The following is a 72,089-nucleotide window of genomic DNA, read 5'->3' as shown; positions in this document are numbered from 1 at the left end:
AATCGAAGGCTCTGGGAATTTAGATGGTGAAAATTGTGTAACTCCGTGGCCTTTTGAATGGAGCCAACAAAAATTGGAAAGACGGAACGAGTTGCTGCATCAGCTTGGGGATTACCTTGTGTTAGAGGGCCGGGAAGATCAGAGTGTGCCCTGATTTGTCCTAAGAAAAATGGGTGTTGTCTGGCCTGAATTAGTTGCTGAAGCTGGTGAAACAGAAAGGCCACATTGGAAGAAGCCTTAATAGTGAGTGAAATCTCCAGCAGGAGCACAGAATGAGCAATGCAGGCACTTTCTGCATAAATATTAACAGAATTATCAAAAAATGTTATAAAAACTTGTGTTATGGCAAACAATCCAAAAACTGTGCTGACTGATAGACACTATCAAAGGTGGTAGGCTGGTTATTGATAACAAAGACCGCATGGCCATTATTGGAACCATCTGTGAAGACAGTAAGGGCTTGAGGAATGGGAGCCTTTTGAGTAATTTTGGGAAAAATAAATGGATGTAACTGGACAAAATGTAAAAGGGGGTCATTGGGGAGGTGGTTATAAATTTTTCCCAAAAGCCTGATAGGGCAATACCTGATTCATCCACTGTCTGTAGTAAACATTGGGTTTGGTCCTTAGTATATGTAATTAAAATATTATCAGGGTCTTTGCCAAAATGTTGTCGAGAAAGCAAATGACCTTTAATAATAATAGAAGCTACCTGAGCAAGATAAACAGTAATATCCTTGGAGGATGTGGTGGGTAAATGGACCCAAAGCAAGGGGCGGCCTTTAATTTTGAAATGTGTATTTTGCTGCCGAAATACTCCTGTGGGTGTATGAGGAGTGTGTAAAATAACCAGAACCAGAGGAAGGTTGTAAGAAATTTGTGTAACAAACTGTTGGGCAATGGCTTCTGTGACTTGGTTTAATGCCTGTCATGCCTCGGGAGTAAGCTTTTGAGAGGAGGAGGGGTGGGAATCACCTCTCAAAATATCATTAAGGGGCAAAAGTACACAAGTGGGCAATTTTAAATATGTTCTTATCCATTGAATATCCCCAGGTAATTTTTGAAAATTATTAAGGGTGTGAAGATGGTCCACACGTAGTTGTATTTTAAGAATTTGGATCTGATTATCTTGAAGTTTAAGGCCCAAATAGGTAACAGAGTCCTGTGTTTGAAACTTATCAGGAGCTATCTGTAGTCCTAAGGTAGTGAGGGTTTTGTAAAGGTCCAAGTAACAATTATTAAGGTCATGGGTGTTAGGTGCAGCAATTAACAAATCATCCTTTTAATGTAAAATATAAATTTGTGGCCATCGCTCTCTCACAGGGTCTACTGCTTGAGCAACGTAATTTTGGCAAAGACTAGGGCTGTTGGCCATACCGTGGGGAAGAACCTTTCATTGAAATCTCTGCATAGGGCCCTGAAAATTAATGCGAGGGAGACTAAAGGCAAAATAGGGTCTATCCTCAGGATCTAAAGGAATGGTAATACAGCAATCTTTTAAGTCAATAACCATTTTACAATTGTTTTTGGGAATTGCCACTGGTGTGAGAATACCTGACTGTAGTGCTCCCATCGAGAGCATAACTTTATTAATGGCACACAAATCTTGTAAAAGGTGCCACTTGCCTGATTTTTTATTGATAACAAAAATTGGAGTATTCAATGGTGAGGTTGAGGGCCCTACATGGCCGGCTGCCAGCTGTTCCTGCACTAACATGGAGGCAGCCTCCAATGTTTTCTTAGGTAAGGGGCCACTGATCCACCCACACAGGAGTTTGAGTCTTCCAAATAATTTTATCTGCATGAGGTACAGGAGGGTCAGGGACCAACACTAAAAATCCGAATACCCAAGGCCATATGTATTTGTGTTTTGTATGGGTTGTAGAGGCTCAACCAGTTTTCGTCTCAGTCTCCCCAGGCCTGTACCAGGGACAAAATTCATACTAAGCATTTGATGAGTCACCATGGAATTGGGACTGGGAAGAATAACTTCCATTTGACTCAAAATATCTCGGCCCCATTGGTTAATAGGTTAGGTCAGGAACATCGAAAAAAGTGACAGTTGACTTATTACCCTCTTTATCAGTCCAGCTAATAGACCTAGAGCTGACTGGAGGATTTTTTGATTGTCCTATCTCTTTAAGGTCACTCAAGGGTGGGGTGAGGGGCCAACGAGATGGCCAGTATTTTTTAGACATAATTGTGGCATCAGCTCCAATATCTAGAATTTCTTGGAATTCCTTTCCTTCAATAAGTAAGGTAAGGGGGTGTATTGTGAGAAATTGGCTGAACCCAATACACATCAGAGGAGCCCAAGGAGGCAGTCCCCCGCGGTAGGTTTGGGTGGTGGAAGTGCCTCCCGAATCCAAGGAAAGGAGTATTAATTGTGCAAGTCTTGTTCCTGCGGGGATGGCCACAACTCCATTAATAGCTGTGGCCAGTATTTTTATTTCTCCAGTGAAATCATTATCAATAATGCCAGGGAAGACCTGAACACCTTATAAGGTAGTAGAGGCTCTTCCAAGAATAAGGGCAGACGTATGAGATGGAGGGGGACCCCTAATTCTAGTGGGTATTAACTGGGTCCCTTGCAATGTGTCTAATATTTTCTCAGTGGTGGCACAGAGGTCCAATCCTGCGCCGCCTGGTGTGGCTCGTTGGAACGAGGCAATTGTGGAGAAGGATTTTGAAGTAGGTTGGTAGTTTGGGAGGGAACAAACCTTATTGCCCCTGGGTTTGTCTTGGGAAAGTCGGGGCCAGGGGTTGGCCCTGCAGTGATTTTCCAAGAAGCAGGAAGAAATAGGCTGTCTGAGGGCATTTGTTTTAGATCTCCACTCACTGGCCCAGTGATGACCTTTGCCACATCTAGGGCAAAGAGTAGCTGGGGGCGGTTTAGCCCCAGTTTGAGGAGACACTATTCCTAGGCTTTGTTTGCCTGTCAGACACTAGTGTGTAAAATGGCCAGGTTGTTTTCAAGTAAAGCAACTAGGTGAGCCAGGATTGTGAAAGGCCTTGGTAAAGGTGGCACCAAAGGCGAGACCCATGGCATGGGCTGCACCCACCCCTGCACAGAGTCTAATAAAGTCAGAAAGTTTCCTTTTATCCTTATGTGGTCGAAGAACACCCTGACATGCTGACTTGGCGTTTTCAAAGGCAAGATGTTTTACAAAGGTGCTTTCGCTTTCGCTTGGTCCAAGCAAGCATTCTGCGGCTAGGTTAAGCCAGGAAACAAAGTCGCTATAAGACTCGTGAGGCCCTTGTCGTATTTTTGCCAAGGAAGTGGTAGCTGAGGCCTTTTGAGGGACGCGTCTCCAAGCATGTAAGCCAGCCGTCTGAATCTGCGCCAAAAGTCCAGCAGGGAAACATGCCTGTTTATTTTTAGTGTCAAAAGGCGCATTGACCACTAACTTAACAGAAGTCCAGGATTTACAGGAGGCCTTTGTTAAATTTTTTTGAGCAGTTTCCCAACAGTGCTCTTTGAAATTGCGTTCCATAACAGAAAGTCTCCAGCACTGAGGTATCTCGGGTTTGAAATTTCCAATCATTGGTAGTAAGCCATTGTGCACTGTGGATTTCTAATAAAGCCACTCTGTATGGCGCAGTGAGGCCAGAGTGAGCACAAGCCTTTTTAAGTTTTTCAAGAAAATGCAGGCTTAATTTTTTGTACACACTCTGGGTTCCTTCCTGCCTGGGGGTTAACTCCTCATCCTCTGAGTCCTGATCTCCTTGATCCATTTCCCCCGCTTTCTCCTCTTGATCATCATGTAAGTCTTTGACCTCAGACTGGGCAGGCATATCTATCTGACTGCGGGTTACTGGGAATGTGAGAACAGGCTGATGGAGCAGGTTAGCCTTTTTATTAGACCACCGATGGGCAGCTTGCCTTGACTCCATGTCTAAGGCTAATGAGCAGAGCTCAGAGTCAAGGGATGTTAATTCTTTTAAAAGTTGGATCTGTTCCCGTCTATGCTGGAGAGACTGTCGCAAGGGAGCCAGGTTAGGCGAGGGAAGTGGAGAAAAAATACCTGGGGGGCGATGTTGGCCCCTGAAGGGCCGGAGCACAAAAGGCATGAGGGATATAGGAGGGAGGTGGATGGGTAAGTTCTATAGGCTCTGGAAGGGACCTGAGAGGTGGTCGGTCTTCTGAATGGTAGTGAGCTTCTTTCTTCTCCAAGGTAGCCTCCTCCCCAGGGGTCAATGTGTCTCTGGGATTTAAAACTGGATAAAGGTAGTTGGTAACCATTGGAGCCTTATTCATTAGGGTGGTATTTTGAGGTGGACCAGGAAGGTTCCCAGGGTCCTGGGGAGACTGAGAAGGGTCTATATCTGTACTAACTGATGGGCATGCAGATGGGGGACGAGAGGTCATTTGCATAGTCTCTTCCCCAATCCTGACAAATTTTAAGGTACCATTGTCAAAGGGTGAACTTTTAAGAATTTCATTAATTAAGTTCCAGTAAGAAAAGGTGGGAACAGGCACCTTTTCTGTGCCAAAGTATTCATAATAATCTTTTAAACAGTCTCCTACTCTAAGTCATGGTTTACCATCAATGGTTCCTTCAAGGGAAAACCATGGACACAATTCCCCTATGTATGAACAGAAAAATTTTAAGTCCTTTTTCTTAACACGTGCTCCCCATGTCTTGAAGGACTCCTTCAGGGCTGACAAAAACAAATCATGTGATGAAACTGCTTGTCCCATGGTGGGTCACTCACTGTGCATTATCCCCACACTCCTACTGGATATGTCTCTCGGTGGTGTCTGCTGAGGCAATCGCGAGCTCCGCTTGACCAAGTCTTGAAGGAGGACGGGGTTCCCCCTCAGTCAAAGGCTTGAGACCCAGTCAGTGGGCGCCAGATGTTCTGGCCGGCAGGACACATCAACGTGGGCAGCGAACATAGATGGGGAGGAATGAAGGGACAAAAGACACTAGAGATAACAGCATGACTGTAGTTCTGATCAAGCTGCAAACTTTTATTGTTCACAGAGGGGATTTATATGCTGGAGATGGGAAAGCTCTCTTATCAGTAGTTCCTGGATGTCTTCACAAGGTGAGATAACCTCAGGATGTTTCAGGAAGACAGATGGCCGCAGGAAGTCTTCGAGATACAGATGGCTACAGGATGTCTCCCAGGCAGGATGTCTGCCAGGGGGCTGTTTCTTGTAAGTGTCAGGATATTCTATGAAAGAGAATTCCTTCTGCCTATGAAAGACAGGGATTCAGTATTTCAAAAGGAAAATTGGAAAATGAATCCAATGTGTATGCAAATATGTGCTACACAAAAGTCTTCCCACTCTCATTCAGAACAATGCCTTGACATTACCTTCACCCCATGTAAGACATAATTAGAGGAGAAGAGTTACAAAATCTGTGAATACATATCTGGAATAGAAAATGCTCAATAGTTCACAAACTTGGAGGTGGGAGAGGAGTTTCCAAAAGTAAGAGACAGGGTAAAAACTCCACAAACATGGAGCTCTGCTGGCCTAAAGACTTCTTGAGTAACTGCCTCTGAGGTTGGGCACTTGAAATATATGTTGTTGTCAGAAGCTTTAGCTATCTCTGTAGTGAGACCATCAATGCTGGGTCTGCATCTATGTGACCTGAAGGACATGGTTTCTTATTTTCCAATGAACATGGGGCAGCAGTGCTTAATTCTCTATTTGTAGGTAAACTGTTGCCACTGAGCGCTAAGTGTCTCCCAGTGTAGACTGTGAAGCCAATTGATCATCCTCCACTTTTTGTGGTGTTTCTTGCAGCTGCACTGGGAGTTTAGTATATGCTTCATGAAATACAAGGAGTTCAACTGGGACACAGTGCTGGAGGGAGTTCTGTCACGTGTGGTGCGTAAGGGTCTGGAGGAGAATGCAACAACCAGGCTTCTATTCCACATAGCTTGCCCTCTTGACCATAGGAGTCTGATTCTGAACATTGCCCTGAAACCTCTAGATATAACAAGATGCCTTTACATACAAGGGTCTGGGGGCTGTACCATGTCAGTCACAAACCATTTGGAAGCCAATTCCCGATCCACATGATCCCACCAAAGCTGTTTTAACACACACCTGCACACCACTGCTCTAGGCCCACTACTCAGCAGGCTCCAAATTACTGGCATCTCTGTTCTACACCATTTTCATAAAAACCAGTCAATCAAGGCACTGTCTGGTACACTCATGATCATCAATAGGACATCCAAAGGTTCTCCAGTGCCACCTGTTTATGGGAATTTCAAAAATTTCATGGTACTCATCTAGCTATTTTTCAAGGATGAAGTTGGAGGCACTCTGGGTTTCAATTCATTCAGGAACCATTAAATGGAGAGGAAGCTCATTGCAATGAAAGCTCTGGAGTACTCTAACAGGCAAGGTTTCCCAAAGACAGGCCAAAAGGTCACATGAAGCCAGGCCCATTGAGGTCTACAATATGAACTCCATGTGTGTTTTGACTTGCAACTATGGCTGCCAAGTCTTTTACAATAAAACCATGAGATATCCTTCCTGAGATTCCCATTGCTGTGTGCAAAGCCACCCAGGGCTTAGATCTCAGTTTCCAAGGGCGACTCTCATGTGTGCCCTTCTAAAATACCAACACAATTCATGGCAATACTTCTTTGAGTTAAGTTCCACAACTCAGTCTCTAAAAGGAATCACACCAGTGTTCAAGCACAGGTGGACCCAGTCATCTCTTCCAACGGCCACACAAAGGACCACAATTAAAACCAAAACACTCCCACATGGCCCTCATCTTCTTCCATATAGACACTAATCATACCTTCTGGCTGTAGGTTTCCATGAGGGGTGGAGCCAAAGACAGTGTCCAAAATAAGCTCCCTTGCCCCCGTTTTCCTAAAGTCAGTGTGGCCAGGGCACCCTTCATGTGAACCAGGAGTGATCAAAGAGGCCTGCCGTTAATACTGCTCTGATTCTCCATTTTGAAGCCTACTGACTCTGGGGTAAAGATTCTTTATGTTAATTGGAGTATTGAGAAAACCAAAGCACCTATGGGCTAGCCTCTGCAGGGCTTTGAAGAACACCTTTGTCCCAAAGCATCCATAATCTCAATGATGAAGGTCAGGAACCATACAGAGGTAGGAGAGAGACTTCATCCACAATGACTGCTCTTTTGGCTCTTTTGGTTTTGGATGCACACATGGGATTTTTCTATAGATTCATCAGGTGGTGAGAATCTAAGCCACAGCCTCACACAGGGGCAAGAGGCTGATTAAGACACATCTCTTTCCAAAGCAATTAAGCAAAGAGGCACAGGTGATGCCTATTCATTTCCACTTGAAAACTGTTTTCTTCAGGCTTTACAAAGTGGTGGCCTGAGGAGAAGACCTTCCTGACATTCACGGTGTGGTGAGCCGCTTCTGCAGATTATGGTCACCATTGCAGGATGGCGCTGGCTCCACTGTGGTCTGTGACAAACGACTCCTTGTTTGGGAGAGTTGGTGCATGGTTTTTCAGCACCCTATGAGAAAGTTCCACGTGGCAGCTTCGGATTGGGGCTTGGGATGCTTTATTAAGGCTGGGAGGGGCATCCGACAAGGAATTAGAAGAAATATCAAGGGCCTGAATAAACTGCTGAAAGAAGATTCCTGAGTTGCGTCTTCCTTGCGGGCAAGGGGTCGCGACAAGTGGTGCCGAGACCCGGGAACCAGAACTTTCAGTAGTCAGGGTTGGTGCACCAGTTAGTCCCAGGTATGTGGGACCCGCGATCAAAGCAGGGGTTAGTCCCAGGTAAGCGGGACCCGCGATCAAAGCGGGGTAGCTCCTCTGTAAAGCCAGAGAGAGCGGTACATTTTATTGCAGGTGCACTGTGTACTTTCGCTTTTACTTTCACTTTTGTTTTTTGTGCGTCTTTTGTTGTGTCATGGGTGCTGCATCTTCAAGTCCGCTTCTCCTGGCCCTAGATGGCCTGTTACGTTCCAAGGGCCTAGAAGTGAAACGTAGTACTTTACAGAGATTTTTACAGAAGACAGATATTGCTGCACCGTGGTTTGCGTTTTCGGGCAGCCTTACTATACCTAGCTGGGATAAATTAGGCATAGATCTTGACTTTGTTTCTGAGCAGGGCATATTAGAGGGTGGGGTGATACCCCTTTGGAAGATGATCCGTAGTTGCCTCGCAGATGGCAGATGTCAGGAAGCACTTACTAAAGGGCAGGAAGTTTTAGAGCAATTACATGAGGAAAGATCAGAGACGGCACAAAGTGAGGTAATTCAGGAGGATGGGAGTGTGCGGAGCGAGACACAGGGGAGGAGGCGATTGTCTCCAGCACGAAGTGAGGTATTTCAGGAGGATGGGAGTGTGCGGAGCGAGAAACAGGGGAGGAAATGATTGTATCCAGATCTCAGTACGCTGCGCACACTCCCATGCAAAAGTGGGTCAGAGGAGGAGGAGGATGAGGAGGAAGAGCTCGGGAGACTATCTCGTCAGCTAGGGAGTCTAACTATAGGAGAAGGGAACAAAAATAAACAGGAGCTCAAGGAAAATGATCCTCCGGATCCGTCGCCGTACGGTGGGGGTGTTTCAAGGAGAGCTTTCGATGCCCAAACATGGAGGGCTGTTAACGCTGAGATGGGTCTTGCTTATCCAGTTTTCCAGGATGACAATAGGGGAAGATTCCATGAGCCCTTAGATTTCAAAATTGTGAAGACCCTGGCGGAGTTTGTGCGCACTTATGGGGTGGATGCCGCCTTCACACTAACTCAGGTGGAGAGTCTGTCTAGATACTGTATGACTCCCTCTGATTGGGCTAGCCTTGTTCGGGCTTGTGTCTCTCTAGGTAAATATTTAGACTGGAGAGCCTTTGTGCTAGAGGGCGCGGTAGAGCAGGCCGCCCAAAACCATGCGGCGGGACACCCCCATTGGGACAAGGATATGCTTTTGGGACAAGGCAGATTTGCTAATCAACAGACAGGATTCCCTCCTGAGGCATATGATCAAATTAACAACATTTGCATTCGGGCATGGAAGTCACTTCCAAATAGAGGAGAGGTGTCTGGTAACTTGACTAAGATTCTGCAGGGCCCTACAGAACCCTTTTCAGATTTTGTAGCAAGGATGGTGGATGCCGCTGGAAAGATTTTTGGGGACCCTGATAGAGCCATGCCCCTTATCAAGCAATTGGTCTTTGAGCAATGCACCAAGGAGTGTAAAGCAGCAATCGCTCCTTATAAAAACAAGGGCATAGAAGCTTGGATAAAAGTGTGTAGAGAGCTTGGAGGACCTTTAACTAATGCAGGTCTTGCAGCTGCTGTCCTTCGGATTGCAAAAGGGGGCGGTCCTGGTGCTGGTACATGCTTCCATTGTGGTCAGTTCGGCCATTTCAAACGTGACTGTCGCAAAAAAGACAATTTTACTGGACCTCCTCGCGGTGGCCCTTCTAATGGCCCTCGTCAACCGGGGCTGTATCCAAAATGCAAAAAGGGGAAGCATTGGGCAAAAGAGTGTAGATCAGTGAGGGACATCCATGGACAGCCTATTTCAGCTGGGCCAAAAAACGGCCGAAGGGGTCCCCGACCCCAGGGCCCACAAATATATGGGGCAATGGAGAATGTCACACCCGAACCCGAGACATGGCCTTCTCTGCGCCATCCCATGAGACGCGGAGAGCCACTACAGGTGCCGCGGGATTGGACCTCTGTTCCACCTCCAGACTTGTATTAACACCTATGATGGGAGTCCAATTGGTGGAAACTGAGTTCAAAGGGCCTTTACCACCTGGCACTGTAGGTTTGCTAATTGGACGTGCATCCTCTATCCTACAAGGTCTTCATGTTTTCCCCGGAGTTATAAACCCTGATACTGTAGGGGCAGTAAAGGTTATCGTGGAAGCTCCAAGGGGCATTGTGTCTATCTCCCCAGGGGATCGGATTGCTCAATTGCTAATTTTGCCTAGTTTGCATAATCACTTCCCTGCTGACTCAAGGTCACGGACGGGAAATGAGATTGGTACCACCGGAGGAAATTGTGCCTATTTGTCACTGGATATGAGCAGTCGCCGCACCTTGGAATTAAGCATAGAAGGTAAATCTTTTGTGGGATTGCTGGACACAGGAGCAGATAGTACTATCATAGCCCTTAAGGACTGGTCTAGGGGATGGCCAGTGCAGGCTTCTGATCAATCACTAAGAGGACTTGGATATGCCCAAGCCCCTCAAATCAGCTGTAGACATCTATCTTGGAAGGACTCGGAAGGACACGATGGTACCTTTCAGCCTTATGTACTTGATTTACTTATTTCTTTATGGGGCCATGATCTGATGAAAGACATGGGGTTCACTCTTATTAATGACTATTCCCCAGTGTCTCAACATATCATGCAAAATATGGGGTATAGGCCAGGTCTAGGACTAGGAAGGCACCTACAGGGGCGTAAGCATCCTGTGCAAGGTCATCAAAAGCTTAACAGGTTTGCTCTGGGTTTTTCCTAGGGGCCACTGGGGCTCCAATACCCATAACATGGCTCACCGAGGAGCCTGTTTGGGTGCCTCAGTGGCCTCTTCCCTCGGCTAAACAGGCAGCAGCCCATGATCTAGTCAAAGAACAACTTGATTTGGGTCACATCCAACCTTCTAATTCTCCATGGAATAATCCCATATTTGTCATTAAGAAAAAATCAGGGAAGTGGCGCCTACTGCATGATCTACGAGCAGTTAATGCTCAGATGCAACTTATGGGGCCCATTCAAAGAGGGCTGCCTCTGCTCTCCTCTGTTCCTCAAGGCTGGCATATAATTGTTATTGACATTAAAGACTGTTTGTTTTCCATTCCTTTGCCTCCTAAAGATTCACAACGTTTTGCTTTCACCCTTCCCTCGTGTAATCACGAAGAACCAGATCAAAGGTTTGAGTGGGTGGTGTTGCCGCAGGGGATGGCTAATAGTCCCACGATGTGCCAGATGTATGTGGGGAAGGCACTCACACCTCTCAGACATAAGTATTCCTCCACCAAGATCATTCATTATATGGATGATGTGTTATTGGCCGCAAAATTAGAACAGACAGTTAATGAGGCTTATAAAGAACTCGTGATGCTGTTGGCTCAACATGGACTGCACATCGCACCTGAAAAGGTTCAAACGGGGGATTCTATCAGGTATTTGGGAGCGACAATTGGGTATGACAAATTAAAACCGCAAAAAATTACCTCAGGACTCAAGATCTCCAAACTCTAAATGATTTTCAAAAATTGCTGGGAGATATTAATTGGATAAGAGGATATTTACATATTCCTAATATTGTGCTCCAGCCTTTGTATGCTACTCTTAAGGGTGATCCAGATCTTGCTTCCCCTCGTAGCCTCACTACAGAGGCTAGAGCGGCTTTTATAAAAGTAGAACAAGCTTTACAGCATGCCACTCTATGCAGGCTCCAGAGTGATAAACCTTTCCAGTTATGTGTGCTTGCCACTATGCGGCAGCCTACTGGAGTACTGTGGCAAGATGGGCCCTTACTATGGATCCACCCACATATATCCCCAGGAAAATCCTTAGAATATTATCCTGATGCTGTTGCAGCGTTGGCACTTAAAGGGATTCAACAAAGCATTCAATTTTTCGGCCAATCACCTTCTTCTCTTATCATACACTACACTAAAGCTCAACTTAATGTTTTATCTGCTACTCTAGCCAACTGGGCTATTTTGTGTTGCTCGTTTCAAGGGGGTATTGATTATCACTACCCTTCTCATCCATTACTCCATTTTGTTAAAGAACATCCCATCATTTTCCCTAAGGTAACTTCATCCAGTCCATTTCCGGGGGCTGTTAACATTTTTACTGATGGTTCCAAGTCTGGAATGGGAGCCTATGTAATTAATGACTCTCCCCCTATCCAGCATCAATTTGCTCCTGGAAATCCACAATGGGTAGAACTACAAATTGTTATTGAAGTTTTTAAACAGTGTTCTTTTCCTTTTAATCTTACTTCGGACTCCAGCTATATGGTACAAGCACTAAAAGTCCTGGAGGCCGTGGGAGCTATTAGTGATGCCCACAATGTGTCTGCTTACTTTACTCAGCTTCAACAGCTTATCTCTAACCGCACTGCTTCTTTTTATCCAATGCACATCCGGGCTCACACCCCTCTTCCTGGTCCGTTATCCCAGGGTAATGCCTGTGCGGACTTAGCCACTAGATGTCAATTGATATGCTTGGCTTCCTCCTTAGAGGGGGCTAAGTTGTTTCACCAAAACTTCCATGTTAATGCATTAACGCTGCGCAGGCGTTTTTTCATTTCAAGAGTGGATGCTCGGCAGATAGTATTGCAATGTCTCCATTGTGTCACATTACTTCATTCCCCTAATTATGGAGTAAACCCATGGGGATTGAAGCCATTGATTGTTTGGCAAATGGATGTGACACATATACCTGACTTTGGTAACCTTAAGTATGTGCATGTTTCCGTTGATACGTGCTCTGGAATTATCCATGCTTCTGCTTTATCTGGAGAAAAGGCACGTAATGTCATTACTCACTGTTTAGAGGCATGGGCAGCATGGGATGCACCTGCATCCCTTAAGACTAATAATGGACCTGCTTATACTGGCAGACATTTTACAGCTTTTTGTTCTATGGGAGTGCAACTTACTCATGGTTTGCCTTACAATCCTCAAGGACAAGGCATTGTTGAGCGTGCTCATCGCACCTTAAAGGAAACTTTACAAAAACAAAAGGGGGGAATAGGAGCTGAACACACTCCTAAAGAACGCCTGTCCTTAGCTCTCTTTACCATTAATTTTTTGAATTTGGATATTCATGGTCGCTCTGCGGCCGATAGACATGTGTCCCCTCAGCCCTCTGTGATTGGCTATGTTAAGTGGAGGGATGTTCTTACGGGCCAATGGAACGGCCCTGACCCCATGCTGACATGGGCACGAGGATCTGTATGTGTTTTTCCCCAGGATCGTACGGAACCGTTGTGGGTCCCTGAACGCTTGACAAGAAGAGTCTCGACATCAACTGACCAGCAACAAGAAATACCACAACAATCCTGTGATGTGGATCTTCATTCTGCTAAGTGCTCTGGCTCTGGTGCTGGTGCCGATGGCACAGGCGACACCAATTCGGTGGTGGGCAGTGGCACGGGCATGGCCAATGCCGATGCCGGTTCATGGTAATTCTAGTGTCCTCCCCACTCTTTTTTCTACCTCATGTGAGATGTCTGCTCCCTGTGCCTCTCCTAGAGGGGACATGGAGAGCATTTTTAATCAATCTCAAGTTAATCTCACAGGAGTTTTTTGTTTCAGCCTTAGAAACGCTAATTGCATTAGCCTTAAGACCAAAAATTTGACTAACTGGGAGGACCCATTGCGGTCCAATCAGGTCTCAGAGAGCATTATCAGTGCTGTATTGAGCAAGGTAGTTTCGGGGAAGCAATCAGGCTCAGGTACCCCCGCAAACAGCAGCTCTGCTCTTAACATAACTACCTTGGCTATTATCTCCGAGGTACTAATCCCAGTGCCTCCTTCTTCTAGTAGTATTTATGATGCCACTCATTTCAAGGCCTCTCCTTACTGTTCCCCTAATCTTGGTTTCCCCCCAACATTTACGCCTTGTCAGGATCATTCTTGGGAGAAGCATCAAGTTGCTAAAGGTTTCTCCCTTTCCCCCTCTCTTAAGAGGTATGTTTATAACTTTAACAATAGTGCCAGCTCCTCTACAGGAGTAGGTTGGTCCTGGTTTCAATGGCAGATTTCCAATGAAAAGGGGGCTTCAGCCGATATTTCTGCACTGGCTCAGTTGGTAGGAGCCAAAAGTTGGCTGGCTAATGTTTCTGGTACTGTTAGGGAAAGTGAACGAGGTAATAGATTTACATCTGTTTCAGTCGACTCTCTGTTGTATAATGCCACATTGCCTCCTGCAATGGTCTGTGTCCAATCCCCCTTCTTATTCCTTTTGGCTAAGGCCACCTCTTCGGGGATGCTGGATTGTTCTCATACTACCTGTATCTTATCTGAGTGTTTGAATGGTTCCTGGACTGTAGCAGTGGTTATGAAAATTCCAACTTTTGTCCCAATCCCGGTCACTGCGGATCCTGATAAATTCCATATTGTTGAGCTACTTAGAGTCCGCAGAGATTTTGGAATCACAGCGGCTATAGTGACAGCCGTGGCAGTATCTGCTGCTGCAGCGGTTACAGCCGGAGTGGCTATGGCCAATCAAGTACAAACTGCTGCCACCATTAATCAAGTTGTCCAACAAACTTCCAGTATACTTGAATCCCAAAATACAATTAATCAACATATTTTGTCAGGGATTTTAGCTGCCAATCAAAGAATAGATTTACTCCAAGCTCAGGTAGAAGAATTGGCTGACTTGGTGCTTTTGGGTTGTGTTGACCAACGTGCACATTTATGCATAACCTCTGTCAGATTTAATGATTCCAGGAATGCTTCCCGCATCATTGGCGAATATTTGGCCAGAAATTGGTCCATGGAAGCGGAAGACATGATCCAGTCTCAACTAACCCAGATAGCTGTCTTGAATAACACCAGTGTTGATCCCGTGACTTTGGGTCAATTCACCGATTGGATATCTTCTGCTTTTTCCTTTTTTAAAGAGTGGGTGGGGGTAGGCATTTTTGGTGCAATGTGTTGCTTCGGTATGTTTCTCTGTTTGTGGTTTCTCTGTCGCCTCAAGGCCCGCAATGCTCACGATAAGGCTATGATCATCCAAGCTCTTGCAGCTTTAGAAAATGGCAATTCACCTCAAGTCTGGCTTGCGCATCTTAAACAGTAAATCTTTGACATGGTCGTTGCACCCCAAGTTATTATAACATTGCACTGGGATCGGCAAGTCTTTCCTCGTTATTCTCTTAGTGTTGGAAAGCCCTTGCACTCTGCCGGTCTTGGTGCCATTGCACGCAGTTGGGTTTTCACACTAATTCTTCTCTATTGCCTTAAAGTCCGTGCCTTTCTTTCAGGGTGTTGTCAACTCGTTTGTCGTTGTGTACAGCCACAGTTCAGCCTCAGCTGTCCCCCTTCGTCCACCTTCGTCACGATACAGGATGCGAGGCAAGGCACTGCACTTGAGTGATCCTTGAAGTGGACCTCAAGGAGAGCATGTCCTATTGCATGCGGGTTTGATGTCCACGCCCCGCCCCACGAAAAAAGGCGTCTGCTGATATGGCTTCGGATCTGGGGAAGGGCCCTCCTTAGGTCTGAGCCATACTATGCAGCCACTTCTGCACAGTGGGATAGGACCTCTACTCTCGCCTGCATTGTTTTCAGAAAACAGAAGGGGGGAACTGTGGTGAGCCGCTTCTGCAGATTATGATCGCCATTGCAGGATGGTGCTGGCTCCACTGTGGTCTGTGACAAACAACTCCTTGTTTGGGAGAGTTGTTGCATGGTTTTTCAGCACCCTATGAGAAAGTTCCACGTGGCAGCTTCGCATTGGGGCTTGGGATGCTTTATTAAGGCTGGGAGGGGCATCCGACAAGGAATTAGAAGAAATATCAAGGGCCTGAATAAACTGCTGAAAGAAGATTCCTGAGTTGCGTCTTCCTTGCGGGCAAGGGGTCGCGACATCACGGCAACAGAAGAATAGGTAAACAAAAGGCCCAAAGCAGGGTTTCTCCACTGAGACTTTCCTGGTCACACTGATAATTGAGTTTTCTGAGATGTTCCCATTCCCTTCAGCTATCCAGTACATGGCCATGTCACAGAGTTTGGAGGTGGTACATATCTTGGACACAAAACCATGATCTTATTCTTGAGATTAGCTAGATTTCAGGAAGAATACCAGAACTTAGGATGGTAGTATGTGTTGCCCATCCACAAGGCAAGCCGCAGACCATTCATAAATTGGGCAGGTTGAATGTTGGGAAGCTTTCTACTAGACAGGACACATCTATCGATGCATTCTCTTTTCTAATGTCTACAACCACGGACTCAGTGGGATACACAGACATTGAAGCACTCGCCTTGTGAAATGACTTACTAGAAACAATTCACAGCAAACCAAACAATCAAACTTTCCTACCTATTCTCAGAACATGAGACAAAACCACAGACCCACACGCACACCCACAACCACACAGACCCCCAAGTAGGTCTGTGACTATCCAGAGTGTCCTCTGACTGGTGAGCCATAATATATTGCCCCATAAGGGGCTGTCCTGTCTCAGATCTAGTCTCCATGGCCAACTCTGTGATGCTGTCAGGAGCCAGCAGTGAGCCACTACCTGATTTCTCAGGAAAGGCCCCTCTTCAGACCTTCCTGGGATTTGGCCATCCTCACATCAGTAGGTACCAAGAAAGACTGACTGTGTCCTTGGTAAATCCAAACAAGTTTGACCACTGGGACTTGGACTGGGACTGGCTCTGGGTGCCTGGCTTTTTGGATCCTAAGTTCAGAGAGTTCCATAACAAAGGAAGTGAGGTGAGGTCACTTCCCTCAGGAACTGAATGAGGTCAGTACATTGGCAACCACTTTGTCCTAACAGTTGCTTCCAGATTCTGATGAGATGGAGGCTGCACCTACTTCTGTGACATTTTAACAATTTAGAATGGTATATCAACCATAGGCACCCGGGAACAGCTCTCCACACAGGCCTTGTTTTGTCCATATTCTCTACATTCAGAGGGGAGAGGATAATTCAGATACATCCTTTTGTCCTGACCGGGTTGTTTGCCATGGAAGATGACTTTTGCTCTCTAAGGTCCTTCATTGCTGCCTACATCTTCTCAAAAGATTATTTCTGCATGGACTTTTGAAGTTCTCAGCTGGTGGAGGATCCCCTACCTTCCTGTATTGAAAGACCAACTCTGTCCCTGCTCTTCTGTAAAGTGAGATTGAGGGAACAGTGTATGGTTAGGGTTAATAGCGTGTTCGATTTGGGTTAGGAATCATTCTGCTATATGAATAATGGTATTGGGAACCTGTGATATTTATAAGAATATAGACGTGAAATACATGCATGAGATCAGAGACCTAGGAAAGATTTGAAGCCCAGAAATGCATTGTACCCTTGATTGGTATACTTAGCTTGAATTATGTTCTCCACCAAGGTCTCAGATAAATCGATATACAATGGCATAGGACCGTGTACCTCGGGTGATTGAATGTAGAAGAGAACATCCAGTCAAAAAGGGATAGTCCGTACGATTAGGAAGATACTCAGTATGTTTAGGAAGAATAGTGAGTCTAGGAGTTGGACCAAAAGTTCTTTTGCAATAGGGTTTTGGTTTGAGAATGTAAATGTCAGCACATGTGAAGGGACAGTCACAATGATGAACTGAGGAAAATATGTAGGAAAGCAGATATCAATAGGGACCTTAGGAAATCAGCCAAAGTATAAGGTGAGTGATAGGATTGGATATTGTCAACAGGCGTGAGGTTGAATATATAATCTTAGGAAGAAACAAATATGTAGTCACCAATAGGATTGACATTTGAGAGCATTAGGCAACATGGACATGGATGTTTTTAGTAATCCATGCTCACTTTCCAATTAGGCTCTGGCACAATCATAAGTGTGACCTTTGCCTTTTGTGTCCAGAGTACTTCTGTGGTAAATGTATATGTAGATAAGGTGACATGAGTATTTCTTACACCATTACAGGGAGCAATATTCTGAAAACTTATACATTATTACTGGGGCTACAAATAGGTGTACCCTGTGTTGATGATTATAGAGATGATGCATGAATAGACCATATTGTGAATAAAGTATATTACTGGTTCCAACTTTATATAATGGATTGAATTTACATCTGAAAATATATAGGAAATCTTATATTGATATATACACATTCATTCCAATCAGTTATATATCTAATGGTAATATTAGGGTTACGGTTTATCATGAAGAGTGTGTGAGTTTTGCTTCAAAAATAATTATGGAATCGAAAAAATGTTTTTAGAAAGAAGTCTAGTGAAAGGACCAATAAAGAAACAAGGAGGAATACATGTGTTCTGAAGTAGGAAGTAATTGAATGTGAACCAAATGCCTATAAATTTGTGAACATGTGGATGAAAATATATATCCTATGATGTCCAAAAACTGAAGAAATTGTAATGTACCAGTGTTGAATAAAAATGAACTTCAAAATACACATCATGTCCCATAGGAATCTACTTGCATTGATGTTAAACTGGGTCAGTTACTGTTGAAATATTAGGATTTGTAAGCACCATTCAATGAAGTTAGTTTTCAGTACTAGGAAACCAATATGTATTTCAGCTGGTTTAGTATTTCTGAGAATAATCTTGTGAAATGTTGTTTATAAATACACATGCAGGAACATGAATGAATTTATGGAGTGTATAATAAGACACATATATTTCATATTTTGGAAAATCTGGAGAATACACACACACACACACACACACACATTAATATGTAGCAATACATATGCCAATCGAAATTCATCATGAAATATAATTCATCCACATATCCAAAAATATTCATTTTAATGAACATGGATTTATGTATAATGTTTTTCACTAGGAAGCTCACCCATAGGTTGAATTTTCAGTTCCATCAGTATTTAGGGGGAGTCATCTCTTCTCATAATTTTTATATTACAAAGTCAGTGAGCTCACAATAATGTACATGTGATACCATGTAGGATACTATACATGCATAAAAAAATACATGTGCTGAATAGGCTACAGAGTAAGGAAGACAGGAATTTACATATGTGGTAACTTTAAAAACTAATGGAGAAATATTACAATGAAAAGTTGACTAGATTTATAGCACATACACTTGATAAAGCAGAAGGCAAATCCAAGTATACACCATGCTTCCTATGAAAGGCCTGTATTTATATTCAGTTAGGTTTCTTTTCTCCAGGATATTAGGATTAGTACTCAGAGTCTAGTAGGGTATGGGTTAGTGTCAGGGATTCAGTATTTCAAATGGAAAATAGGAAAATGAATCTAATGTGCATGCAAACATGTGCTACACATAAATCTTCCCACTCTCATCCAGAACAATGCCTAGACATAACCATCGCTCCAAGTAAGACACAATTAGAGGAAAGGAGTTAGAAAATCTGTGAATACATATGTGGAAGGGAAAATGCTCAGGAGTTCACAACACTGGAGTTGGAAGAACAGTTTCCAAAAGTAAGGGAGAGGGTAAACACTCCACAAACATCGAGCTCTGCTGGTCTAAAGACTTCGTGAAAAACTTCCTCTAAGGTAGGGCACATGAAATATATGTAATTGTCAGAAGATTTAGCTTCGTTTGTAGTGACACCATCAAATCTGGGTCTGCATCTATGTGACGTGGACGACATGGTTCCTTATTTTCTAATGAACATGACGCAGCAGTTCAGAATTCTCTCTTTGTAGGTAAACTGTGGCCACTGGGAGCTAAGTGTCTCCCCGTGTGGTCTGTGAAGCCATTTGGTCATCCTCCACTTTTTGTGGTGTTTCTTCCTGCTACACTGTGAGTTTGGTATTGGCTTCACGAAATACAAGGAGTTCAACTGGGACACAATGCTGGAGGGAGTTATGTCACGTATGGTTGGTCAGGGTCTCCAAGAGAATGTATGAACCAGGCTTCTATCCCACATAGCTTTCCTCCTTGACTATAGCACCCTGATTCTGAACATTGCCTTGAAACCTCTAAATAAAACAAGATGCCTTTACATATAAGGGTCTGCTGCCTGCACCTTGTCAGTCACAAGGCTTTTTGAAGCCAATGTCAGATCCAGGTGGTCCTACCAAATATATTTATTTACACACCTACTGTCCACTGCTCTACATCCACTACTCAGCAGGCTCCAACTTACTGGTATCTCTGTTCTTCACCATTTTCACAAAACCCAGTCAATCAAGGCACTATTTGGTACACTCATGATCATCAACATGATATCCAAAGGTTCTCCAGTGCCATCTGGTAATGGGAATTTCAAAAATTTCATGGTACTTGTTTAGCCATTTTTCAAGGATGAAATTGAAGGCACTGTGGATTTCAATTCAGGAACCATTAAATGGTGAGGAAGCTAATTTCAATGAAAGCTCTGGAGAATTCTCACAGGCAAGGCTTCCCAAAAAGTGGCCAAAAGGTCACATGAATCCAGGCACAATGATGTGTACTATGTGAGGTCCATGTGTTTTCTGACTCTCAACTATGGCTGCCAAGTCATTAAAAAAAAACATGTGATAACCTGGCTGAGATTCTCAGTGCTCTATGCAAAGCCACCCTGGACGAAGATCTCAGTTTCCAAGGGCGACTCTCATGCATGGCCTCTTAAATCCCAACACAATTCATGGATATACTTTTCTGAGGTCAGTTCCAGAACTCAGTCTCTAATGGGAATCACAGCAGAGTTCAAGCCAAGGTGTACCCAGTCACCTCTTCCAACTGCCACACAAATGACCACAATTGAAATCAAAACACTCCCACATGGCCCTCATGTTCTTCTATATTGACACTCATGATAAACTCTGGCTGGAGTTTTCCAAAAGGGGAGCATCCCTAGTCAGTGTCCAAAATAACCTCCCTTGCCCCTCATTTGCCTAAAGTCAGGGTGGCCTGGACACCCTTCCTGTGAACCAGGAATGATCAAATAGGCCTGCCATTAAAACTTCTCAATTATCCAAATTGAGGTCTTCTGACTGTGGGGTTTAGACTCTTTATGTGAATTAGTGTCATGAGAAATCACTAGCACCTATGGGCTAGCCTCTGCAGGGCTTTGAAGAACTCATTTGATCCAAAGATCCCTCTTCTCACTTGATGGAATTCAGGAACCTTACAGAGGAAGGCGAGAGACTTCATCCACAATGACTGCTCTTTTGGCCATTTTGGTATTGGACACATGGGATCTTTCTTTAGATCCATCAGGTGCTGAGAATCTAAGCCACAGCCTCACACAGGGTCAAGAGGCTGATTCAGACACATCCGTTTCCAAAGCAATTAAGCAAAGAGCCACAGATGATGCCCATTTATTTCCATTTGAAAACTGTTTTCTTCAGGCTTCACAAAGAGGTGGCCTGAGGCAAAAAACTTTCTGACATTCAGAGCAACAGAACAATAGGTAATTATAAGTCCCAAAGCAGGGTTTTTTTCACTGAGACTTGTCAAAAGCCAGTGGTGAGCCACTACCTGCTTTCTCATAAAAGGGCCCTCTTCAGAGCTTTCCTGGCATATGGACATCCTCACATCTGTAGGTACCAAGATAGACTGACTCTGTCTTTGGTAATTCAAAACTAGTGACACCACTGGGAGTAGGACTGGGACTGGCTCTGTATGCCTGGCTCCCTGGATGCCAAGTTCCATCACCAAAGAAGTGAGGTTAGGTCACTTCCTTCAGGAACTGAATGAGGTCACGGCCTTGGCAACCACTTTGTTCTAACATTTGCTTCCAAGGGTCCCATGAGATGGAGGCTTCCCCTACTTCCTGTGACACTTTCACATGTTAAAATGGTATATCAACCATAGGCACCTGGGAACAGCTCTCCACACAGGCCTGATTTGGTCCATCTTCTCTACATTAAGAAGAGAGAGAGGCCGATTAAGACACAACCCTTCACCTGACCAGGTTGTTTGCCATGTAAGATGACTTATGCTCTCTCAGGTCCTTCATAGCTGCCTACGTATTCTCCAGGGATCCTTTCAGCATGGACCTTTGAAGTTCTCATCAGGTAGAAGATCCCCTACATTCCAGTATTAAAAGACCAACTCTGTCCCTGCTCTTCTGTAAAGTAAGATTGAGGGAACACTGTATGTTTAGGGTTAATAACAGGTTCAGTTTGGGTTAGGAATCATTTTGTGGATGAATACTGGTATTGGCATCCTGCGATACCAATAAGAATATAGAGGTGAACTGTATGTATGAAAACAGAAATCCAAGAAAGATTGGAAGGCCAGAAAAGCATTGGGCTCTTGATTGTGATACTTAGAATTGAATTACGTTCTGCACAGATGTCTCAGATAAATCGATATACAATGGCATAGGACCTTGTACCTTGGATGATTGAATGTAGAAGAGAACATCAAGTCAAACAGGGATAGTCGGTAGGATTAGGAAGATAGTAGGTAGGTTTAGGAAGAAGGGTGAGTGTAAGATTTGGAATAAAATTTCTTTAGCAATAGGATTTCGGTTAGAAAATGAATTAAAATGTAAGCACATGTGAAGAGTCTGTCACAATGATGAACTGGGGAAAATATGTAGGTAAGCCGATATCAATAGAGACATTATGAAATCAGCAAAGTAATAAGTGAGAGATAGGCTTAGACATTTCAAAGGGTTGAGTTTGAATATGCAATCTTAGGAAGAAACAAATATGTAGTCACCAATAGGATTGACATTTGAGAGCATTAGGCAACTTGGACATGGATGATTTTAGTAATCCATGTTAATTTTCCATTTAGGCTTTGGTACAATCATATATGTAAATTTGAATTCTGTGTCCAGAATATTTCTGTGAATAAATGTATATGTAGATAAGGTGACATGAGTATTTCTTCCACCATTTCTGGGAGCAATATTGACTGACTACTTCTGACTGATAGGTACAGATTCTTTATGTGATTTGGAGTCATGAGTAACCCAAGCACTTCTTCAGGTCTTGAAGAACTCATATGACCCAAAGGATCCCTATTCTCACTTGATGGATGTCAGGAATTTTGGGGAGCCATCAGCCAAGTAGGTATGACAATTTCCTTGCCAGCGTACCCCCATGTTTCTTTAGTGGAAGGACTCATGGAAATAGGACATTTTCCAGGACATTGCATGTAAGGTGACCTTGCTCAAGGACCAGGGCAGGATCCGTGTTTAGGGTGTTCCCCCTTTAGAATAGGGCAGTTTAGCATAATAGGAGATTAGGGTGTTCCCCCCTTAGAATAGGGCGTATCCTGCTGCTGATTTCCTCTTGAGTTCTTAGGGTCAGACAGTATATTTTGGGAGACAGAAGCCCATGTGGAGTGGATTTGGGCAGAGTAGTGGATTTGGGCAGAGAACGTGGATTCCCCCAGAATGTGTTTGTAGACGGCCGGTGTGAGTTCGGGAATAAAGAATTGCTGTTTGAATCTACAAGTTGTGTGGTGGCTCGTGATTTGTGCCCAGCCAGAGACTGCGGCAAGGAATCTAACAGAGGAAGGGAAGATACTTCATCCACAATGACTGAACTTTTTGCCATTTTGGTTTTGGATGCACACATGGGATCTTTCCTTAGATCCATCAGGTGCTGATAATCTAAGTCACAGCCTCACACAGGGCCAAGAGGCTGATTGAGACACATCCCTTTCCAAGGAAATTAAGCAAAGAGCCACAGGTGATGCCCATTCATTTCCATTTGAAACCTGTTTTCTTTAGGCTTCACAAAGGGGTGGCCTGAGGATAAGACCTTCCTGACATTCAGGGCAACAGAAAAATAGGGAAGCAAAAGGCCCAAAGCAGGGTTTCTGCACTGAGACTTTCCTGGTCACACTGTCCCTGCTCTTCCGTAATGTTAGATTGAGGGAAAAGTGTATGGTTAGGGTTAATAACACGTTCGATTTGCGTTAGGAATCATTCTGCAGGACGAATATTGGTACTGGGAATCTGCAATATTTACAAGAATATATAGGTGAAATATAAGTATGAAAACAGAAATCTAGGTAAGATTTGAAGCCCAGATGGGCATTGGGCCCTTGAGTGGGTTACTTAGCTTTGAATTATGTTCTGCACAGATGTCTCAGATAAATCTATATACAATGGCATAGGAACTTGTACCTTGGATTATTGAGTGTCGAAAAGTACATCAAGTCATAAAGGGAAAGTCCGTAGGTTTAGGATGATAGTCTCTAGGTTTAGAAACAACAGTGAGTATAGGATTTGGACCAAAAGTTCTTTAGCAATTTCTTTTCAATAAGAGAGTGAATGTAAATGTCAGCACATGTGAAGAGTCAATCACAATGATGAACTGGGGAAAATATGTAGGAAAGCAGATATCAATAGACACATTAAGAAATCAGCAAAGTATAAAGTGAGGGATAGGATTAGACATTTTCAACAGGCTTGAGGTTGAATAAATAATCTTAGGAAGAAACAAATACATAGAATTTATCAATAGGATTTACATTTGAGAGCATTAAACAACGGGGACATAGATATTTTTAGTAATCCTTGCTCATTTTCCTTTTAGGCTTTGCTACAATCATAAGAGTGAGTTTTGCTTTCTGTGTCCAGAATATTACTTTGTTAAAATTTATATGTAGATCAGGTGACATGAGCATTTCTTCCACCATTACTGGGAGCAATATTTTGAAGACGTAATTGGGGAACAAAGTATAGTACCCTGTGTCAATGTATATAGAAATAATGTATGAATAGACCATACTGTGAATAAATTATATAACTGGTTCCAACTTTAAATAGTGGATTGATTTGATATCTTAAAATATACAAGAAATCTTAAATTGATATACATACATTCATGATAACCAGTTATACACTAACGGTAATATTAGGGTTATGGTTTATCATGAAAAGTGTGTGAGTTTTGCTTCAATTATGATTATGGAAATCGAAAATAATGTGTTTGGAAAGAACTCTCATGAAAAGACCAGTCAAGAACCTTGGAAGGATATATGTGTTCTGAAGCAACAGGTGATTGAAATTGAAACAAACGTCTATAAATTTGTGAACTTGTGGTTGAAATATATATCCTATTTTGTGCATAAACTGAAGAAATAGTAATGTACCTCTGTTTAATAAATATGAACCTAAAAATACACATCATGTACCATGGGACACTGCTTTCATTGTTGTTGAACTAGGTTTTACTGTAGAAATATTAGGATTTGTATGCACCATTCACAGAAGTTAGTTTTCAGTACTAGGAAACAGATATGTATTTCAGGTGGATGAATATTTCTGAGAATAATCTTGTGAAAAGTTGATCATAAATTCACATACATGAATATGAATGATTTTAAGGAGTGTATAATAAGATTCATATATTTCATATTTTGAAAAATATAGAGAGTGTGTATATATATATAAATATATATACACACACACACACACACACACACACACACACACACACACAGACATTAAAAACAAGCAATATATTTGCCAATCGAAATTCATCATGAAATATATATCATCCACAGGTGCAAAAATATTTATTTCACCGAAAATGGATTTATGAATAATGTTGTTCTACTAGAAAGCTCACCCATAGGTTGAGTTTTCAATTCCAACAGTATTTAGGAGGAGTGATCTCTTCTCATAACTTGTATCTGCCTCGTCTGCAACCTCACAAAAATGTAGGTGTGATAACAGGTAGGATTCTATATGTGCATATAAAAATACATGTGCCGAACAGTCTACAGAGAAAGGAGACACCAATTTGTTGAGAGCCACAGCTGAAGGGGCCCCAGCAAACTTCCTGCTCCCAGAAACATCCACCTGCCAGGTGATTGTTGGCTCACAGCGGCCCCAGCAACATCTAGCTGATTGGCTCCTCTGTGGTGATGCTCATTGGAGATGCTCATTGAGCTTTTTCCCCGCCCTTTCCGACTGCCAGCTGATGATTGGCTCACAGCAGCCCCAGCAACATCTAGCTGATTGGCTCCTCTGCGGTGATGCTCATTGGGCTGTTTCCCTGCCCTTTCAGACCACAGAGCTGCTCATTGTGGGACTTTTTTGGCTCCACCCATGTGACCCAGCCAAACGGCATCAAGAGGAGGAGGATTGTGGGAGGTGGAGAGGCTTGTGGGTGTGACAGAGACTTTACAAGGAAGCCAGTGGTGGCAGTTGGGCTCTGAGGGTTTTTTTTCCTGAGGAGCTGTTTTGTTTGTCATTTGTGGTTCTAAAAATAAAGTTTGTTTCTTTTGAAAAGTGGCTTTTGAATCATGCCCAGGAAGACTGCAGCGTTTGGTGGCTCGCATGGGGAGTGACTGAGGGTAAGTGATAAGGTAAACTGCTCTCCCCTGAGGGCAGGGTGAGAGGATGGGTAGCCATTTTAGGATTCCTCTTTTGTTTTGCTTCACTTTTGTTTTAACTTTCCTGTCCATAGAGATGAGTGAGATGGAAGAGAAACCTCTCACATCTGAGGAAAAATTATTTACGTCTGAGGAACAGATACTGAGAAAGGACTGATTCACATGTCAGGAGGATAGAAAGGCCATAATGACTTTTTGTTGTTCTCTTTTTATTTCATTCTGTCTCGGTTTTGTTTGGCATCATCTTGTTGGGTTGTATTATAGTAGAAATACGGGATCAGAAATTAGTAAAAAACAAACTGAAAGACTGTTAAGTAAATTGTTAGAGGAAGGAGGCATCTCATTAAAGTCAAGAACAGTCAGGGCATACGTTGATACAATACAAAAATGTAGCCCATGGCTTTTTAAGGAGGAGTTGTTAAATATACCATAATGGAACCATCATGGTGAAAATTAAAAAGAGGAGAAAAGAACAGCCCAGGGACTCTGCCAGTTGAAACATTGCCATTGAGGACGTTCATTTCTGTTTTGCTTAGTCCAAAGACTTTAGTTCAGACAAAGATAGAGGAAGAAAGCTTAGGACAGAAAATGCCATCAGGGGAAAAGTTACAAAAGGAGACTGCTACTAACAACTTTCTATCATCAGAGGGTGTAAGTGTCCAACCAACAGTGCCACCTCTACAGGAGACTGTTACTAACACCATTCTATCACCAGAGTATGTAAATGTCCAAATAACAAGGCCACCTCCATATGCTGGGAGGCACCCAAACCCCGCAGTTGATAGTTCGGATCCTGAGACAGGATCTCAAGTATTAACATGCCCTTTATTTGAGGTAGGAGGGCAGCGAATTCACCATGCTTTAAATTTCAAAATAGTGAAGCAGCTAAAAGAGGTTGTAACAACCTATGGTCCTCAAGCACCCCTCATTGTAAGCTTGGAGGAATCCATTAACAACTTGAATATGACGCCAGTAGATTGGGCTAATATGTGTAAAGCTGTGCTAAATGGAGGTCAATACCTGTTATGGAAGGTTGCCAATGAGGAATTTTGCAAGGAGACGGCTAGGCGAAATGCAGAAGCTGGTTATCCTCAGAGAAATCTAGATATGTTGTTAGGAAAGGGACCCTATGAGGATCAGCAGCAACAAATTGCATATAATCCTGGTGTATACACACAAATTGCTGCAGAGGCAGTTAGGCCATGGAAGACTTTACAAGGACATGGAGGTTTACAAGGTCAATTATCTAAGGTAATACAAGGAGCTAATGAATCTTACGCTGAATTTGTAGATAGGCTTATTCAAATCGCTACCAGAGTTTTTTGGGAATACAGAACTAGCAATGCCATTAATAAAACAACTGGCTTATGACCAAGCAAATCGTTGGTGTAGAGATATCATTAGACCATGGAAACATGAAGATTTAAACACATATATTAAATTATGTAGAGACATTAATGAATAAGAGCAAGTCGTGGCAGCTGCAGTAAAACAGGCTTTAGATGCCAGAGACATCAATGAACAAGGGCAATTTGTGGCAGCTGCAGTAGAACAGGCTTTAGATGCAAGGCCAGGAACATGCTACAATTGTCAACAAACAGGATATTTTAAGAGGAATTGCTCCATAGGAGGAGGGTTTAACAAAACTAGATACCAAAGGAGCAGAATAATTGGTATTTGCCCATGATGCCATAGAGGGAGACACTGGGCTAATGAATGCCATTCTCAAACCCCCATAGAGAATACCTCATTATCAAAAAACGAACAAGGACCAGCTGTTTACCCACGATATAATGGAGAAAGGCATTGTGCTCGATTGCCAAAAAATGGACAGGGGTCCCAATGCTCTGGGGCCAAAAACCTCAAATATACGGAGCACTGGAGGAACACAGCAACCCCATCAGGGTAGTGCCCAGGACACATTGTCCATCATACGCCTCATCAGACAAATCAGAGAGAGTGCAGGGTTGGACATCTGTGCCTCCACCAGATCAGTACTAACTGCAAAGATGGGGGTTCATATCATTCACACAGGGGTGAAAGGACCTCTTTCCAAAAAAACAGTAGGCTTATTATTGGGACGCAGCTCTTCTAATCTAAAAGGACTTATGATAAGTCCTTGGGTAATTGATCGCTTCATTATGAAGGTGAAATAAAATTTATAGCAAGTTCTCCAAAGGACATATCAGTAATTGCACCAGGAGATAGAATAACACAGTTACTAATAATACCCAGGTTACATGATAAATTTTCCAGTCATGCTGTAGAAAGAGGTTCCAAGGGATTAGGCTCCACAGGTTTAGATTGGGCTATGCTTTCTTTAAATTTAGATTCTCGCCCCATGCTAAAACCAAATATTCAAGGACATGAATTTAATGTGCTACTGGATACAGGTGCAGTCCTTAGCATCATCTCTCATCAAGAATGGCCAAAACATTGGCAATTACAACAAGCCACTCAAACGCTTTGAGACCTAGGAGTGGCGACTAATCCCCATAGAAGTGCAATGGTATTAGATTGGAATGATTCTGAGGGATGTGAAGGAACTATACAGCCATATGTATTGGATCATCTTCCTGTAAATTGATGGGGACGAGATGTCCTAGATCAATTAGGTTTGACATTAACAAATAACATCAATCAAAATGCACCCACTATTATGGCTAGAGAAGGTTTTTTGAAAGGAAAAAGATTAGAAAAACTAGAACAAGGTATAGCAGCACCAATTCAAATAGACCAAGCAACAGACAGACTTGGGTTGGATTTTCAGAAAGGGCCACTGAGACAATAAAAATTACTTGGAAATCAGAAAGACCAGTATGGGTTCTTCAGTGGACCCTGACTAAAGAAAAGATACAATCACCCCAGGACCTGGTCAAACAACAATTAGCGGAAGAACATATACAACCTTCTGTATCTCCCCATTATACTCCCATTTTTGTCATCAAAAAGAAATCTGGTAAATGGAGATTATTGCAAGACTTAAGAGCCATTAATAATGAGATGGTTATTTTTGGACCTGCTCAGTCGGGGATCCCTCAATTGTCTGCTTTGCCAAAAACTTGGTATGTTTTAGTTATACATATTAAAGATTTTTTTTTTCAATTCCAATTCTTCCTGAGGATAGTCCACGTTTTGCATTTACTATCCCTGCACTGAATCATGAAGGTCCTGATCAGAGGTATGAGTGGAAAGTACTCACTCAAGGGATGCCTAACAGCCCAACTATGTGTGAAATTTATGTTAACAAAGTAATCCAGCCACTTAGAAATCAAAATTCTGAAATACAAATATTTCACTATATGGATGATGTATTATTAGCACACAAAGGTAAAAACGCATTGCTAGAATGTTATGCAACACTTACAAACTTATTAAAAATTATAATCTAGAGATAACAATTGATAAAGTACAATTAAATTTTCCAATTAATTATTTAGGAGTTCTATTATCCTCAACCATGGTCAGTCCACCAAAAATTCAAATACGAGTAGATCAACTGCAATCAATTAATGACTTTCAAAAGTTATTAGGAGACATAAATTGGATAAGGCCTTATCTAGGTATACAAAGAGGAGAGTTGGGACCTTTATTTGATATCCTAAAAGGTCCATCTGATCCAAATTCACCCAGAATGTAAACGCCTGAAGCAAGAAAGGCATTAAAAATCATTGAAACATATATGGGAAATATGCATCTGGATAGATTTGATAAAATATTGCCTTTATTATTTATTGTACTACCAACAAAAAATATTCCTACAGGAGTATGTTGGCAAGAAGCTCCATTATAATGGATTCATTTTTCTTATTCTTCTAACACTATAATTAATAGGTATCCCAAGGCTAACGGACAATTAATACTCATAGGAATAAAAGCAGCAAAGTGAGTGTTTGGAATTTCTCCCAACAAAAGTATTACTCCATACACTATGAATCAAATTGATTAATTAGCTAATGAGTTAAATACTTGGGCAATAATCATGTGTAAATCTAATATTTCTTTTGATACCCACTTACCATCTAATCTTATATTGTCTTTTTGGTCATCTCATCCTGTAATTTTTCCAAAAATGACAAGAAAACACCTATCATGAATGCTCCAAATATATTCATTGATGGGTCAAATAATGGTACAGCAGCAATTGTTACACCTGATCAAACTGTTACATTTTTAATACCCCAACAATCAGCTCAAAAGGTAGAGCTTAATGCAGTATTATAAGCTTCTGTGATGTTTAAAGATTCTGTGTTTAATTTATTTTCCAATAGTCAGTATATAGTTAATGCTATAGTATCCCTTGAAGATGCTGGTAGGATTTCCCCTTCCTCTACTGTTTTATCTTTCCTTTCCACTATACAAAGTCTAATCTGGGACAGAAAAGATCCATTATTAATAGGACATATCAGGGCACATCCAGGATTGCCTGGAGCCCTTAGTTTGGGCAATGATTTAGCAGATAAAACTACACATGACATACATACATATTTTCTCTACACTAGAAGAAGCTATAAATTTTCATAAAAAGTTGCATATCAATGCTAACACTTTACAAAAGCATTTCAAAATAACTAAGTAACAAGCTAGACAAATAATAAAACAATGTCAAAATTGTGTGACCATTTTACCACAAGTTAATCTTGGAGTCAATCCTAGAAGATTGATACCTAACCATATTTGGCTGATGGACGTCACACACTTGCCAGAATTTGGAAAATTAAAATATTTGCATCTTACAGTTGATACTTCTTCTGGATTTTTGTTGGGCTCCCTTCATGCTGGAAAAAAACTAAAGATGTTTTATCTCATTGCTTACAAAATTTTGCCACTTGGTCATTCCAAAAGAGTTAAAATAGATAATGCCCCTTGTTATACTTCTAACTCTTTTAAACAATTTTGCTCATCATTTGGCATTACTCATATAACAGGAATCCCATGCAATCCACAGGGACAAGGCAGAGTTGAAAGAGCACATCAAACTATTAAAATGTACTTATTAAAGTAAGAAGACGGAATTGGGAAGAGATATAAATTCCCCAAAGATGAACTTAAAACAACCCTTTTTAACTCTAAACTTTTTAAATTTGGATTTTCAGGACTTAGTGCTGCAGAAACGCATATGTGTCCAAAAAATGTGTATAAGCCCAAGGTACTTTGGAAGGATATTCTAACAGGACAATGGAAAGGTCCTGACCCATTAATTTTCTAGAATTGGGTGTCTGTTTGTGGGTTTCCACAGGAAGAACAGCAGCCGATTTGGATTCCAGAGAGATTAACTAAGGTTCTGACTCAGTGATTGCCTAAAGTCGGGGGTCTGTTTATGTGTTTCCACAGGGAGAACAGCAGCCGATTTGGATTCCAGAGAGATTAACTAAAGCAATTTCTATAGACCAAAATAAGATGATTTGGCTCAAATCCATAACAGCTGATGTGCAAAACTCCAGTTTGGCTATCCTTACATCGGCGACAGAACAGGGATGCTTTTTTCAATATCTATTTTATTATTGCCCTTTACCACATCATGAAGTTCTCTTTTGTTTTTTGAGCTCATACAGACCTAGGTTAATGTTTTCCTGATCAGTTCTATTTTTTGTCTATAGAGTTTTTAAACATTGCAATGATGATTTCACCTGTAAAAAGTTATAAGGCCTTTACTATTATATTATGTGTTGTATGTATTTATTATGTGTGCACACTTGTGTTTTGTGTTATATGTTTGAATGTGTGTATGTCCATATATCATATATGATGAGTGCTCATGAAAAAATGGGTCCATTTTTTTTTAATTCACGTGAATTAAATAGTTTAATTTAAATGGGGTAAACAACTGTTCAGGATTGTTTTAATATGTGAAAAAATAGGAGGTTAACAGACCTGTTTTTTTACTTTTACCTTTTTTTTCATTATATTTAATAATTCTCTTCAAGATAATGTAAATTGTTATGAAAATTGTTTTCTTTTAGTGCCTTCTGGAATGTTACATAATTTTTTCTTTAGCCATTATTGCCAGAATTCCTATCTTTATCCCAGTGCTGATGAAGACAAAGATAAAACCAATATACAGGTTCTGCAATACCCATCACTGAACTGCTTGCAGAACTTGCTTGGAATATGTATTACTTGTATGCATTGTGAACTCACTTGTATGCATTGTGAACTATCTGCTGGTGCAGCGAATTGTGGTAGTGTTTGGATACTTATGCTGATTCTGTCATCAGTGGTACAATTTTTCCAAAAGGAGCCCTCAATTGGCTTGGTGTATCTTCCCTATTCTCGTTTGATAGAGGTCAGGAAACTTACAGAGGAAGGCGAAAGAATTCATCCACAATGACTGCTCTTTTGGCCATTTTTGTTTTGGATGCACACATGGGATCTTTCTTTAGATCTATCAGATTCTGAGATTCAAAGCCACAACCTCACACAGGGCCAAGAGGCTGATTCAGACACATCCCTTTCCAAAGCAATTAAGCAAAGAGCCACAGGTGATGCCCATTCCTTCCATTTGAATACTGTTTTCTTCAGGCTTCACAAAGGGGTGGCCTGAGGCAAAGACCTTCCTAACATTCAGGGCAAGGGAACCATAGGTAAGCAAATTGCCCAAAGCAGGGTTTCTCCACTGAGACTTTTCTGTTTACAATGATATCTGAGGTTTCTGAAATCTTCCCTTTCCCTTCAGCTATGCAGTACATGGCCATCTCACAGAGTTTGGAGGTGGTACATATCTTGAACACAAAACAATGAGGCTATTCTGGAGAGAGGCCAGAATTCAGGAATAAAACAGGAACTTAGGAAGATAGTAGGTGTTGCCTGTCCATAAGACAAGCAACAGTCCATTCATAAAAAGGGCAGAATGAATGCCTGGAAGCTTCCTACTAGACAGGACACCTCCATTGATGCATTCTCTTTTCTAAAGACTACAACAACGGACACAGTGCATATATAGACATAGAAAAACTCGCCTTGTCAAATGACTTACTAGAAACAGTCGACTCAAAACCAAACAAACCACCTTTCCTACCTATTCTCAGAACATGAGACAAAACCATGAACTCACACCCACACCCACAAAGGAACCTCCTTCCCACAAGTAGGTCTGTGACTATCTGTAGTGTCCTCTGACTGGTGGACCATACTATGTTCTTCCAAAATGGCCTGTCTTGTATCAGAACTGGCCTTCTTTGCCAACTCTGTTAAGTTGTCAGAAGCCAGCAGCTTTCTCAGGGAAGGCCCCTCTTCAGAGTTCTCCTGGCATTTGGCCATCCTCACATAAGGAGGTAACAAGAAATACTGACTCTGTCCTTGGTAAATTCAAACAAGTGTGCCCACTGGGACTGGGAATGGGACTGGCTCTGGGTGCCTGGCTTCCTGGATCCCAGGTTCAGAGAGTTCCATCACCAAGGAAGTGAGGTAGGTCACTTCCTTCAGGAATTGAATGAGGTCAATACCTTGGCAACCACTTTGTCCTAACAGTTGTTTACAAGGGTCCCATGAGATGGAGGCTGCCCCTACTTCCTCTGACACATTCATTAGTTAGAATGGTATATCAACCATAGGCACCAGAGAACAGCTCTCCACACAGGCCTGTTTTGGTCCATCTTTTCTACATTAAGAACAGAGTGGCTGATTCAGACAGAATACTTCATACTGACCGGGTTTTTTGCCATGGAAGATGATTTTGCTATTTCAGGTCCTTCAGAGCTGCCTAAGTTTTCTCCAGGGAACATTTCTGCATGAACCTTTGAGGTTCTCAGCAGGTGGAAGATCCCCTACATTCCTGTATTGTAAGACCAACTCTCTCCCTGCTCTATTGTAAAGTTAGATTGAGGGAACAGTGTATGCTTAGGGTTAATAACAGGTTCGATTTGGGTTAGGAATCATTCTGAGGGATGCATAATGGTATTGGGAACCTGCGATATTTACAAGAATATAGAGGTAAAATATAAGCATGAAAACAGAAATCTAGTTATGATTTGAAGCCCAGAAGTGCATCGGGCCCTTGATTGGGATACTTAGCTTTGAATTATATTCTGCACAGATGTCTCAGATAAATCGATATACAATAGTAAGTGATAGGATCAGACATTTTCAACAGGCTTGAGGTTGAATATATAATCTTAGGAAGAAACAAATATTTAGTCACCAATAGGATTGACATTTGATAGCAGTAGGCAACCTGGACATTGATGTTTTTAGTAATCCATACTCACTTTCCATTTAGACTTCGGTACAAACATTAGTGTGACATTTGCATTTTGTGAAAGAAGTCACATGAAAAGACCAGTGAAGAAACCTCGTGGAAAACATGTATTTTGAATTAGGAAGTGATGGAATGTAAAACAAAATGCCTATTAATTTCTTAACTTGTTGATGAAATATATACCCTATCATGTGTATTAACTGAAGAAATAGAAATCTACCAGTATTGAATAAAAATGAATGACAAAATACACATCATGTCCCATAGAAATCTACTTGCATTGATATTAAACTGGGTCAGTTACTGCAGAAATATTAGGATTTCTATGCACCATTTACTGAAGTTAGTTTTCAGTACTTGGAATCAAATATGTAGTTCAGGTGGATGAATATTTCTCAGAATAATTTTGTGAAAAGTTGATTATTAATCCACATACATGAAAATGAATGAATTTACGGAGTGTATAGTAAGACACATATATTTCACATTTTGAAAAATCTAGAGTGTGTGTGTATATACATAAACACACACACACACACACACACACACACACACACAGACATTAAAAACTAGCAATATATGCCAATTGAAATTCACCATGAAATATATGTCATCCACAGATCGAAATAAATTCGTTTTACTGAACATGGATTCATGTATAATATTGTTGTACTAGGAAGATCAACAATAGTCTGAATTTTCAGTTCCAACAGCATTCAGGAGGAGTGATCTCTTCTCACAATTTGTATCTGCCAAGTCAGCCACCTCACAAGAATGTACGTGTGGTACCAGGTAGGATTCTATATGTGCATATTAAAATACATGTACAGAATAGGCTACAGAAAAAGGGAGACAGGAATTCACATATTCGTTAACTTTAAAAACACATGGAGAACCATTTCAACAAAAAATTGACTAGATTTATAACATATACCCTATATAATGCAAAAGGCAATTCCAATGATACATCATTCGTCCTCTTAATTGCTTGTATTTCTATTCTTTTTGGGTTAATTTTCCCCATCATATTAGGATTAGTAGTCAGAGTCTAGTTGGGCATGTGTTAGTGTCAGGGATTCAGTATTTCAAATGGAAATTTGGAAAACGATTCCAATGTTTATGCAAATATGTGCTACAAAAATATCTTCCCACTCTCATCCAGAACAATGCCTTGACTTTACCTTCATTACAAGTAAAACACAATTAGAGTGGAAGCGTTAGAAAATCTGTGAATACTTATCTGGAATCGAATATGTTCAGGAGTTCACAAACTTGGAGGTGGTAGAGAAGATTCCAAAAGTAAGGGAAAGGGAAAAACTCCACAAACATGGAGCTCTGCTGGACTAAAAACTTCTTGAGTAACTGCCTCTGAGCTTGGGCACTTGAAATATATGTTGTAGTCAGGAGATTTAGCTTCCTTTGTAGTGAGACCATCAAATCTGGGTATGATTCTATGTGACCTGGAATACATGATTTCTTATTTTCCAAAAAACATTAGGAAGCAGTCCTTAATTCTCTCTTTGTAGGTAAACTGTGGCCACTGGGGGCTAATTGTCTACCCTTTTGAACTCTTAAGCCATTTGGTCATCCTACAGTTTTCCTGGTGTTTCTTGCTGCTGCATTGGGAATTTGGTATTTGCTTCACGAAATACAAGGAATTCAACTGGGACACAGTGCTGGAGGGAGTTCTGTCACGTGTGGTGGGTCAGGGTCTGCAGGAGAATCCACCAACCAGGCTTCTATCCCACATAGCTTGCCTCCTTAACCATAGCAACCTGATTCTAAACATTGGCCTGAATCATCTTCATATAACAAGATGCCTTTACATAGAAGCGTCTGCTGGCTGCACCATGTCAGTCACAAGCCAATTGGAAGCCAATGGCAGATCCACATGGCCCAACCACAGATGTTTTTTTTTTTGTTTGTTTGTTTGTTTTTTTTTTTTTTTTTTTTTATCACACACCTGCCCATCACTGCACTAGGCCCACTACTCAGCAGGGTCCAACTTCCTGGAATCTCTGTTCTACACAATTTTCATGAAACTCAGTCAATCATGTCACTGTCCTGCATATTCATGATCAGCAACAGGACATCCAAAGTTTCTCCAGTACCATCTGGTCATGGGAATTTCAAAAATTTCATGGTATTTATCTAGCAATTTTTCAAGGATGAATTTGGCAGCATGTGGGTTTCAATTCATTCAGGGACCATTAAGTGTTTTGGAAGTTCATTTCAAAGAAAGTTCTGGAGAAATCTCACAGGCAAGGTTTCCCAAAGATTGGCCAAAAGGTCACATAAATCCAGGCCCATTGAGGTCTACAATGTGAGGTCCATGTGTGTTATGACTCTCAACTAAGCCTGCCAAGTCTTTCAGAATAAAATCATGTGATATCCAGCCTGAGATTTCCAGTGATCTCTGGAAAGCCACCCTGGGCCTAGATGTCAGTTTCCAAGGGTGACTCTCATACTTGGCTTCCTAAAATCCCAACCCAATTCATGGCAATACTTCTCTAAGTTCTATTCCTGTACTCAGTCTCTAAGGGGAATCACGCCACAGTTCAAACCCTGGTGGACTCATTCCTGTATTATAAGACCATCCATTCCAAGTGCCACAAAAATGACCACAATTAAAACCAAAACACTCCCACATGGCCCTCATCTTCTTCCATATAGACACTCATCATATCCTCTGGCTGGAGATTTACATGAGGAATGCAGCCCAAGACAGTGTCCAGAATACGCTCCCTTGCTCCTCGTTTACCTAAATTCTGAGTAACCTGGACACCCTTCCTTTGAACCAGGAGTGATCAAATAGGACTGCCATTAATACTTATCCACTTCTCAAATTTGAGACCTACTGACTGTTGGGTTTAGATTCTTTATGTTAATTGGAGTCATGAGAAAACCCAAGCACCTATGTGCTAGCCTCTGCAGGGATTTGAAGAACTCATTTGACCTAAAGGATCCCTATTTTCACTTGATTGATGTCAGAAACCTTACAGAGGAAGGCGAAAGACTTATCCACAATGACTGCTCTTTTTGTCATTTTGGTTTTGGATGCACACATGGGATCTTTCTTTAGATCCATCAGTTGCTGAAAATCTAAGCCACAGCCTAACACAGGGCCAGGACGCTGATTCAGACAAATCCCTTTGCAGAGCAATTAAGCAAAGAGCCACAGGTGATGCCCATTCTTTTTATTTGAAAAAGGTTTTCTTCAGACTTCACAAAGCGTTGGCCTGAGGCAAAGACCATCCTGACATTTAGGGCAATAGAACAATAGGTAAGAAAAGGCGCAAAGCAGGGTTTCCACAATGAGACATTACAGGTCAAACTGGTATGTGAGTTTTCTGAGATGCTCGCCATTCACTTCAGCTATTCAGTACATGGCCATGTCACAGAGCTTGGAGGTGGTACATATCTTGGATACAAAGCCATGAGCCTATTATGGATAGTGGCCAGATTTCAGGAAGAAAACAGGAACTTAGGAAGATCGTAGGTGTTGCCCATCAATATGGCAAGCCGCATTTCATTTACAAATTGGGGAGGATGAATGCTGGTAAGCTTTCTAATAGACAGGACACATCAATTGATGCATTCTCTTTTCTAAAATCTATAACCATGGACACAGTGGGATACAGAGACACAAAAACACTCGCATTGTCAAACGACTTACTAGAAACAATTCAGTCCAAACCAAACAAACATCATTTGTACCTATTCTCAGAACAAGAGCCAAATCCACAAACCCACACCCACACCCACAAAGGCACCTCTTTCCCCCAAGTAGGTTGTGACTATTTGGAGTGTCCTCTGACTGTGGGACATTCTGGTTCCCCCGAAATGGCCTGTCCTGTCTCTGATCTTGTGTCCTTTTCCAACTCTCTGAAGTTGTCAGGAGCCAGTGGTGAGCCACTACCTGCTTTCTCATAAAAGGCCCGTCTTCAGAGATTTCCTGCCATTTGGCCATCCTAACATCAGTAGGTACCAAGAAAGATTGACTCTGCCCTCGGGAAATCCAAAAAGTGAAACCACTGCGACTGGGACTAGGACTGGCACTGTTTGACTGGCTTCCTGGATCACAAGTTCAGAGAGTTCCATCACCAAGGAAGTGAGGTGAGGTCACTTCCGTCAGAAACTGAATGAACTCACTGCCTTGTCAACCACTTTGTCCTAAGAGTTGCTTCCAAGCTTCCCATGAGATGGAGGCTGCCCCTGCTTCCTGTGACACTTTCACAAGTTAGAATGGTATATCAACCATAGGCACCCAGTAACAGCTCTCCACACTGGTCTCATTTGGTCCATCTTCTCTACATTAAGAATAGAGAGGCTGATTCAGACACAACCCTTCACCCTGACCAGGTTGTTTTCAATGGAAAATGACTTTTGCTCTCTCAGGTCCTTCAGAGGTGCCTACATCTTCTCCAGGGATTATGTCTGCATGGACCTTTGAGGTTCTCAGCAGGTGGAAGATCCACTACATTCCTGTATTATAAGTCCAACTCTGTCCCTGCTCTTCTGTAAAGTTAGATTGAGGTAAGAGTGTATGTTTAGGGTTAATAACATGTTTGATTTCGGTTAGGAATCATTCTGCTGAATGAATAATGGTATTGGGAACCTGCAATATGTATAAAAATATAGAGGTAAAATATATGTATAAAAACAGAAATCTAACTAACATTTGAAACCCAGAAGGGCACTGGGGCCTTGATTGGGATATTTAGCTTTGAATAAATCGATATACAATGGCATAGGACCTTGTACCTTGGATAATAGAATGTAGAAGAGAACATCCAGTCAAAAACGATAGTCGGTAGTGAATGGTTAATAAAATAGGTACTTGTCACTTCCTGTTTTTCCTTATGCTTAACAAAACACTGTTGAAATATTGAGAACTGTTTGCTCATCTTGTTCCCAGAATGTGCTGTTTCCAACTGCCAAAGTGTAGAATGTACTCCCTCACCCAGTTGCACGCAAACCGACCACTCGCCAAGACCCATCAGTAAACTTCCCTCCCTGCCCTCTCCAAGGAAAGTATATATGTTCTGCTTAAACTGCTCTCAGGGCTCTCTGCTCTATTCAAGTGAGCTCTGAGCCCCAGCATGCTGGACCCCCAATAAACCCTTTGCTGTTGGATAAGACAGTCTCTTGGTGGTCTCTTCCTTCAATGCTCGCCCGACCTTTACATATGGAGATTCCACCGAGTTCTGGCAGCGGCAGACAAGAGACCCTAACGGGCTCCTCTTGGGTTAAGCAAGGCGCCTCTTTCTGGTTTAAGTGTTAATCTTAGGGCTTGGAAAAATGGCTGTCAATGAAGAGCGTGAGCTCTCTCCAATGGTGGCTGACAGACATGTCACAGAGCCACAGGCCACGTCCCTGGGGGACGCCCCAAAGGACTCGGAAAATCGAGGAACAATAGTCTTCTCGACTCAGTGATATTTTGTATCGGATTCGGTATTGCCAGCCCATTGGGTTTTGCTGGCTACTCAGTCCTGGTCTCTGTTTTGGATGTCCATTGAATGTCTTTATTGACTTGTTTTGTCTGTTTCGTCTGTCCTTGCATTCACTCTTTGTGTATCTTTCATTATGGGACACAGTACTTCAATACCCATGTCCCTGACCCTTGATCACTGGACCAAATTTCACTTAAGGGCTCAGAATCTTTCCTTTTTCAGTGAAACGCTGGACCTGCCAGACTCTCTGTGCCTCAGAATGGCCCACCTTTGGACTTAGATGGCCTCTAGAAGGATCTTTCTGCTTCCCACTAATTTAATAAGCCAGAGATATTGTCTTTCAACTGGGCACACATAGCCATCCAGATGAACAGCCATATATCTTAACTTGTCAGGACCTCTGCAAATCTCCTCCTCCATGGGTGAAGCATTTCCTTGCCCCTGCCCACACTCCTACTCCTTCGCCCACGATCTCTCAAACCCTCTTCTCCTCCTCCTCCTCCACCCTCTGTTCTCCCTGAGTCACAAGATTTGACTCTACTGGACTCTCCTCCCCTCCTTATTCCCTGCCCTCGTCCCCCAACCACCAACACCCTCTAAATGATTCCCCTGCAGCTGACTCAGCCTCTCCACCATTGGACGAAGCCAAGCTATTCCAGCGCCCTCCAGATAACTCATCCGCGGCACACACAGCCCCTCCTCCCCAGGAGGAAGCTGGCCTGGCTAAGGGAACTCGCTGGCGGCAAATGTTTGAAAACCCTGGAACTCCTGTGATGATCCCCCTATGTCCCTACGGGCCAATGATTGACAAAGGCAATGGGGGGAAAATGCAAGCCTACCAATATTGGCCTTTCTCCTCTTCAGACCTATATAACTGGAAAAATAACAATCCCCATTTTTTCGAGGATTCTACCCGGCTCACATGTCTGGTTGAGTCATTGATGTTTTCAGAGCCGCCTACTTGGGATGACTTTCAACAACTCCTAGGGACTCTCTTTATGACAGAGGAACAAAAGAGAATCCTCCTGGAAGCTAGAAAAAAAATCCTAAGACCAGATGGGAGACTGACATATCTTCCCAACATAATCAAAGCCGGCTTTCCCTAGAATCAACCGAACTGGTTCCCCAAAACTTTGAAGGTAGAAAGCATCTGTCCACTTCTCACCGGGTTCTAATAGTGGGCATCCGAGCGGCCGCTAGGTGACCAATTAATTTGGCCAAGGCAATAGAGATTATTCAAGGGCCTGATAAATCTGCCTCTATGTTTCTAGAGAGAATTATGGAGGCATAGGATATATACTCCTTTCAATACTCATGCAGAGGATCAAAAGGCATCTGTCACAATGGCCTTTATTGGGCATGCTGCCCTGGATATTTAAAGAAAGTTACAATGCTTAGATGGATTACAAGATATGACTTTGAGAGATTTAGTCAGAGAAGCCGAGAAAGTATACTATAAAAGAGAAACTGAGGAAAAGAAGGGAGCAAAGGGAGGATAAAAGAAACAAAAGACAGACTAATGAGTTGACTAAGGTCCCGGTCACAACAACCAAAGGGCCAGAAAATAAGAAACAGGGAGACAGGAAGGGATACCTGGTCCCACGCCAGAGGCCCCCCTGACCTCAGATCAATGTGCCTACTGTAAAGAAAGAGGACACTGGGTTCAAGAGTGCCCTAGAAAAAGACAGCCACGGGAGGCAGCCATTCTGACTCTTGAGGATGACTACAAAGGTTGGGGCTCAGATCCCCTCCCCAAACTCAGCGTAACTTTTGAAGTGGAGGGGACCCCAGTAAACTTTGAAGTGGATACAGGGGCAATAAACTCAGCCCTTAAGGCCCCATTAGGCCCTCTATCAAATAAAAGGTCTCTAGGTCAAGGGGCTAATGGCTGTAAATGTCGGGCTTGGACAACTAAGAGGACCATGGACCTGGGGAAAGAAAAAATCCATCACTTTTTTTTAGAAATCCCTGAATGCCTGGCCCCATTGATGGGCAGATATCTGCTCACCAAGCTCCGGACCAAAATAAGTTTTAACCCTGAAGGCCCCCAAGTGGAATTTCTAAATCTTCCAGTAAAAACTCCTACAGTCATGGCTCTAACTATGTCAGTAGAAAATGCATATCAACTCACTCACCTTGGTTCAAAGAAACTGCAGGTATTTCTGAAGTATCAAAAACAGAGTTTTCCACTAACAGACTCACAGCAAAATGAAATAACTGAATGGGTATAAAAACCCTTTTGCTTCCATCAATTGCTTAATGCTTACCCTTTCAAGCTTCCTGCAGGAAAGCACCTACGAGGAACCAGACCAGGACAATTCTGGGAAGTGGACTTTACTGAAATTAAGCCAGCAAGGTATGGACATAAATATCTCCTAGTCTTTATAGATACATTTTCAGGATGGATTGAAGCCCTCCCCACAAAAAGAAAAAAGAAGAAAAGAAACAGCGCAAATGATGCTCAAGAAGATAGTGGAAGATATTTTTCCAAGATACATCCTGCCTAAGGTAACAGGGTCTGATAATGCACAGGAGTTCATGGCCCAGGTAAGTCACGGGTGAGCCAGGAACCTGGGGGTTAATTGGAAGTTATATTGTGCTTATAGACCCCAGAGTTGAGGACAGGACAGGGTGAAAGAATGAATAGAACCATTAAAGAGACCTTAACAAAATTCAGCTTAGCGACCAGCATAAAAGATTGGACTATGCTCCTGCCTTATGCAAATTTTCATGCAAGAAATACTCCCTCTGTTTCTTGAGTAACCTCATCCCCTGTGAAATTCTCTATGGGGCCCCTCCACCAGTAAGGGACCTAACCCCAACTCTAAGACCTAACGATCCCTTCCACACCCCCTTTCTTGACAGACTTAAACCTCTTGAAAGAACTCAGCGATACCTGTAAAAACAGCTGGCCACTGCCTACCAAACTGGGGATGAGGGGACTCCACATCAATATCAATTAAGAGACTTCATCTATGTAAGACACCATCAGGTGTCATCCCTGGAACCCCGCTGGAAAGGACCATACCAGGTGCTACTTATAACACGTACAGTGGTAAAGGTAGACGGAATCACTTCCTGAATCCATGCCTCTCATCTCAACCCTGCGCCCTGTCCAGACTCTTTCTGCAAACTGTAAAAGACTAGTAACACTTTCAAATTGCGTATTCGCCATGTGGATAAGGCTATAGACTGACCCCTTGGCCACAAATAGTCCTAACCCTCATCAGCCCATTCAGCAGCGATGGCTGATCACAAATCCTACTGGAAAAAAAGTATAATCTAACTTGCATACAGCCACCTTAGGGACCTGGTGGCCATCTCTCCACCCAGACATTTGTCAGTTGGCTATAGGTCTTTCCTATTGGGATATCCCTGATGAAGAGGATCCCACTAAAATACCATTAAATACCCTCCATACCATAGGTAATGGAAACAAACATTATTGATGTGGGGACACGCAAGCCAGATGCAGGTTGGCTAGCCTGGATTACTATGTTTGCCTGGCAGACTATCAAAGCCACAAACAGTCACGGCTGTGTGGGGGAAAAGCCGACTTTTTCTGTAAGTCATGGGGATGTGAGCATACAGGGGCTGCCTGATGGAACCCAAACTCCTCATCTAATTCAGTACAGAGCATTGGCCATACTACCAATTAGATAACCAAAACCGATGGCCCCCAGAGGGGTCTCTAGATCCTCAAATTCTGTGTGACCTTTTTTTTTTTTTAAAGAGAGAGTGAGAGAGAGAGACAGAGAGAATTTTTAATATTTATATTTTAGTTTTTGGCCGACACGACATCTTTGTATGTGATTCTAAAGATCGAACCCGGGCCACACGCATGCCAGGCGAGCGTGATATCGGTTGAGCCACATCCCCAGCCCCGCATGACCTTTTTAACTTCAGAAAGTGCTCAAAAGGGTGAAAGGAGGTTTCCCTATGGGCAGGAATTTTCAATCCTTCGCTCACATCATGAACTATGCTTATACAATAGATCCTCACCTTCAGCCTTCTGCTCCAGAGTCTCTGCTGTCACTCCCACCTCAGCAACCAGATTTCTCCCCTCCAATTATTAGATCAAAAACCCAAACCTCCGCTGGTTTTCAGACCATTGCCCCCTTGCTGAGGTAGCAGGTACTGAGGTACCCCTCCACCCACTCACTCCTCTCTTCTCCTGTCAGTGCCTACACCGGGTCCCACCAGGTCCTCTTACCAGCTAACCCAAAGCTAAAACCACCTGAGGAGAGCCCTCAGACCCCTATACAAGATGTAATGAAAATGGCCTTTAATGTTGCTTTTCATCACTGAAAAGGGTTTACTAAGAATTTAAAGTCCCTCACATGCGTTTTGGGATACTCACTCTTGTCTTCCCCTCTGCTCTACCTGTTCTACTGCTCAAGTTTTTGTTGCTAGGAAAATCCCAAACCCCTTTCCCATTATTCTTTTACATCTCTCCTTCCTCATTCTCAGATCCTCGGAGCTGCTGTCAGCCCCACCTTTCCTGTCTTCCCCTTCTGTACCAGGCCCACAGAAAAGTCTTAATTGACTTTCTACAGAAGTCTTCACCATGGATGACTTTAGGACTTTCAGCAAAAGAGTCCCTATAAAAGAGTTCAATGTAGATAAACTTCCTCTTTTATTGTTGCCTTGTTCTACTTGGCCACTGGCTAAAAAAATCAGCACTCTTATGCTAGACACCCCCTTACTTGTTTTCCACAAAATATGTGAACAAGACCTCTGCCCGTGAGCTGGGGCTTTACTGATATGGCTACATTTCTAAGATAAAGAAGTTACCAACTGGGCTCCGTGATAACACCTGGCAGGGGGCAAAAATAAGAAAGGTAAGAAAAAGCTCTCCCCCTTCCACGTGTCCTTGAAAAGTTAACTTGCCCAGAACAGAGGAAAAAACAGAAACAAAAACTGGTTTTTTGAACATCTGCAGACTGTGAACTTCTGAGCCCCTTCCATGTTGGGTACAAAATTCTGAAATTACCTAAACTTGAGTTTCAGGGGATTAATTGATTACAACAGAAGAAATGCCCTCTAAATCTGGTTGCAACCAAATAGGACGGTTTCCCTGTCTTCGGTGCTATCTTAGGAGCCTTACCTACAACAGCCTAATTCTATATAATTAAACATTGTTTATGTTTTAAAGAAATGGACAACAGATGTGATTAATTGTGTAATGGTGCAGATGTTTCCCAGAGTGCTCTAACATGATGCAGATTCATTTGAAGATCAAATAGGGGGGCATACAACCCGTTTCCACTGGGAACATATATCCCTCACTTTAGCCATCCTATTAGGAATAGGAGTTGCTGCAGGGTTGGGCACAGGAACCACTGCACTGGTCCATGGGACACAACAAATGACCCAATTTGAAGCAGCAATAGACCAAAACAAAGATATTAGATACCTCCATCAGAGCTTTGCATGAATCTTTAACCTCTCTCTCTGAAGTTGTTTTACAGAACAGGAGAGTGACACAAAACACACACACACAGAAAAAAATAGCAATATATATGTCAATAAAAATTCATCATAAAATATATATTATCCACAGATCCAAAAATATTCATTTTACTGAACATGGATTTATGCATAATGTTGTTCAACTAGGAAGCTCACCCATAGGTTGAATATTCAGTTCCAACACGGTTTAGTAGGAGTGATCTCTTCTCACAATTTGTACCTGCCAAGTCATCTACCTCACAAGAATGTATTTGTGGTACCACGTAGGATTCTTTATATGCATATAAAAATACATGTGCTGAATAGGCTACAGAGAAAGGGAGACAGGAATTCACATATTTGTTTACTTTAAAAAAACATGGAGAACTATTTCAATAAAAAATTGACTAGATTTAACTCCTACTCTGTATCATGCATAGGCAAGTCCAAATATACACCGTGCCTCCTCTGAACTGCTTGTATTTCTATTCTGTTTGGGTTATATTTCTCCATCTTATTAGGATTAGTAGTCAGAGTCTGGTCGGGTATGTATCAGTGTCAGGGATTCAGTATTTCGAATGGAAAATAGGAAATTGAATCCAATGTGTATTCAAATATATGCTACACAAAAATCTTCCCACTCTCATCCAGAACAATGCTTTAATATTACCTTCGCCTCAAGTGAGACACAATTATAGGAGAAGAGTTAGAAAATCTGTGAATACCTATCTGGAATGGAAAATGCTCCAGATTTCACATCTTTGATGGAGGTAGAGGATTTTCTAAAAGTAAGGCACGGGGTAAACACTCCACAAACATGGAGCTCTGCTGGCCTAAAGACTTTTTGAGAATCTGCCTCTGAGGTCGGGCACTTGAAATATAGGTTGTTGTCAGGAGCTTTAGCTTCTTTTGTAGTGAGACCATCAAAGCTGGGTCTCCATCTCTTTGACCTGAAGAACCTGGTTTCTTATTTTCCAATGAACATGAGGCAGCAGGCCTGAATCATCTCTTTGTAGGTAAACTGTGACCACTGGTGACTTAGTGTCTCTCTGAGTGAACTGTGAAGCCATTTCGTCCTCCTCCACTTTTTGTGGTGTTGTTCCTGCTGCACTGGGAGTTTGATATTCGCTTCATGAAATACAAAGATTCCAACTGGGACACAGTGCTGGAGGGAGTTCTGTCACGTGTGGTGGGTCAGGGTCTGCAAGAGAATGCACCAACCAGGCTTCTATCCCTCATAGCTTGCCCCATTGCCCCTTGTCCATATCAACCTGATTCTGAACATTGCCCTGAAACCTCTCCATATAACAAGATGACATTACATATAAGGATCTGCTGGCTGCACCATGTCAGTCACAAGCCATTTGGAATCCAATGGTAGATCCTCATGGCCCTACCACGGATATTTTAACACACACCTGCCCACCACTGTTCTAGGCCCACTACTCAGCAGACTCCAAAGTACTGGCATCTCTGTTCTACACCATTTTCATGAAACCCAGTCAATCAGGCACTGTCTTGTATACTCATGATCAGCAACAGGACATTCAAAGGTTCTCCAGTGCCACCTGGTCATGGGAATTTCAATAATTACATGGTGTTCTTCTAGTCATTTTTTAAGGATGAAGATGGAGGCACTGTGGGTTTCACTTCATTCAAGAACCATTAAATGTTGAGGAAGCTCATTTCAATGAAAGTTCTGGAGAACTCTCACAGGCAAGGCTTACCAAAGAGAGGCCAAAAGATCACATGAAGCTAGGCCAATTGAGGTCTACAATGTTAGGTCTATGTGTGTTTTGACTCTCAAATATGGCTGCCAAGTCTTTCACAATAAAATCATATGATATCATGGCTGATATTCCCAGTGCTCTGTGGAAAGCCACCCTGAGCCCATGTCTCAGTTTCCAAGGGTGACTCTCATGCGTGGCCTCCTGAAGTCCCATCACAATTCATGGAAATACTTCTCTGAGGTCAGTTCCACAACACAGTCACTAAGGGGAATCACACCAGAGTTCAAGCCCAGGTGGACCCAGACCTTTCTTCCAACCACCACACAAATGACCACAATTAAAACCAAAACTCTCCCACATGGCCCTTATCTTCTTCCATATAGCCACTCTGGTAACCTCTGGCTGGAGGATTCCATGAGGTCTCAGCCAAAGAGAGTGTCCAAAATAGGCTCCCTTTCCCCTATTTTGCCTAAAGTCAGAGTGGCCTGGACACCCTTTCCATGAACCAGGAGTGATCAATTAAGCCTCCCATTAATACTGCTCTGTTTCTCCAATTTGAGGCCTACTGACTTTCAGGTATAGATTCTTTATGTGATTTGAAGTCATGCGAAAACCCAAGCACCTCTGCAGGGCTTTGAAGAACTCGTTTGACCCAAAGAATACCTATTCTTACTTGATGGAGGTCAGGAACCTAACAGAGGAAGGCAAGAGACTTCATCCACAATGACTGATCTTTTGGCAATTATGGTTTTGGATGCAGACATGGGATCATTCTTTAGATCCATCAGGTGCTGAGAATCAAAGTCACAGCCACATACAAGGCCAAGAGGCTAAATCAGACACATCCCTTTCCAAAGCAATTAAGCAAAGAGCCACAGGTGATGCCCATTCATTTCCATTTGAAAACTGTATTCTTCAGGCTTCACAAAGGGGTGGCCTGAATCAAAGTCCTTCCTGACATTCTGGGCAACAGAACAATAGGTAAGCAAAAGGCCCAAAGCAGGGTATATCCACTGAGACTTTCCTGGTCACACTGATATCTGAGTTTTTTGAGATGCTGGCCATTCCCTTCAGCTATCCTGTACATGGCCATGTCAAAGACCTTGGAGGTGGTACATATCTTGGACACAAAACCATGAGCCAATTCTGGAGAGTGGCCAGAATTCAGGAAGAAAACAGCGACTTAGGAAGGTAGTAGGTATTGCCCATCCATAAGGCAAGCTGCACTCCATTCATAAATTGGGCAGGATGAATACTGGGAAGCTTTCTACTAGACAGGACACATCCATTATTGCATTCTCTTTTCTCATGTCTACAACAGTGGACACAGTGGGATACACAGACATAGAAACACTCATCTTGTCAAACGACTTACTAGAAACAGTTCACTTCAAACCAAACAAACCACCTTTCCTACCTATTATCAGAACATGAGACAAAACCACAAACCCACACTCACAAAGGCACCTCCTTCCTTCAAGTATGTGTGTGTCTCTCCAGAGTTTACTCTGAGTGGTGGGCCATACTATGTTCCCCCGAAATGGCCTGTCCTTTTTCAGATCTGGTTTCCTTGGCCAACTCTGTGAAGTTGTCAGGAAAAAGTGATGAGCCACTACCTACTTTCTCAGGAAAAGTCCCTCTTCAGAGCTCTCCTGGCATTTGGCCATACTCAACTCAGTTGGTACCGAGAAAGACTGACTCTGTCCTTGGAAAATCCAAACAACTGAGCCCACTGGGACTGGGACTGGGATTGCCTCTCGGTGTCTGGCTTCTTGGATAGCATTTTCAGAGAGTTCCATCATCAAGTAAATGAGGTATGTCACATTCTTTGGAACTGAATGAGGCCACTGCCTTGGCAACCCCTTTGTCCTAACAGTTGCTTCCAAGGGTCCCATGAGATGGAAGCTGCCCCTACTTCCTGTGACACTTTCACAAGTTAGAATGGTATATCATCCATAGGCACCCGGGAACAGTTCTCCACACAGGCCTGGTTTGGTCCATCTTCTCTACAATTAGGAGAGAGAGGCTGATTCAGACTCATCCCTTCATCCTGACCAGGTTGTTTGCCATGGAAGATGACTTTTGCTCTCTCAGGTCCTTCATACCTCCCTACAACTTCTCCAGGTATCATTTCTGCATTCACCTTTGAGGTTTTCAGCAGGTGGAAGGTCCCCTACTTTCCTGTATTTTAAGAACAACTCTGTCCCTGCTCTTCTGTAAATTGAGATTGAGGGAACAGTGTATGTTTAGGATTAATAACAGGTTCGATTTGGGTTAGGAATCATTCTGTGTGATGAATAATGGTATTGGGAACCTGCGATATTTACAAAAACATAGAGGTGAAATATAAGTATGGAAACAGAAATCTAGGTATGATTTTAAACCCAGAATGGCATTGAGCCCTTGGTTGGGATACTTAGCTTTGAATTATGTTCTGTAACCATGTCTCAGATAATTCGATATACAATGTCACAGGACCTTGTACCTGGGTAGATTGAATGTAGAAGAGAACATCTAGTCAAAAAGCGATAGTAGGTAGGATTAGGAAGATAGTCAGTAGGTTTAGGAAGAAGAGTGAGTATAGGATTTGGACCAAAAGTTCTTTAGCAATAGGGTTTCGGTTAGAGAGTGAATGAAAATGTCAGCATATGTGAAGAGTCAGTCACAATGATGAACTGGGGAAAATATGTAGGAAATCAGGCATCAATAGAGACAATATGAAATCAGGCAAAGTATAAAGTGAGTGATAGGATTAGACATTTTCAAGAGGGTTGAGTTTGAATATATAAGCATTGGAAGAAACAAATATGATGTCACCAATAGGATTGACATTTGAGAGCATTAGGCAACCTGGACATGGATTTTTTTAGTTATCCATGTTCACTTTTCTTTTACGCTTTGGTACAATCATAAGTGTGACCATTACATTTTTTGTTCAGAATTTTACTGTGATAAAATGTATATGTGGATCAGGTGACATGAGTATTTCTTCCACCATTTCTGGGAGCAATATTTTGAAGACATATACAGTAGTGTTAGGGGTACAAAGAGGTGTACCCTGTGTCTATGAATATAGAGATAATGCATGAGTAGACCATCCTGTGAATAAATAATATTACTGGTTCCACTTTAAATAATGGAATTGACATCTGAAACTATACAGGAAATCTTATGTTGATATACAATCATTTATTCCAACCAGTTATACATCTAATGGAAATATTAGGATTATGGTTTATCATGAAGGGTGTTTGAGTTTTGCTTCATAAGTGATTATAAAAAATGAAAATATTGTGATTGGAAAAAAGTCTTATGAAAAGACCATTCAAGAATCATGGAGGAATACATGTGTTCTGAAGCAGGAAGTGATTGATCATGAAAAAAATGCCTATATGTTTTCTAACTTTTGGATGAAATATATATCCTATGATGTGCATAAACTGAAGAAATAGTAATGTACCAGTGTTGAATAAAAATGAACTGCAAAATACACATCATGTCCCACAGGAATCTAGTTGCATTGATGTTAAACTAGGTCAGTTACTGCAGAAATATTAGAATTTGTATGCACCTTTCACTGAAGTTAGTTTTCAGTACTAGGAAACAAATATGTATTTCAGGTTGATGAATATTTCTGAGAATAATCTTGTAAAAAGTTGATTATTAATCCACATACATGAACATGAATGAATTTGGGGAGTGTATAATAAGACACATATATTTCATATATACACACTCACACGCACAGACATTAAGAAGTAACAATATAGGAGATCCAACATGGCGGCGGGCATGGAGAAATCAAGTCTCTGACCTCTTATGCGCGGGCATAGGGAGTCGTAAACTGTCTAAATGCTATTTGCTCAGAATCACTAGGCAATGCTGACCTGACGTCGATCTGGGGCGAACAGTCTGGGACCTTCAGAACACACACAGAGCCCGGATCAGCTGCATACAAGCTCAGATTTGCCTGCTTCTCGTGACTCAGAACTAACGTTCCCGCTGAAATAACTGGTCGGCCCTTCTGAATTTACAGAGTTAAAAGCAAACTGAGCCTTCATAGGCAGTGGCCACTGGATTGAAATTGGGCTTGGGAGAGACAGTTAGGACCAACCGTTGCATTGGTCACCTGGCAAAAGGAATGAACGGTCACCATTTGCATGGGATAACACCATGGCAGAGAACTGACGTCATGGGCAGAGGAGATAACTTTATTGAAATCAGCACGACAGGTGTGTAATCCCCTATCCATCTCTCTCCACACAGCTGGGAAACCTTAAGGGCCCCTCACAGCTCTCCCTTAAGGGACCCTCCCAGCTCTCCCATGAGCAAGATAGCCAGACCAAGGGAATCAGGTGTGGCGCGGGACTCGCGGCGTGGAATTCCCAGCTACTGCTCCCACCAGTGCTGACAACCAGCACCAGCTAATGGGGGCATGGCTACCAGAGGGTAAGCAAATTTGCTGGGGGCTGTCAGCCCAAAGCTCTACAAACTTAGGGTCTGAGGAGGGCAAACAGGGAGAGTGTGCCAGGCGTTCATGAAAACAGGGCTACCAGGAGCAGAGACCTGACATGTAGCCAGTATTTTGGTGAGTGTCACAGTTGAGTGGAGCCTGGCTTGAGGAAACACAAGAGAAGGCCCTAGGTACTCAGGATTAGAGACCCACCCAATCTGGAAGGAAGAGCTGCTGCACAGTGATTGGTTCCCACCTATTGAGAGGAGACGCTTGGCCCAGTGAGTACAGCTCCACCTACTGAAAGAAAAGTTAATTGAAGTCTATGACTTCATGTATTTTTATTATTTTTTTATTTTTAGTTTTTTTTTCTTTTTCTTTCATTTTCATTTTTTTGTTGTTGTTCTTCAACTTATTTTAATGTTTTTATTTTTTTTAATTTTATTATTATTATTATTATTTTAAATTTTAATTTTCATTTTTTAAATTATCATTATTATTTTAAAAAATTATTTTTTCTTTATTTTCTATTTTTTTCTTTTGTCTTTTTATTTCTTTTCAATTTTCTTATTCCCTCTTCCTTGAATTCTACCTACCTATTCTCATTCTCTTTAGTGACTTCTTCCCATCCCTTCTGATATCTTTCCTCCCAAGCTTCAAATAAATTTATAAGAGTAAGCAGTATCTCAGCACTCAAACAGAACAAGAAGTAACATGAGCAGCATAAAAAGGCAAGAAAGAAAAGGAGTACAAACAATGAAGGACAACCTAAATTTTCAGGAGGACCTAGAATCATCAGAAAAATGGTCATATAAAGAACTCAAGGAATACCTTAGAGAGATGGAATGGAACCTTAAAGAGGATACGAGACAGCAAATCCATACAGTGAAAGAACGCATTGAAAATGAATTACATAAACAGATAAAAGAAGAAGTTAAGCATCTTTATCAGGGATAGAGATTATAAAAAAATCAAACAATAATTCCAGAAATGAAGGAAACGATAAACCAAATTAAAAACTCAATTGAGAGTATCACTAACAGAGTGTAGCAAGTAGAATACAGAATGTCACATAATGAAGACAAAATATATCATCTTGAAAAGAGTCTAGCCAACACAGAAAGGCTGGTAAAAAATCACGAGAAAAACATCCAAGAGATATGGGATAACATAAAAAAAAAACAACTGATGAGTCATCTGGATAGAGGAAGGTACAGAGATTCAAACCATGGGAATGAGTAACCTGTTGAATGAAATAATTACAGAAAATTTTCCAGAAATAAAAAAGGAAACGGATATACAAATTGTAGATGCTTACAGGACACAGAGCACACAAAATTACAGTAGACCAAAGCCAAGACACATTGTTATGAAGATATCCAATATACAGAACAAAGAGAAAATATTAAAAGCTTAAAGAGAAAAGTTGCAGATTACATTCAGGGGTAAACCAAAAATGTTAACAACGGATTTTTCATCACAGACACTGAAAGTGAGAAGATCCTGGAACAATGTATTTCAAACACTGAAAGACAATGGATGCCAACCAAGAATTCTGTATCCAGCATAATTAAGCTTCAGGTACGACAACAAAATAAAAATCTTTCATGATAAACAAAAGCTAAAAAAATTTTCAGTCAGAAAACCAGCATTGCAAAGTGTATTGAGCAAAACACTACATGAGGAAAAAATAAAAAACAACAACCAAAACCATCAGTGGGAAGCGCCTCAGTAATGACAGAGGGCACGTGAAAAGCTAATCATGGAGAAACAAACTAAATAAAAAAAAAGATAAATATTCAAACATGGCTGGCAGTACAAACCATATATCAATAGTAACTCTAAACACTAATGGCTTAAACTCTCCAATAAAGCAACATAGGCTTGTAGCTTGGATTCAAAAAACAAATCCAACAGTATGTTGCCTCCAGCAGACACATCTGAATGGAAAAGACATACAAAGGCTGAAGGTGAAAGGTTGGGAAAAAATATACCATGCACACGGTTCTCATAAGCAAGCAGGGGTGGCCATCCTCATATCGAATAAAATCGACTTCAAGACTAATTTAATCAAAAGGGATAAGGAAGGACATTATATACTGTTAAAAGGAACCATTCACAAACAAGACATAAAAATTATCAATATTTACGCACCCTTTAATGGTGCTGCGACGTTCATAAAAAAAATTCTCCTCAAGTTCAAAAATAAAATAGACCACAACACAATAATTATGGGTGACTTCAACACACCTCTCTCATAATTGGACAGATCCTCCAAACAAAAGTTGAATAAAGAAACTATAGAACTCAATATCACAATCAATAACCTAGACTTAACTGACATATATAGAATATATCAACCATCATCAAGTGGATATACTTTTTTCTCAGCAGCACATGGATCCTTCTCAAAAATAGACTATATATTATGCCATAGGGCAACCCTCAGTAAATATAAAGAGGTGGACTTAATACCATGAATTTTATCTGATCATAATGGAATGAAACTGTAAATCAATGAAAAAGAAGGAAGGAAAAATCCTACATCACATGGAAAATGAACAATATGTTACTGAATGATCAATGGGTTACAGAAGACATAAATGAGGAAATCAAAAAATTCTTAGAGATAAATGAAAATACAGACACAACATATCGAAATCTATGGGACACAATGAAAGCAGTTTTAACAGGGAAATTCATCACATGGACGTCATTCCTCAAAAAAAGGAAAGAACAACAAATAGATGAGCTAACACTTCATTTCAAAGCCCTAGAAAAGGAAGAGCAAAACAACAGCAAATGTAGCAGAAGGCAAGAAATAATTAAAATCAGAGCGGAAAATAACAAAATTGAAACAAAAGAAATTATTGAAAAAATTAACAAAAGTAAAGCTTGGTTCTTCGAAAAATAAATAAGATCGATAGACCCTTAGCATCCCTTTATGTTCAAAACATTAGAAAAACTAGGGATAACAGGAACTTACCTCGACATTGTAAAAGCTATCTATGTTAAGCCTCAGGCTAGCATCATTCTGAATGGAGAAAAATTGAAGCATTCCCTCTAATATCTGGAACAATACACGGATGTCCTCTACCACCACTTCTATTCAATATAGTTCTCAAAACACTGGCCAGAGCAATTAGACAGATGAAAGAAATTAAAGGCATAAAAATAGGAAAAGAATAACTTAAATTATCACTTTTTGCAGCTGACATAATTCTATATATAGAAGACCCAAAGGGGTCTACAAGAAAACTACTAGAACTAATAAATGATTTCAGCAATGTGGCAGGATATAAAATCAACATGCATAAATCAAAGGCATTTCTGTATATCAGCGACAAAACTTCTGAAACAGAAATGAGAAAAAAAAAACACTCCATTCACAATATCCTCAAAAAATAAAAATAAATTCTTTGGGAATCAACCTAACAAAAGAGGTGAAAGATTTATACAATGCTTACTACAGAACCCTATAAAGAGAAGTAGAATAAGATCTTAGAAGATGGAAAAATATACACTGTTCATGGATAGGGAGAACTAACATCATCAAAATGGTGATATTACCAAAAGCTCTCTATAGGTTTAACGCAATGCCAATCAAAATCCCAACGGCATTTCTTGTAGAAATAGAGAAAGCAATCATGAAATTCATATGGAAAAATAAAAGACCCGAAAAGCAAAAGCAATTCTAACCAGGAAGTGTGAATAAGGCAGTATAGCGATACCAGATTTCAAACTAAATTTCAGAGCAATAGTAACAAAGACAGCATGGTACGGGTACCAAAACAGGCGGGTGGACCAATGGTACAGAATGTAGGACACAGAGATTAATCCACAATGCTACAACAATCTTATATTTGATAAAGGAGTTAAAAGCATGCAATGGAGGAAGGATAGCATCTTCGACAAATGGTGCTGGGAAAACTGGAAATCCATATGTAACAAAATGAAACTGAATCCCTTTCTCTCGCATGCACAAAAGTTAACTCAAAATGGATCAAGGACCTTGATATCAAATCAGAGACATGGCATCTGATAGAAGAAAAAGTTGGCTACGATCTACATACTGTGGGGTCGGGCTCCAAATTCCTCAATAGGACACCCATAGCACAAGAGTTAATAACTTGTATCAACACATGGGACTTACTCAAAGTAAAAATTTTTTTCTCAGCAAAGAAACAACAAGAGAGGAAAATAGGGAGCCTACATCCTGGGAACAAATCTTACTCCTCACACTTCAAATAGAGCCCTAATATCCAGAGTATACAAAGAACTCAAAAAATTAAACAATAAGATAACAAATAACCCAATCAACAAATGGGCCAAGGACCTCAACAGACACTTCTCAGAGGAGGACATATAATCAATCAACAAATACATGAAAAAATGCTCACCATCTCCAGCAGTCAGAGAAAGGTGAATCAAAACCACCCTAAGATACCATCTCACTCCAGGAAGATTGGCAGCAATTATGAAGTCAAACAACAAGTGCTGGCGAGGATGTGGGGAAACAGATACACTTATACATTGCTGGAGGGACTGCAAATTGATGCAGCCAATTTGGAAAGCAGTATGGTGATTCCTTGGAAAGCGGGGAATGGAACCACCATTTAACCCAGCTATTCCCTTTCTCGGTCAATTCCCTAAAGACCTAAAAATAGCGTGCTACAGGGACACTGCTACATCAATGTTCATAGCAGCACAATTCACAATAGCAAGACGGTGGAACCAACCTAGATGCACTTCATTAGATGAATGGATAAAAAAAATGTGGCATTTATACACAATGGAGTATTACTCTGCATTAAAAAATGACAAAATCATGGAATTTGCAAGGAAATGGATGGCACTAGAGCAGATTATGCTAAGTTAAACTAGCCAATCCCAAAAAAACAAATGCCAAATGTCTTCTTTGATATAAAGAGAGTAACTAAGAACAGAGAAGGGATGAAGAGGATGAGAAGACGATTAACATTAAAACAAGGATGAGAGGTGGGAAGGAAAGGGAGAGAGAAGAGAAATTGCATGGAAATGGAAGGAGACCCTCAGGGTTATACAAAATCACATACAAGAGGAAGTGAGAAGAAAGGGAAAAATAATACAAGGGAGAGAAATTTATTACAGTAGAGAGGGTAGAGAGAGAAGAGGAGAGGAGAGGGGAGGGGAGGGGGATAGTAGAGGATAGGAAAGGCAGCAGAATACAACAGACACTAGTATGGCAATATGTGAATCAATGGATGTGTAAGTGATGTGATTCTGCAATCTGTATATGGGGTAAAAATGGGAGTTCATAACGCACTTGAATCAAAGTGAGAAATATGATATATCAAGAACTATGTAATGTTTTGAAAAAGCATAAATAAAAATTTAAAAAAAGGAAACTAACTTTGGTGAATGATGCACGTGAATCCTAATATTTCTACAGTAACTGATCCAGTTTAATATCAATGCAAGTAGATTCCTTTGGTACATGATGTGTATTTTGACGTTTATTTTTATTCAACACTGGTACATTACAATTTCATCAGTTTATGCACATTAAAGGATATATATTTCATCCACAATTTAGCAAATTTATAGGCATTTGTTTCATTTTCAATCACTTCCTGCTTCAGAACTCATGTCTTCCTCCATATTTCTTGACTGGTAATTTTATGAGACTTCTTTCCAAACACATTATTTTCAATTTCCATAATCATTTTGAAGCAAAACTCACACACACTTCATGATAAACAATAACCCTAAGATGACAATTAGATATATAACTGGTTGGAATGAATGATTGTATGTCAATATATGATTTCTTATATATATTCAGATATCAATTCAATCCATTATTTAAAGTGGAACCAGTTATATTATTTATTCAGAGTATGTTCTATTCATGCATTATCTCTATATTCATAGACACAGGGTACACCACTTTGTACCCCCAATACTAATTTATATGTCTTCAAATATTGCTCACAGAAATGGTGAAAGAAATTCTCATGTCACATGATCTACATATATATTTTATCACAATAATTTTCTGGGCACAAAATGCAAAGGTCACACTTATGATTGTACCAAATCCTAAATGAAAATTGAACATGGATTACTAAAAACATCCATGTCCAGGTAGCCTAATGCTTTCAAATGTCATTTCTATTGGTGACTACATATTTGTTTCTTCCTAAGATTATGTATTCAATAACAATCCTGTTGAAAATGTCTAAACCTATCACTCACTTTATAATTGCCTGATTTTGTAATGTCTCTATTGATATTTTCTTTTCTATATTTTCCCCAGTTCATCACTGTGACTGACTCTTCGCATATGCTGACATTTACATTCACTCTATAAATGAAACCCTATTGCTAAAGAACATTTGATCCAAATTTTATACTCACTCTTTTTCCTAAACTTACGACTGTCTTCCTAATCCTACCGACTATCTCAATTTGAGTGGATGTTCTCTTCTACAATCAATCATCCAAGGTACAAGGTCCTATGCCTTTGATTATCAATTTATCTGAGACAAACGTGCAGAACACAATTAAAAGCTAAGAATCCCAATCAAGGGCCTAATCCCTTCTGGGCTACAAATCTTACCTAGATTTCTGTTTTCATACTTATATTTCACTTCTAAAGTCTTATAAATATCGCAGGTTCCCAATACCATTATTCATTAAGCAGAATGATTCCTAACCCAAATCGAACATGTTTTTAACCCTAACCATACACTGTTCCCTCAATCTAACTTTACAGAAGAGCATGGACAGAGTTCGTCTTGCATTTCATCAATGTATGGGATCTTCCACCTTCTGAGAACCTCAAAGGTCCTTGCAGATTTGATCCTTGGAGAAGATGTAGGCAGCTATGAAGGACCTGAGAGACCAAAAGTCATCTTCTATGGCAAACAACCTGGTCAGGATGAAGGGGTGTGTCTGAGTAAGCCTCTCTCTTCTTAATGTCAAGAAGATGGACCAAACCAGGCCTATGTGGAGAGCTGTTCCCACAAACTGGTGCAGCCAATTTGGAAAGCAGTATGGAGATTCTTGGGAAAGCTGGGAATGGAACCACAATTTGACCCAGCTATTGCCCTTTTCGGACTATTCCCTGAAGACCTTAAAAGAGTAAACCTCAGGGATACTGCTGTTGTTCATAGCAGTACAATTCACAATTGCTACACTGTGGACCCAACCCCGATGCCCTCTAATAGATGAATGGATAACAAAAATGTGGCATTTATACACCATGGAGTATTATGCAGCACTAAAATATGACAAAATCATGGAATTTTCAGGGAAATGGTTGGTACTAGAGCAGATAATGCTTAGTGAAGCTAGCCAATCCCTAAAAAACAAATACCAAATGTCTTCTTGGATATAATGAGAGCAACTAAGAACAGAACAGGGAGGAAGAGCAGGAAGAAAAGATTAACATTAAACAGAGACATGAGGTGGGAAGGAAATGAAGAGAAAAGGGAAATTGCATGATAATGGAGGGAGACCCTCATTGTTACACAAAATTACATATAAGAGGTTGTGAGGGGAATGGGAAAATAAACAAGGAGAGCAAAGAATTACAGTATATGGGGTAGAGAGAGAAGATGGGAGGGGAAGGGAGGGGGGATAGTAGAGTATAGGAAAGGTAGCAGAATTCAACAGTAACTAATAGGGCATTATGTAAAAATGTGAATGTGTAACCAATGTGATTCTGCAATCTATTATTGGGGTAAAAATGTGAGTTCATAACCCACTTGAATCCAATGTATGAAATATGCTATGTCAAGAGCTATGTAATGTTTTGAGCAACCAAAAAACCGAAAAAGAAAGTAGCAATATATATTCCAATCGAAATTCATCATGAAATATATAAAATCCACAGATGCAAAAATATTCATTTTACTGAACATGGATTCATGTATAATGTTATTCAACTAGGAAGCTCACCCATAGGTTGAATTTTCAGTTCCAACAGCGTTTAGGAGGAGTGATCTCTTCTCACAATTTTTATCTGCCAATTCAGCTACCTCACAAGTATGTACGTGTGATACCCAGTAGGACTCTATATGTGCATATAAAAATACATTTGCTGAATAGGCTACAGAGAAAGGGAGACAGGATTCCCATATATGTTAACTTTAAAAACACATGTTTAATTATTTCAACAAAAAATTGACTAGATTTATAACTCCTATACTATATAATGCAAAAGGCAATTCCAACTACACACCATGCCTCCTCTCAACGGCTTGTATTTCTATTCTGTTTGGGTTATTTTTTACCATCATATTAGGATTATTAGTAAGAGTCTGGTATGGTATGGGTTAGTGTCAGGAATTCAGTATTTCAAATGGAAAATTGGAAAATGAATTCAATGTGTATGTAAATATGTGCTACACAAAAATCTTCCCACTCACATCCAGAACAATGCCTTGACATTACCTTCGCCCCAAGTTAGACACAATTAGAGTAGAAAAGTGTGAAAATCTGTGAATACATATCTGGAATGAAAATGCTCGGGAGTTCACATACTTGGAGGTGGTAGAGGAGTTTCCAAAAGTAAGGGACAGTGTAAACACTCCACAAACATGAAGCTCTGAGAGCCTAAAAACTATTTGAAAAACTGCCTCTGAGTTTGGGCACTTGAAATATATGTTGTTGTCAGGAGATTTGGCTTCCTTTGTAGTGAGACCATCAAAGCTGGGTCTGCATCTATGTGACCTGAAGGACATGGTTTCTTATTTTCCAATGAACATGAGGCAGCAGTGCTAAATCCTCTCTTTGTAGTTAAACTGTGGTCACTGTGGGCTAAGTGTCTCCCTGTGTGGACTGTTAAGCCATTTGGTCATCCTCCACTTTTTGTGGTATTTTTGCTGCTGCACTGGGAGTTTGGTATTTGCTTCACAAAATGCAAGGAGCTAACTGGGACACAGTGCTGGAGGGAGTTCTGTCACGTGTGGTGGGTGAGGGTCTGCAGGAGAATACACCAACAAGGCTTCTTTCCCACATAAATTGCACCAATAACCATAGCAACCTGATTCTGAACATTTCCCAGAAAGCTTTCCATATAACAAGATGCCTTTACATATAAGGGTCTGCGGGCTGCACCATGTCAGTCACAAGCCATTTGGAAGACAATGGCAGATCCACATGGCCCCACCATGATGTTTTATCACACACCTGTCCACCCCTACTCGGCATGCCCCAAATTACTGGCATCTCTGTTCTACACCATTTTCATGAAACCCAGTCAAACAAGGCAATGTCAGGTATACTCATGATCAGCAACAGGAAATCCAAAGTTTCTCCAGTGCCACCTGGTCATGGGAATTTCCAAAATTTCATGGTATTTATCTAGCCATTTTTCAAGGATGAAGTTGGAGGCACTGTGGGTTTCAATTCATTCAGGAACCATTAAGTTTTGAGAAAGCTCATTTCAATGAAAGCTCTGGAGAACTCCCACAGGCAAGGCTTCCCAAAGAGTGACCAAAATGCCACATGAAGCCAGGCCAATTGAGATCTACAATGTGAGGTCCATGTGTGTTTTAACTCTCACCTATGGCTGCCAAGTCTTTCAAAATAAAATCATGTGATATGCTAGCTGAGATTCCCAGTGGTCTGTGGAAAGCCACCCTGGGCCTAGATCTCAGTTTCCAAGGGCGACTCTCATGAATGACCTTTTAAAATCCCAACACATTTCATGGAAATACTTCTCTGAGTTCAGTTCCAGAACTCAGTCTCTAAGGAGAATCACACCAGAGTTTGTTCCCAGGTTAACCCAGTCATCCATTCCAACCGCCACAAAAATAACCACAATTAAATCCAAAACACTCCCACATGGCCGTCATCTTCTTCCATATAGACACTCATCATTATGTCTTGCTGAAGGTTACTATGAGGGTCACAGCCCAAGAAAGTGTCCAAAATAAGCTCAATTGCCCCTCATTTGCTTAAAATCACGGTGGCCTGGGCACTTTTCCTGTGAATCAGGAGTGATGAAATATTCCTGTTGTTAAAGTGTTCCACTTCTCCAATTTGAGTCCTACGTGCTGTCAGGTATATATTCTTTTTTCTGATTTGGAGTCATGAGAAAACCGAAGCACCTATGGGCTAGCCTCTTCAGGGATTTGAAGAACTCATTTGACCCAAATGATTCCTATTCTCACTTGATGAAGGTCAGGAACCTAACACAAGAAGGCAAAAAAATTCATCCACAATGACTTCTCTTTTGGCCATTTTTGTTTTGGAAAAACATGGGATCTTTCTTTAGATTCATCAGGTGCTGAGAATCTAAGCCACAACCTCACACAAGGACAAGAGGCTGATTCAGACACATCCTATTCCAAAGCAATAAAGCAAAGAGCCACAGGTGATGCTCATTCTTTTCCATATGAAAACAGTTTTCATCAGGCTTCACAAATGTGTGGCCTGAGGCAATGACCTTCCTGAAATTTAGGTTAATAGAAACCTAAGTAAGCAAATGGCCCAAAGCAGGGTTTCTCCACTGAGAATTTACTGGTCACACTGATATCTGAGTTTTCTGAGATGCTCCCATTCCTTCAGCTATCCAGTACATGGCCATATCACAGAGCCTTCTGGTGATACATGAGCCTATTCTGGAGAGTGGCCAGAATTCATGAAGAAAACAGGAACTTAGGGAGATAGTAGGTTTTGCCCATCCATAAGGCAAGCTGCAGTCCATTCATCAAATGGGCAAGATGAATGCTGGGAAGCTTTCTACTAGAGACAACACATCCATTAATGCATTCTCTTTTCTAATGTCTGCAACCACGGATACAGTGGGATACACAGATATAGAAACACTCACCATGTCAAAAGACTTTCTAGAAACAGTCCACTCCAAACCAAACAAACCGCCTTTCCTACCTATTCTTAGAACATGAGAAAATACCACAAACTCACACCCACAACAGCAAAGGCACCTCCTTCCCCCAAGTAGGTCTGTGACGATCCGGAGTGTCTTCTGACTGGTGGACCATATAATGTTCCCACGAAATGGCCTGTCCTGTCTCAGATTTGGTCTCCTTGGCCAACTCTGTGAAGTTGTCAGGTGCCAGCGGTGAGCCACTACCTGCTTTCTCAGGATAGGCCTCTCTTCAGAGCTCTGCTGGCATTTGTCCATCCTCACATCAGTTGGTACCAAGAAAGACTGACTCTGTCCTTGGGAAAAGCAAACAAGTTAGCCCACTGGCACTTGGACTGGGACTGGCTCTGGGTGCTTGGCTTCCTGGATCCCAAGTTCAGAGAATTCTATCACCAAGGAAGTGAGGTAAGGTCACTTCCTTCAGGAACTGAATGAGGTCACTGCTTTGGTAACCACTTTGTCCTAACAGTTGCATCCAAGGTTCCCATGAGATGGCGGCTGCCCCTACATACTGTAACATATTCAGAAGTTAGAATTGTATATCAACCATAGGAACTTGGGAACTGCTATGCACACAGGCCTGGTTTGGTCTATCTTCTCTACAATAAAAAGAGAGAGGCTTATTCAGACACATCAATTCATCCTGAAAAGGTTGTTTGCCATGGAAGATGACTATTGCTCCCTCAGGTCCTACACAGCTGCCTACATCTCCAAGGATCATTTCTCCATGGATCTTTGAGGTTCTCATCAGGTGAAAGGTCACCTATATTCCTATATTGTAAGACCAACTCTCTCCCATCTTTTCGGTATGTTATATTAAGGGTAGAGTTTATGGTTATGTGTAATAACAGCTTTGATTTGGGTTAGGAATCATTCTGCGGAATGAATAATGTTATTGGCAACCTGCGGTATTTACAAGAGTATATAGGTGACATCTAAGTATGAAATCAAAAATTTAGGTAAGATTTGAAACCCAGAAAGGCATTGGGCCCTTTAGTGGGATACTTAGCTTTGAATTATGTGCTGCACATTTGTCTCAGATAAATCAATATACCAAGGCATAGGACCTTGTACCTTGGATGATTGAATGTTGAAGAGAACATCCAGTCAAAAAGAGATAGTCAGTAGAATTAAGAAGGTAGTCGACAGGCTTAGAAAGAAGAGTGAGTATAGGATTTGGAACAAAAGTTCTTTAGCAATAGGGTTTTGGGTAGAGAGTGAATGTAAATGTGAGCACATGTGAAGAGTCAGTCAAAATGACGAACTGGGAATAACATGTAGGAAAGCAGATATCAATAGAGACATTAGGAAATCAAGCAAAGTATAAAGAGAGTGATAGGATTAGACATTTTCAACAGGCTTGAGGTTGAATATATAATCTTAAGAAGAAACAAATATGTAGTCATCAATTGGATTGACATTTGAGAGCATTAGGCAACCTGGACATGGATGTATTTAGTAATCCATGTTCACTTTCCATTTAGGCTTTGGTACAATCATAAGTGTGACCTTTGCTTTTTGTGTCCAGAATATTCTGTGATATAATGTATATGTGGATCAGGTGTCATGAGTATTTCTTCCACCATTTCTAGGAGCAATATTTTGAAGACGTATAAATTAGTATGGGGGTAGAAATAGGTGTACCTTGTATTTATGAATATAGAGTTAATGCATGAATAGACCATACTGTGTATAAATAGTATAACTGGATCCACTTTAAATAATTGATTGAAGTGATATCTGAAAATACATAAGAAATGTTATATTGATATAATATCATTCATTCCAACCAGTTATATATCTAATGTTCATCTTAGGGTTATGGTTTATCATGAAGGGTGTTTGAGTTTTGTTTCAAAAGTGATTATGGAAATCAAAAGTAATGTGTTTGGAAAGAAGTCTCATGAAAAGATCAGTCAAGAAACATAGAGAAATACATGAGTTCTGGAGAAGGAAGTGATTGAAAGTGAAACAAAGGCCTATAAATTTGCTAAATAGTGGATGAAATATATATCCTATGATGTGCATAAACTGAAGAAATAGTAATGTACCAGTGTTGAATAAAAATGAACGTCAAAATACACATCATGTCCCACAGGAATCTAGTTGCATTGATGTTAAACTAGGTCAGTTACTGCAGAAATATTAGAATTTGTATGCACCTTTCACTGAAGTTACTTTTCAGTACTAGGAAACAAATATGTATTTCAGGTTGATGAATATTTCTGAGAATAATCTTGTAAAAAGTTGATTATTAATCCACATACATGAACATGAATGAATTTGGGGAGTGTATATAAGACTCATAAATTTCATATTTTGAAAAATCTGGAGAGTGTGTGTGTGTGTGTATATATATACACACACACACAAACAAAGACAGACATTAAAAAGTAGCAATATATATGTCAATCGAAATTCACCATGAAATTTATATCATTCACAGATCCAAAAACATTCATTTTACTGAACATAAATTTATGTATAATGTTGTTCAACTAGGAAGCTCACCCATAGCTTGAATTTTCAGTTCCAAAAGCGTTTAGGAGGAGTGATCTCTTCTCACCATTTGTATCTGCCAAGTCAGGCACCTCACAAAGATATACGCGTGTTATCAGGTAGGATTCTATATGTGCATATAAAAATACATGTGCTGAATAGGCTACAGAGAAAGCGAGAGAGGAATTCACATATTTATTAACTTTAAAAATACATGGAGAACTATTTCAATTAAAAGTTGACTAGATTTATAACACCTACCCATTATATTGCAAAAGGCAAGTCCAATATACACCATGCCTCCTCTGAACTGCTTGTATTTCAATTCTGTTTGGGTTATTTTTCTCCATCATATTAGTATTAGTAGTTAGAATCTAGTAGGGTATGGGTTATTGTCAGGGATAAAGTATTTTGAATGGAAAATTGGAAAATGAATCCAATGTTTATGCAAATATGGGGTATTCAATAATCTTCCCACTCTCATCCAGAACAATGCCTTGACATTACCTTTGCCCCAAGGAAGACACAATTAGAGGACAAGAGTTAGAAATTCTGTGAATACATTTATGGAATGGAAAATGCTCAGGAGTTCACAACCTTGGAGGTGGTAGAGGAGTTTCCAAAAGTAAGGAACAGGGGTGATCACCCAACCTGATCTTTCGTTAATATTGGGAGCCATCTTGCCACAAAGCCATGGAAAGATAATTTTTGCTTTACTATAAATTACTGCAAATTCTGAACCTGATTGGAATGCCTGCCCATTCCTTGAACTCACCCATGCCTAGAGTTCTGACCATATCGCAGCCCTCTCTGAAACTTTAGTGACACCTCATAAATATTGGCCTTCCCTGGCCAGACAACGACCCTCTCTGAGGCTCTAATGGTCTTCATAATTTCTGATGCTGGGGCAGCGAAAAAAAATGTGAACTACAATTAGTGTGATGCTTGTCAAAGTTCTGTTTTCTGAAACTTCCTTTTTGTGTAACTTTTTGGGCTATAAAGCTGGGGTGTAGGAAAGGTGGGGATGCTGTCTTTTTTCCACCGTTTTGAGAAGGAGAGTCAGCCTGGCTGGTTGAACTAATAAGCTTGCCTTAATTTGATTTTAATTGGGGTCAGTGGTTTTTTCTTGCATCCTGGTCTAACATTTTGGAGTTCCTCAGCGAGATGACCCAACCAGATCACAAGACCAGACTGCTAAAAATTATGAAGCTGGCCTTTCCTCCAGGACTCAGATCTGGAAAGCCAAGTTCCAAGGCCTTGGAGTGAGCCTTTGGTCCGGGGAGCACTGCACTGAACCATCACACTAAAACTATTAGCAAGCACCTGGTGGAGGAAGCCTCCATAGGTAAGTGGTGCCATTATAACATCTGATATCCGGTTAAGTGAGATGTCTTCTGATGACAGAGAGGTGGCCTGGGGAAGCTCACATATACTCCTGTCCTGGACAGTAACAAGAATTGTCCTGTCCTCTGTTCTGTTCTGTAGGGAATTTCTCTGAAAGAGTAGAAAGGTGCAGCCAGGCACGCAGGAGCTCCTACCTCGGAGCTTCAGCAAGACGTTGCATTGCTCCTCTGTTTTTCTGTATCTTCGCCAGGTTTGTGTTTCTTTGTGTTTTGTTCTGTGTTTTATATGTTTTTGTTTGTTTGTTTTTGTGCATCTTGTTGTGTGATTTCTGTGGTTAAAAACTTAAGGATATTGGATGTAAAAATGGATAATAAAGCAAGTAAGCCTGACACCCCTTTGGACTGTGCTCTAAGGAACTGTGATGAAGTTTACACCCCTTTGTTAAGCAGGATAAGAGAAGCCCCTAGCTGGCTACCTGGAGCCCACCCACTGCACAGGGCAATGCCTGCTGGTGACCTAAAAACAGAGTATCTCCCAGGTTAACAATGGAAACTTTTTTAAAACCCCTTGTCGCTCCAGATCAAGAGAGTCACAACTTTTGGGCAGAGTTCCCTGTGTTTATGCTTTGTTAGCAAAGCAGTAAACCTCCCTTTTTATTTTTCTCAAACCCTGTCCTCATTATTAAATAGGTATTAATTCGCTTCAAGGTCAGGAACCAAACTTTAAGTTACAAATTTTGATAAACACCCCCCCAACGCCCAGGAACTTTTTGAAAGCTGACTACTGAAATGTTAGGAGATGGAGCGTGCTTGGGGTGGAACCAAACAAGAGGAGCTAATCCTGTAAGTAAAAGGAGGGACTGAGGGACTCCCAGCAGCTGCCAAAGCCCTGTTGCTTCAGGGAATTCCCTCTTTACTTCCCTGCACTGTAAAAATTATGCCACCCCTGTCTTCTTAAAAAACAGAAAAAGTAAAAGGGACACTAAATGCAGTAAAGTCACCATGGAAACACTTGATATTACATTTCAGGTTGCCACTCTGTGAAAACATCTGATCCTCTTGTGGGGACATCTATCGTGCCACTGGTGTAGGAGATTTTTCTCTTATCTGCTCTGTTTTTAAGGCTTCTGTTTGTCAGCCATAGTCTGGAGCTCCTTTCTGTCTGTCTTGTGTCTTTGTTTCTGGCCCTTTAAGACATGTGGAATAATGTGCTGATATTATAAATTGTTTCTTGGGAATGATCTTAGCTCAATGTGTGTTTTAATGATGATGTTTTATTGTAACAATCTGGTATCTGAATGGGTTTATGAAGCATTGCTCAATCTTGCAGTTAAAAGTCGGGTTTAGGGAATTGTTTAGTTTATGATTTCAGATAATTCATGCCAGATAACTTAAATTCTTATGATGGAAAACTAAAGAACTCTACTTCCAAGTTGGCAAGTAACTTCCCAAACATTCAGTTTTGTTTTTCACTAATTTTGAATTGGGTAGACTGGGAAAATGTCACAGTGTGTACCAGTGCATTCATTTGGACAAGGATAGTAAATCATAGTAAGGTATCTGTTGACAAAACAAGATGTAAAGATATAAAATTTTGTGAATTTTATCTTAAAATTGTATCAAATTTCAACATCCGAATCTGAAAATTATGGTTAAAATGCCTTAGGCCTGTGGTGTCTGCTCAGAATAGCAGTTTTTTCCTCCTCCTTCCAGACCTCAGCCAGGACTTATGTTGAAATTCAAATGAAAGAAGCCTGAAAGCTCAGTAGGAGACTGATCTGAGGCCTAAGGGGTGAAAAAAGTTGAATTGTATGGTATTTACTAATTACTGGCCAGTCATTTTTTCCAGGACTCTAATTTTTTTCCTTAGATTCTGTATTTTTTTTGAGCTCATGATTTTAATCATACAGACCTAGGTTAATGTTTTTCTGATCATTTCTATCTTTGACCAACAGTGGAGTTTTTGAAACATTTCAGTGGAGATTTCACCTGCAAAAAGCTACAAGGCCTTTACTATTATTATGTGTGCACACATTTGTTATGTGTTGTGTGTCTATATATACATATATCCGTATATCATATTGATGATATACAAATTAACATATATATGGAGCACTCATAAAAAAGCACTCATAAAAACAAATTTTAAAAAGTGGATTCAAAGAACTTAAATTCACCTGATTTAATTGGTTCAATTTAAATTGGATAAACAGATAAAAATAAATGTCTTTAAATTTAAGCTTACAAGTTTTTCAAGGTGTTCAAAAATCTAATAAAATATTAATGCCGACAAAAGGTCTAATATGCCTTGGTTCTAGGACTTTTCCTTCAACAAAAAAATCGCTTACACTGTTCAATACATTTGTCTAATATTTTGAAAAATAAGTAATGTAAATTTGATATGGGATTACTCATTCAAGAGTACTTTTGTTAGATATCTGGTTGATTTACTAAGGTCTGTATAAGTTTGTCCTAAAGTCTGTATAAGATTGTAAAAATCAGTCATGTGTTAAAGAGACAAAAATTTCTTAAACATAAGTTTACCCATAACATTGTGTTTATTAAGTTTTATTTTTTCTAAAGCTAGCAACCATAAAAATTAAACAACTGATTAAATAAGAACTGTTATTTTAAAGCACTGTACTGCCATTTATTTAAAAGCTAAACTTGGTTAATGTAGAAACATCAATGCAGTTGTGATGCTATTAATGTGCTTATATCTTCCAGGTATACAAGTCTGTAAGGTAGAAACTTTAAAACAGCATTACATCAAGCTGGTGTTCTGAAGTTGTATGGTAAAAAAATATATTGGGGATTTATTTACCTGAAATCAATAAGATATGTAAACTTTTATGTTACTTTTTACATTGGGGAACAATTTATATGTATTTTTAAGTTAATGAGAGCCTAATCTATGTAAAGGTTAAAAAGTTTCAGCCTTTCTTTAATTAATGTTTTAAATGTTATATCATATGGTGTTAACTAATGTTCATGTGACCTCAAAAAATTTATGTAAACTTTGTAAAATGATATTTTCAAAACAAAGATTAGCTTTAGAACTAAAACACTTAAGATTTATAATGAGCACTGCCTTACCTGAGATAAGTCTCTGTGTCCCATCTTACTATATGTGAGAATGACTACGAAAGGAGTAGGTCAGATGTTATTTCATTTAAAGTTATGTTCAAAAGTTTTTTTTTTTTGTTTGTTTTTTTTTTTTTTTGTTTTTTTTTTTTTTTTTTTTTTTTTCGGTCAAGATCACTAGCATCTCAAAAAGGGGATGTAATCTATAACTCAGCCAAAAAATTCAGGGTAGCTATTACAAGAACTGAGTATGTTTACTCTTGTTAATTTTATTTTGTAATTTCCTTATAGGTGACATAAAGATTTCCTGTTAGTGTTTTACAGAAGTGTTGCTTTAAGAACACAGCATGGGTTAATTTAAGATAATAACCCATCACCTACAGGACAGACAGAATAATACAGATCCCAATTAATAAAAAGTTAAATAATTTTAAATTATAGACATGAAAGCCCAGTACTCTTAATATAAGGCTGTTAAAATTTATTTGATGGATGTTTAAGATTAGGATTTAAAATTAAAGTAAAATGAAAAGGGACAAGAAAACTAATATTTGGCTCTTGCCCTCTGAGTCAGTCTGTATCCAGAGAACAGCGGACTTCTCTAAAGAGCTTTGCAACTCTGAACCACATAACCTCCTGATCAGGGAGATTAATAAGACCACTGGAGAACAGAAAGCCAATCAGTGCATTGCTACAAAGAGGATAGTCATCAGAGAAGGGAGACATCCCTGATGCTTCCAAGGGAAGCCACATGGTCAAGGAAGACCTGGACCCACCTAGCGCAAATGGCACTAGCAGAACTGAGAAGCTGCTCTCAATTTTCCCCAAGAATGACTCCCATAAAAGCTCAGCTGACTGTTCACAATATAGAGAAACAAAAGTCAATTTGACTGCTTCATATTAAACACTTAGAATAGACAGTTAAAAACAAAATACAGCCATTCCTGGGCATTTTATATAATAATAGTAATAATAATATATTATGGTATTCACTTCATGTTAGCCTCCCAAAATAAGTAAGACTGGAGGCTACAAAGAAGGATTCTCAGACAGGAATGCCTGATAACTATAAAATGAGACTATCAAAAGGATCTGCCAGAGGCAGAAGTTTTTAGTTTAAGGCCTACAGATATTCTTAAGCTAAACACATAGGCTTGGTATTTGTAAGTATGATTATCCAGCCCTGAGTAAGAGAATTAAAGGTGTCTCTATTAGACACAGAGGTCATTCTAAAAGGATTTTGCAAGATCAGATGACATTAAATTATTAAAATGTATCTTATGGGGAGGGACAACTGTAACACTAAAAGTTAAATATTAAGTTAACAGTCCTGATAACTGGGGATATTAAAGGCTTGTGAGGGAACTTCTATACAGTGACATGTTCCAGCTGCTGCAACATTTATTCAGTACTCATGTTTTTTGTTTCTCTCATAGAAGAACCCATCCCCAGATGACTTTACAACCTGTTCTTCCACAACCAGACTTCAAACCGAACTGACTTCTAAACAGCATGGTACTGGTACCAAAACAGGCGGGTGGACCAATGATACAGAATAGAGGACACAGAAACCAATCCAAAAAACTACAACTATCTTATATTCAATAAAGGGGCTAAAAACATGAAATGGAAGAAGGATAGCATCTTCAACAAATGGTGTTGGGAAAACTGGAAATCCATATGCAACAAAATGAAACTGAATCCCTTTCTCTCACCATGCACAAAAGTTAACTCAAAGTGGATCAAGGAACTTGAGATCAAATCAGAGACATGGCGTCTGATAGAAGAAAAAGTTGGCTATGATCTACATACTGTGGGGTCGGGCTCCAAATTCCTCAATAGGACACCCATAGCACAACAGTTAATAACTAGAATCAACAAATGGGACGTACTCAAACTAAAAAGTTTTTTCTCAGCAAAAGAAACAATAAGAGAGGTAAATAGGGAGCCTACATCCTGGGAACAAATCTTTAGTCCTCACACTTCAGATAGAGCCCTAATATCCAGAATATACAAAGAACTAAAAAAATTAAACAATGAGATAACGAATAACCCAATCAACAAATGGGCCAAGGACCTGAACAGACACTTCTCAGAAAAGGACATACAATCAATCAACAAGTATATGAAAAAATGCTCACCATCTCTAGCAGTCAGAGAAATGCAAATCAAAACCACCCTAAGATACCATCTCACTCCAGTAAGATTGGCAGCCATTAGGAAGTCAAACAGCAACAAGTGCTGGCGAGGATGTGGGGAAAAGGGTACTCTTGTACATTGCTGGTGGGACTGCAAATTGGTGTGGCCAGTTTGGAAAGCAGTATGGAGATTTCTTGGAAAGCTCGGAATGGAACCACCATTTGATCCAGCTATTCCCCTACTCGGTCTATTCCCTAAAGACCTAAAAAGAGCACACTATAGGGACACTGCTACATCCATGTTCATAGCAGCATAATTCACAATAGCAAGACTGTGGAACCAACCTAGATGCCCTTCAATAGACGAATGGATAAAAAAATGTGGCATTTATACACAATGGAGTATTACTCTGCATTAAGAAAAGACAAAATCTTAGAATTTGGAGAAAAATGGATGGCATTAGTGCAGATTATGCTAAGTGAAGCTAGCCAATCCCTTAAAAACAAATGCCAAATATCTTCTTTGATATAAGGAGAGTAACTAAGAACAGAGTAGGGACAAAGAGCATGAGAAGAAGATTAACATTAAACAGGGATGAGAGGTGAAAGGGAAAGGGAGAGAGAATGGAAATTGCATGTAAATGGAAGGAGACCCTCAGGGGTATAAAAAATTACATAGAAGAGGAAGTGAGGAAAAAGGAGGAAAAATATAAGGGGGAGAAATGAATTACAGTAGAGGCGGTAGAGAGAGAAGAGGGGAGGGAATGGGGGAGGGGGGATAGTAGAGGGTAGGAAAGGCAGCAGAATACAACAGACACCAGAATGGCAATATGTAAAACAATGGTTCTGCAACTGTTGTGATTCTGCAATCTCTATATGGGGTAAAAATGGGAGCTCATATCCCACTTGAATCAAAGTGTGAAATATGATATATCAAGAACTATGTAATGTTTT

The sequence above is a fragment of the Callospermophilus lateralis genome, unplaced genomic scaffold (genome assembly GCF_048772815.1).
Source record: "Callospermophilus lateralis isolate mCalLat2 unplaced genomic scaffold, mCalLat2.hap1 Scaffold_51, whole genome shotgun sequence".
NCBI lineage: Eukaryota > Metazoa > Chordata > Mammalia > Rodentia > Sciuridae > Callospermophilus > Callospermophilus lateralis.
Note: the sequence above shows the minus strand (reverse complement) of the source record.